Source organism: Vicia villosa, linkage group LG4, assembly GCF_029867415.1.
Source record: "Vicia villosa cultivar HV-30 ecotype Madison, WI linkage group LG4, Vvil1.0, whole genome shotgun sequence".
NCBI lineage: Eukaryota > Viridiplantae > Streptophyta > Magnoliopsida > Fabales > Fabaceae > Vicia > Vicia villosa.
This window is the reverse complement of record NC_081183.1, coordinates 137,333,639-137,405,727: the sequence shown is the minus strand read 5'-3', so window position 1 is coordinate 137,405,727 and position 72,089 is coordinate 137,333,639. Positions and strand designations below refer to the sequence as shown.

Sequence of the window (72,089 nt, the reverse complement as noted above, 5' to 3'; positions counted from 1 at the left end):
ATGTCAGGTCTAGAAGCAGTTAAATATAGAAGAGACCCAATCATACCTCTGTACAACTTCTGATCTACCTTCTTACTTACCTCATCCTTACCTAGAACACACGTTGGATGCATAGGAGTTTTGGCTTCTTTGATTTCAGGAAGATTAAACTTCTTCAGAAGTTCTTTCACATACTTCGTTTGATGAACATAAGTTCCATCAGAAGTTTGACTGATTTGAATCCCAAGAAAATACTTGAGTTCACCCATCATACTCATTTCAAATTCAGCCTGCATAGACTTAGCAAACTCCTTTCCAAGTGAAGCATTAGATGTTCCAAAAATAATATCATCAACATAAATTTGACAAATTAAAATGTCCTTCTTAGATGTTTTACAGAAGAGAGTCGTATCCACTTGTCCTCTAGTGAAACCATTGTCCAGAAGGAAAGAACTTAATCTTTCGTACCAAGCTCTAGGAGCTTGCTTCAATCCATACAATGATTTCTTAAGTTTGAAAACATGTTCTGGAGACTTAGAGTCTTCAAAACCAAGAGATTGGTGGACATAGACTTCCTCATCTATATACCCATTTAAGAAGGCACTCTTAACATCCATTTGATACAGAGTGATGTTATGCTGAGTGGCAAAAGAAATTAATAAGCGAATAGATTCTAACCTGGCCACTGGTGCAAAGGTTTCTGTATAGTCAATCCCTACTTGCTGACTATATCCCTGAGCCACCAGTCTGGCTTTGTTTCTTACCACTTCTCCCTTCTCACTAAGCTTGTTTTTGAACACCCACTTTGTACCAATGATGTTGAATCCTTTTGGTCTAGGAACCAAATCCCATACATCATTCCTTGTAAACTGATTTAGTTCTTCTTGCATGGCAATTATCCAGTCTGGATCTTCTAGAGCTTGATCAACAGAAGTTGGCTCGATCAAAGAAACAAGACCTAATTGACATTCTCCATTGTTCTTAAGGAATGCTCTGGTTCTGATAGGATCATCTTTCTTTCCAAGGATCACATCTTCTGAGTGAGCTGAGATGAGTCTAGAAGATCTTCTGACTGTTGGCTCTTCAGAGATTCTGAGATTCTCTAAAGATGCAGCAACTTGATCTTCTGATTCTTTTCTTCTGAGATTTTCAGCTTCTGAAACTTTGCTTCTTGGTTCTACAGCTTCTGATATATCGATATCTATATCTGCAAAATTCTCAAACTGCTTTGGCTTTTCAAGACCAAGCTTATCATCAAATCGGATATTGATTGATTCTTCTACAACTAATGTTTCAGTATTGTATACTCTGTAGCCTTTAGAGCATTCAGAATATCCAAGAAGGAAACATTTTTGTGCCTTAGAATCAAACTTACCAAGATGATCTTTAGTATTCAGAATGAAACAAACACATCCAAAAGGATGAAAATATGAAATGTTGGGCTTTCTGTTCTTCCACAATTCATAAGGAGCCTTATTTAGAATAGGTCTTATAGAGATTCTATTCTGAATATAACATGCAGTGTTTATTGCTTCTGCCCAGAAGTGCTTAGCCATATTGGTTTCATTGATCATGGTTCTGGCCATTTCTTGTAGAGTCTTATTCTTTCGCTCTACAACTCCATTTTGTTGTGGAGTTCTAGGGCAAGAGAAATCATGGGCAATACCATTTTCTTTGAAGAACTCCTCAAAGAATCTGTTCTCAAATTCCCCACCATGATCACTTCTGACCTTTATGATTTTGCACTCCTTCTCAGATTGAATTTGAGTGCAAAATTCAAAGAACACTGAATGAGACTCATCCTTGTGTTTTAAGAACTTTACCCATGTCTAGCGGCTATAATCATCTACGATGACTAATCCATATTTCTTCCCTCTGACAGATGCTGTTTTGACTGGTCCAAACAAATCAATGGGCAGAAGTTCTAACGGCCTTGAGGAAGAGACAACATTCTTATATTTGAATGCAGGTTTGGAGAACTTGCCCTTCTGACATGCTTCACAAAGAGCATTTGATTTGTATTTCAGATTTGGGAGTCCTCTGACCAGATTTAGTTTGTTAATCTGAGAAATCTCTCAAACTAGCATGTCCTAATCTTCTGTGCCAGACCCATTGCTCTTCAGAAACAGACATAAGGCAAGTCACCTTCTGCTTCTCAAGATCTGAAAGATCAATCTTATAAATGTTGTTCTTTCTCTTGCCTGTAAATAGGATTGAGCCATCCTTCTGACTTACAGCCTTGCAAGACTTTTGATTGAAGATTATGTCATAACCATTGTCACTTAATTGACTTATGGACAATAAGTTATGCGCTAATCCTTCTACAAGAAGTACATTAGTTATGGAAGGAGAGTTACCAATACTTATGGTTCCAGAGCCAATAATCTTGCCCTTCTGATCTCCTCCAAACTTGACTTCTCCACCAGACTTAAGCACCAGGTCTTGGAACATAGACCTTCTTCCCGTCATGTGTCGCGAGCACCCAGAGTCCAGGTACCATGACATTTTGTGCTTTGTCTTCTTTGTTGCTAAGGATATCTGCAACAGAAATTATCTTCTCCTTAGGTACCCACAGTTTCTTGGGTCCTTTCTTGTTAGTTTTCCTCAAGTTCTGATTGAACTTGAGTTTAGCATGATAAGTAACAAGAGGAACAGCATGATATTCTTTAGGTTTGGCAGCCTGATATTTTTTAGGTTGTGTCACATGCTTCTTGGTGTGTGAAGTATTAAAACTTTTAGCATGTGAAGTGAGCCTAATATCATGTGATTGGCCATATTTGAACTGATCATACAATAGCTTGTATGTGATTTTCAAATCATCAAAAGGTTCAAATTTTTGTGAGGTATCACCCTCATAGCCAACGCCAATCCTTTTGTTTCCAGAAACACCATATATCATAGAAGCAAGATGACTTCTGCCAATACTTCTATATAGGAACTTTCTGAAGCTCGAGTCATATTCTTTCAGAATATGATTGAGACTATGAATGGATTTTTCTGATTCAGAAGGAGATCCAATATCTTTGGATAATTTTAAAACTTTTTCCTTTAGTTCAGAATTTTCCACTTCCAGCTTCTTAGTTTCAAATTCAAATTGCTTTTTCAGCTTTTTGTATTTGATACTAAGATGAGCCTTGAGTTCCAGAAGTTCAGTTAAACAGGAAAATAACTCTTCTCTAGATAGTTCAGAAAATACCTCTTCAGAATCTGATTCTGATGTAGATTCTGATCCGTCATCCATTGTGGCCATCAGTGCGAGGTTTGCCTGCTCACTTTCAGAGTCTGATTATGATTCTGATTCTGAATCATCCCATGTTGCCATAAGACCTTTCTTCTTATGAAACTTCTTCTTGGGATTCTTCTTCTGAAGTTTTGGACATTCATTCTTGAAGTGTCTAGGCTCATTGCACTCATAGCAGATGACCTTCTTCTTGTCAGATCTTCTGCCTCCAGAAGATTCTCCTCTTTCAGGCTTCTTTGAACTTCTGAAGCTCTTGAACTTCCTTTGCTTGCTCTTCCAGAGAAGGTTTACCCTTCTGGAGATCATGGACAGTTCATCTTCTTCTTCTGATTCTGATTCTTCAGAATCTACTTCTTCAGCCTGAAAAGCGTTAGTGCATTTTTTATAGTTAGATTTTAATGCAATAGACTTACCTTTCTTCTGAGGCTCATTTGCATCCAGCTCTATCTCATGGCTTCTCAAGGCACTGATTAGCTCTTCCAAAGAGACTTCATTCAGATTCTTTGCTATCTTGAATGCAGTCACCATTGGACCCCATCTTCTGGGCAAGCTTCTGATGATCTTCTTTACATGATCAGCCTTGGTGTAGCCTTTGTCCAGAACTCTTAATCCAGCAGTTAGCGTTTGAAATCTTGAGAACATTTTCTCAATATTTTCATCATCCTCCATCTTGAAGGCTTCATATTTCTGGATTAGGGCAAGAGCTTTGGTCTCCTTGACTTGAACATTTCCTTCATGAGTCATTTTCAATTACTCATATATGTCATAGGCAGTTTCCATGTTAGATATCTTCTCATACTCAGCATGAGAGATAGCATTCAGCAAAACAGTCCTACATTTATGATGATTTTTGAATAGCTTCTTTTGATCATCATTCATTTCTTGTCTTGTAAGCCTTACGCCAGTAGCTTTCACTGGATGTTTGTAACCATCCATCAGCAGATCCCATAAGTCACCATCTAGACCAAGGAAGTAACTTTCAAGTTTATCTTTCTAGTATTCAAAGTTTTCACCATCAAATATTGGTGGTCTAGTATAACCATTGTTACCATTTCCATTGTGTTGCTCAGCTGAGCCAGATGTAGATGTATTTGATGGATCTTCACCAGCCATCTTGTACTGAAGCGTTTTTCTCTTCCTGAATCTTTTCTAAACACGGTTAAGTGCTTGCGCCTTAGAACCGGCGCTCTGATGCCAATTGAAGGATAGAAAAACACTTAGAAAGGGGGGGGGGGTTGAATAAGTGTAGCTTTAAAACTTGTAAGATAAAAACAATTTGCTCAATGATTTTTATCCTGGTTCGTTGTTAACTAAACTACTCCAGTCCACCCCGTTGGAGTGATTTACCTCACCTGAGGATTTAATCCACTAATCACACAAGATTATAATGGTTTTCCACTTAGACAACTTCTAAGTCTTCTAGAGTATACTGATCACAACCTGATCACTCTAGGAACACTCTGCTTAGATACCCTCTAAGACTTTCTAGAGTATACTGATCAACAACCTGATCACTCTAGTTCTTACAACTTAATGTAAATAAATTCTAAGAGTTACAAATGCTTCTTATAAAGCTATTATCACAACTGTGGTTTTCTCTTAAGTTTAAGCTTAATCTCACTAATATATTACAACAACAATGTAGTGAGTTGATGAAGTTTGAGAGCTTTTGATTTGAACAGCGTTTCAGCGTTTTTGCATAAAGTCTTGTATTCAGAATTCGTAACTTTGCTTCTCATCAGAACTTCAATATATAGGCGTTTGAGAAGATGACCGTTGGGAGCATTTAATGTTTTGCGTATTCCGTACAGCATTGCATTTAATGTTTCACTCTTTTGTCAACTACCTCGAGCCTTGCTTTCGCTGTTGTTGCACCCCAAAATTTGTCCACTTATTTATTTCTAACTGGCTTAAGCTTCTCATTTCATATGCATAATCTTTCCATTAGGACATTAACACATCATGCATCACTAATCAATAAGCTGGGCTTGGGATCAAGGATTAGGGCTCCTACTTCATTCAAGTTTGATTCATCTAGTTATTCTTCGAGTATGGAACTGTGGAAGTTGGGTTTGGAGTATGGGCGCTATGGATTCTTTCTCCTCCAGTTATAAGGGTTGTGCTTCATACAAATTCACCGTGGCTAGGAATTAGGATTTATTTTCCTAACCAAGGTCGTTTAAGGGTTCCTCGTTACTTGCTCTACACTTCTCAAGAGATTTAAAGGAATCGTTCTTATGGTGTTATCTTGGTTAAAGTTCGCTTTGAGATGTTTTATGTGAAGGATTAGGGTTGTCCTTACCATTTATTTGTTGGGATTGCTTCAAGAGAAAGATGGTTTGGATTTGAACACAAAGTGAGGATTTTCATGTGCAAGATTCATTCATGATTAGTTCCTAGAAATTCAAGTCACAAGGCTAAGGCATAGTTGAAAGTTATCTAAGTGGCATTCAAGGTTATATTCATGATCTCGATTTTCATTCAAACATCAAAGATCCCTCTAAGAGCTCAAATTTCAAATTCAAAAGTCAATCTCATTCATCCACCATTCAAACATCCTAAGAGAATATCCAATTCCAAAGAAAATCGTATTCTTTAAAGTCCAAAACTAAAAGAGTAAGGGGAAATGTTGCTTATATTACAAGAAGAAGTCAATTACAAGACAGTAGCAAAAGGAAATGGAAGTACAAAAATTACAACAACAAAAAAGGAAAAAGAAGACTACACAAATGGTTGTCCTAATTCCTAAAAGTCTAGCTGCAGCATTCATATCTTCAAACATCAGGTTCCAAATAGCTCCCTGCCATACACCAAACGGCGCTGTCACAATTCAAGGCCTCACCGTGTTCCAGCTCCCTGCCATACACCATCTTGCAGCCACACATTCGTACATACCTACACATCAACATCTCAGCATAAGGATTCAAAAACAGACCCATCATAATCACAAAAGAGAAAAAGGTCAACTTGCAGTACAGGGCAGAAAAATCTACACCAAAACAGTCCATACATCATCATTCCAAAACAAATCAAATATATCAAGCATACATGTCAACATTCACATACACTTGCTGCAGCCCTGCAAAAGATCACTGCAAGAATCAATTTAAGTCAGAACTGAGACAAGATCAAGAAATTGACAGGGTTTCAACATGCTGCCCTGCTAATTGAACCACAAAGAATCCAGCAAAATTCTGCACATATTATGCCCTGCATATACCATAAAACAGTCACACATTCAGTTCACAACCAGTTCAGATTCAGTCCCAAAGTCATACGACGCGGCCAGGTTACGTGAGTCAAAACAAACCTATGTTTCAGTCAATACACGTTCGATTCATTCACGATTAAAACACATACATTGCAAGATCAACGTTACCCATATCACACTGACCTTCAATTTTATTAACGATTAACAGACCTTCCTTAATAGTTACATCTTCCCAAAATTAACTCATCATTCTAAACTGCATTTACATCACTAACAGCTCACTAACAGCTTTTCTCCTTTTAATAAACTCCCTCACATTTTCTAACTGTTGAGTTCCTATCACTAGTTGTAACATATAACAGAAAAACTGAAATAGAGTGCCCATAGCAGCTTCCAATCTTTAACCTCAATCCTAACAGTTTTTAACAGATTCTAACTAACCTCTCCTTCTAACTTTTAACTACCAGCATATCTTTAACTAACCCTTAACAGTTTTATTAACCGAAATAGTTTCTGACCTAACTAACTTAATTTCACTTGTAACTGACTTCTAACATCAATAACCAACCTATTGCTAACTAACCTGCCAGCTCATCAAACAGAATCATAACTAACCTAACATTCAGTTACACATCTAACAGAATCTATAACAGAAAAAGCAGAAGAAGAGAATTAGAATTAACCTGAACAGAATCCTCTCCTGGAACCTCTATATAACTTGGGCTTCTTCAATCTTCACACTGTTAACCATTCTTCATTCATTCATCATCACCCACGCTCCACGCACCATTCACCATCCATCATCTTCACCAGTCTCTCTCAATTCATCTCCATCATCTTCATATTCTCTCTGCAACTCCTTCTCTCTCCTCTCCCTCAACCTCACACCAAAGCTCCTTCGACATACCTTAAGGAGATTCTCATTGAAACTCCCTGAGGTAGAGCTAAACCTCCATCTTTCTCAGCCGTGAGCGCCTCAACAACTATCAACTCTCAGCAATCCATTCCATTCTTAACCTCGCCGTGACAACAAATTGCATTCTGTGGAAGGACTTCAGCATCACCGAAAAGAATCAAGAAAACAGAAGAAGAAGAGTAGAGGAAAAAGAGCACAAAGCGAACAAAAAGAGAAGAATAGAGTCATTACCTGAGTTTCACGGTGGTCGGGAATCTCCGCCACCGCACCGGAAGCTCAGGCCGCCCTGACAGGTTCCATCTATACATTCTTTGACTCTTATATGTTCATCTCTGATCTAATTAGGGTTCCAGGTGCTTCAATTTTTCGTAATCGCGTTTGAATAACGAAATCCCCAATACTTAGGGTTTACGATTTAGCTTCCAATCCCGTTGCCTGAAAAAGATTTTTTGAAATCTAAATCCGGATTCATGTTGAGGGTTAGAAATAGGACAAGAAATGTGTCTGATTTTTGCGTGTTGAGAAGATAGGGACGGCGGTCCACGGCGGAGAAATTCGCCGGAAATCGCATGCGAACGAGAGAGGTGATACGAGAGTAAGAGAGGTCGAGTGGAATGGAAGCTGAAAAGTCGTTTCGTTTTACCCCTAATCCCCTTGTTTCTTTAATTTTTTTTATTAAATTAAAATTCTGAAAATGATAATAATCCGAAACCTTGGGCCGAATTACTGTGCACACCCCTGTGAGGCCCATACTACGCTTCTGTTTGGTTAATCTGAAGAGCTCTACAAAAAAAAACTCCGTGGGCCTGATTACTAGATCTTCCCCTGAAGGCCCACGCGTACCATCTTTGATATTGAACAAAATCTGAACCAAATAATTCACTTTGGGCCTCTGTCTGCAGGCCCGACCAGCTTACTTCTTCAGCACCACCATTCTGAATTCACACCTCCCTGTTTCACTTGATTGATAGATTTTAGGTTTTACTTAGTTCTTTTTACTATACTTTTTAGATAATAAAAAACATGTAAAATCATAATTTTCTCATTAGATTTTTAGGTAATAACAACATTTAGAATCATAATTTTTTGTTTGATTTTTAGGTAATAGTTGACATAAAAAAATACAATAAAAAATATTAGCTTCTTAATTAGGTTTTAGACTAGTTTAATTTTGACTTTTAATTGAATTCCCTTAACACTTAAAAAACTCATAAAAATAGTAGTATTTTTTTAGACTAATTTTGTACTAATGCTTGAATTGCTTCTCTTTATGCTTTTGTATCATTTTCATGCTATTTTTGTATAGTTGTTGTGTAATTTTGTGACTTGTTTTTGGCCATATTCTTGACCTATTTTGTCAATACCATTTTAATGCTCCTTTTAGAATTTAGACACCATGTTAACATTAGACTTAGACTAGAATAACAACTAGGCTAGAAAATAGGTTAGTCTCCCCTCTTTCATTCTTTTTTCTTTTTCAACATTAAAACATTAATAAATAAAGAGGCGAATCACATTAAGAAAGTGATAGAGAAATGAGTGGGATTCATTCCCTAATCTGTTTCTCAATCACTTAGTGGCATAGAAATGAGTGGGATTCATTCCCTAATCTGTTTCTCGGTCACTACTTAATGGAAGAGAAATGAGTGGGATTCATTCCCTAATCTGTTTCTCGAACATTAATTAATGGGATAGAAATGAGTGGGATTCATTCCCTAATCTGTTTCTTGAACATTATATAATGGGATAGAAGTGAGTGGGATTCATTCCCTAATCTGCTTCTCGATCATTATACAATTTTATGTGATTCGAATCGCAAAGTAATTTCCCTTAAAAAATACCCAACCAAAAACACTTAAAACACTTAATAAAGGCTCGAATTAAAACAAAGTGACGAAGTGGTGCGAAACCTTGTATTGGGTTTTGTTCATCATGTAGTTACATAAAAAACACAAACCCAAGTTCATTCTTTTGCCTTGTTAGGCGCTTAAGAGCATGTTGAGTCCATTCCAAATTAGGCGTATAAGTCTCCAAAGGTCGAGCATCGTGGATTGTGACCTCAACCTCTGTTCAACTAAAAAACACAAAACAAATGGAAACTATGGAGCCGAACTACGATCGCTCTGATTCCTTGTAAGGGATACGTAGGCATTGGGTCGCGGGGCCTAAGCGAGCACACTTGTAAATAATTCCTTCTTTTCCCCGTATTTCTTTTGCATGCATTCACATTTAGTTTTAGACATTAGATACACCCTTTAGATAGAAACAAACATAGGTGGATACCATCGAGTACGATGGGCGTGAGGGGTGCTAGCACCTTCCCCTTGCGTAACCGACTCCCGTGCCTAGATTCTCTGGTCGAAAGACCTTGTTCTTATTCCGAGTTAGGTTTCTGGTATTCCTTTCCCTTATGGGATAAATATATTAGTGGCGACTCTGATCCATTTTTCGCGGTAGCGACAGCTGGCGACTCTGCTGGGGACGTTGCTAGACCTGTGCTGGTCCGTTCTTAGCGAGTCGATCCTAGCCTTTGTTTGTTTGTTTTGTTTATTGGGTATTTCTTTGTTTGTTTGCTTATATGTTTACATGTTGTATATATGCTTGCGCATCATGTTTATTTTCCGCTTGCATATCATGCATCTGGACTATATTATGGGTCCCCGTGGGGACCACATATTTTCCTGCTTTGTTTTGCAGGTTGGGTGGGATGTTATATGAGGTAAAAGGCCCAATACCCAGGCCAGAGTTGACACATAGGATACCTAGGATAGAGTGGATAGTCATGACGCCAACAGAATGTCAGGTTCTGTTGATTGCGATCATGAGACCCACGACCAGCCGAGACTCGAATGGGATACCGTTGTTGGCATGTATTTGCAACAATGATGGTGTTTCAGGAGAGTTGTTAACGCTGGAGACCTTTTGACCTACCTTGACCTAGATTCACCTGTGAGTGGGGTGGGATATTCATGACAGGTACCGTTGGTGACTATTCATATTCTGTTGGTGACTATTGGTTCTCCTGGTATTCAAAAAGGTGTCGGACCTTTGATCTCATGACATCTGACCTATATCAGTTATTCAGAGGATTGTACAGTGGTTACTAAGGTTATATGGACCTTGATCCCATGTTTTGCATTGCATAACATTATCACTCTATCCACTTCATTTGTGGGGGATTCTAAAGTCTATTTCCAAAAAAAAAAGGGAAACGGAAAAAGTAGAAAAACAGAAAAGATGGAAAAGAAAAAAGAAAAGATACTATATGCAAAAAAAAAAAGGAAAGTAAAAGAGAAAAAAAAGTTGATGAAAAGACTTTAGGATCCCTTAGAAATGAAACATGCATTCATACTATCATGCATTTCATGGTTCTATCAGAAGCTTATGGGGGCCCTTTCTACTCAGATTCTAATTTCAACAACAAAATTGACTTCTCACCACTACGTGCTTGAAAGTTAATAATGGAACAACTCCGTGAGGTTTCTGACTGAGATGAGAACAGAAATGGGGATTAACATGAATCAGTGTATGGAGGTTATTCAAGGCTTTTCTCTTTGACAAGAAGAATTGAGACAGGTTCCTTAGAGGCCAAATGCGAATGTCAAACTCACCCCATGAGAAGGTCTTATGAATAAAAATTGTTTAATGTTGAGATTCCTATTCTTGGTAAGGAGAGTTCACATCATTGAAGTCTTCAAGTTTCCGAGTACTGAAAATAACAAAAAGGTTTCACCTCTTGGAGGAAAGTTTGGAAGCCATAAAAAGTCGTGACTCCGCTGATTTAGATATTGTTGGTTTGTGCCTAGCGCCTGATGTCAAAAAAAATGCAAGGGTGACTTACTCTCACTCCAAATGGTTTAGATATTGAAGCCAAAGTGGTAATCATCTCTTGTACATATGTGGAAGTTGCTTGGGGCTCCCGACCGAGGGATAAGCAAGACGTATTCTGGTCTTGAGCACTGCACCATTTGCATTGCTCGAATCCCTTAAAGCACTACAAATTCTTATGACTTCGTCAGAATATGTTGCCATGTGATAATCAAGAGTGTTTTGTAGAGGCATTTCTCATTCTCAAGCTTTTGCTTCATGTCATGTGTCATCTCTTCCCGGAATTTTCTTCTCAGTGGCCTTTGGTCGTCAATAAAGAAAGAAAGAATATGAGAAATGAACCGATGTAATTTCAATACCTTGTGCTCAGTTATATCCCTGATTGTTGGCATTTCAGTTGGTGTTTTGGGTCTTCCTCACCACAAATGGTTCTCTTGAGTTCGATGATAATGCAATATTCTTTCGGTCATGATGGTGATTACCGTTCTAGCATCTATATTTGGGGCTCCCGACCGAGGGATAAGCAAGACGTATTCTTATCTTGAGTATTGCATCATTTGCATTGCTCGAATCCCTAAAGTAAGGCAAGAATGCACCACTCCTATACGCCTTTGTTGGAACATTCTTCTGGGAAGCAATCTAAAGTGTGCGGAGGGAACATATGATATTGCTGAGTGGCTACCATGTTGGGGCTCCTAGCCATTCAACTGAGGACATTCAAAGGCAGAATTCAAGTCCTCGCTGATTTTAGAACAACCACATTCACTCCAGGATTTTTACACACAAATTGAAGTCTCAATGGGGTATCAAAACTGCAAAAGAGCATTCAAGAGCAATAAGTCCATACGGAGTCAAGTCTCCTCAACAAGGGCATTCCTTTAGTCTTTATTGCATTCTCATTGGTAACATTCCATTGTTTGTTTAAGCATTGCTAGCATGTAAAAACTTGTTAATTTTCGAATGAAAATCATAATACATTGTTTATGTTTGTCTTGAAGTAATCCATTCGTTTTCACTCAAAAAAAAAAGTTTTGGCATTACGATACCAACTTTACTAATATCTTGCTTAGGCAACTAAATGAGGGAGAATGATGAAAAAAAAATGCAAAATCCCTAATTGTGTGTCTTTGAATAAAACCCTACTGATGATGTACAGGCATTGTTTCAAATCCCCAAACACCGGAGATATAAGGGAGATAGACCCTCGTTAACCCCTTTGAGCCTTGAAGTAGGAGTTTCCTTTCTGATCAGAAAAAACCCTTATTTTTTAACCCAGGGGCAGGGTAGTGTTCATTTAACTTGATCGAGTGTTCGAAACTCATAAAGAACATTTATCTAAGGATACAACAATGGTTATCCTTCAAAAGGTTGAGGAAATTCAAAACCGCGATGGTTATCCTTCACCTACCAAGAGGATAAAAGATGATGATACCACAATGGTAATCCTTCATCAATCATGGAATGAGGCAGTCGCAATCACTTCCAACGAATCAAAAACAATGAGAGGTCACACGACTTGTTCAAAAAAAGGGGAGCAAAAAAATGGCAAAAAAAAAAAGAAAAGAAAAGAAAAAGGATGGAAGAAAAATATAGCGATAAAAAGAAAAAGGATGGTGAAAATAAAGCAAGAATAAAGTCGTGTGATAATGAATCAGAAGAATAGAAGGTGAGCGACTGCCATGTCCGAAAAACCTCATTGATTCCTCAACCATTTCAAAATTCCTTGTGAGGAATGAGCACTCATGTTGAGTTAATTGAACTTAGGACTGGAGAACATCACGAAGGGGGTGGGTACTAAATAATTTTGAGCCTTAAAAATCCTTTGTTTCTGAGAACCATGAACCCGGCCAAGTTACAACCCTTAAAAGTCCTAATTGAAGTAGGGTTTATTTCGAAGACGCACTCCAATGAGATAGCGTTTAACTGACTCTTAATGAAGCGTAACACATATCTATGTTGGTATTGTATGCCCGCTTTACATTTCATTCACAAGAGGTGGCCACCTCATTGCATAAAAAGTTTTTAAACTTCAAGACTAGCATAGGCTTCGCATTGGAATTATCATTCTTAGAATTAGCATTCTTTTGCATACAAAACATTTGCTTAAACATCAAGGAAGTTTGTATGATGAGAATCCATGAAGATCTTGATCACGTCAAAGTAAAAGAGACTTGAGAACTCCGTAGAGAAAAAAAAGAAATAATTATCAAAGCAAGTTGTCTGAATACTCCGTTGAGCATATGCAGTTTGATTCCCTCGTTGTTCGATCGTTAAGGGGCATGTTGCCTGAAGACTCCATTAAGCATAATCAGTCGATACCTTCTTTGATTGATTACCCTGAAGGTTTTGAATACTCTATTGAGTGTGGTAAAGTTACTTCCACGATTTGTGGGATCTTAAGGGAAGTAAAACTCAAGGATTTCGATAAGATGTACATAATCAGAAGTAGTCACGACGAGGAATCTCTCTCGTGAGTTCAGCCCATCCGGGGCAAGCAAATCAAGGTTTGACATCTCAAATTCGACCAATCAGGGTTAATCAAGTCGAGGAATCTCTCTCTTGATTTCAATCAATTTGAGGTAGTGACGTCGAGGAATCTCTCAAGCTCACTCAATCTGGGACAGTTACATCGAGATTCAAAAAAATCTCTTCGAGGATCCGTGGATCATGGGAAAGAATATCTCAAATAATTGAATATGCTGGGGCAGAATTACCTCAAGTAAGCATGGTGTAAGGATCCTTTCGAGGAAAATATCTTCGTAGGTCAGGAAGCCTGGGGCATAATCTTTCAGTTTGTATTGAAGAACTGTCATTCACGTGTAAAGTGTAGTTGACCATCACATAATGGAGAAGTATCATAATGCTCTTCCCCAGCAAGTTACTCTCTCCCCGAGCATAGGAGTTTGTTTCTCCCTGAAAATTTCCCCCCGAGTATAGGAGTTTATTTCTCCTGAGAGTTTGTTCCATTCCCCGAGCATAGGAGTTTATTTCTCCTAGGAGTTGTTCTGCTTCTCCAAACCGTGGTTCCTTATCTGGATTTCTAATCCCCACCATGGTGGAAAGAGGGAATCGCCCCAAGTTGAAAAATTCTCCAAGCAATGGCACAAGGTGAGAAGTCAGAAGTTACGCTTTGCTTTGCAAGTCAATAACCAGAAGGGGTATCTTGAAAGATTGGCATCCCCACAGAGTTTTCAACTCTAAGGGAATTCTCCCTGGTGTTTATCTCGCCCGAGGTCAAAGATGATATTCGATTGAAAAGATAATGGAATATTCCCTGAAGGGACCCCAATTATTTTGCTCTCTATCACACCAACGCCTTTATTTGGCGCTTTGCATATAGTTTCATTGCATTCACATCGCATCTACAAAAATGCGTAGCATTTTCATGAATATGGAGCATTACGCCATGGAAAAACCAAACATGCATCAATGCATAAGCCAAGTTTGTATGTGCTCCAAAAGCACAAGGTAATATATTCCCAGAAGAAGTCTCACATTCTCTCTCTAGAGTGGATTGGATACGATGTCTTTTTCCGTCAAGATCATTATCTGTGGTTATTTCCCGTTTGTCAAGTTCAATCGTTTGGATGATCCATACTTGGTGTGTGGCAATTCGAATGGTTGTCACTCTTGTAGAATTACACCCCGCCTTTCGGCCTGTGGGATCCATGTAGTTCTTATGCTTCGCGAGCATCAATGTTTCCTTGCAAACCGAGTGTTTAGTAACACCCCCAATAGAGTCTAGCCACTGCTGGCCTTCTCTGGTCAAGTCCAATGATTATTGGCATCCCTTTCAAGTCCCGTGGTTATGGGCATCCTTCGGTCAGGTCTAATTTTGATTAGTCCTCCCCATTCAAGTCCGGTGGTTATCGGCATACCCCTTCAGATCCAGTTGAGTTTTCCAACCCTCGAGTTGAGAATCCTTTGCTTTCCGACCCTCGAGTCGTCAGCTTTTCAACCCTCGAGTTGAGAATCCTTTGCGTTCCGACCCTCGAGTCGTCAGCTTTTCAACCCTCGAGTTGAGAATCCTTTGCGTTCCGACCCTTGAGTCGTCAGCTTTTCAACCCTCGAGTTGAGAATCCTTTGCTTTTCGACCCTCGAGTCGTCAGCTTTTCAACCCTCGAGTTGAGAATCCTTTGCTTTCCGACCCTCGAGTCGTCAGCTTTTCAACCCTCGAGTTGTGAATCCTTTGCTTTTCGACCCTCGAGTCGTCAGCTTTCCAACCCTCGTGTTGTGAATCCTTTGCTTTCCGGCCTTCGAGTCGTCAGTTTTCCAACCCTCGTGTTGTGAATTCTGAGTTTATGACTTTTAGTCTTGAGTTTTCCAACCATCGAGTTGTCAGTTCTGAGTTCCCGACTTACGAGTCATAAGTGTCCAAACCCTCGAGTTGTGGACGTTTGTCATATACTCCCCAAAAAGTGTCATGGCAAACCAATCTATTACACCTGCCTGTTGCAAATAGGCATTACAATGCTTCTTCTTTCCTTCGAGGAAATCCTACGGGAATATCATACAGTTACCAGCTGAAGCTTGTTAAGCGGAGGCATCCAAAAGAAAAAGAAATGTCATCCACCCGTTACTCTGATCGCAAATTTTCTGGTACTTTAGTATTTAATCTTCTTCTACCTCGAATGTTCGAAAGGCTAACGCCAATCTCACCTTCAGGTTTAAGACGATTAAATAGGGGCAGCTGTTGCACCCCAAAATTTGTCCACTTATTTATTTCTAACTGGCTTAAGCTTCTCATTTCATATGCATCATCTTTCCATTAGGACATTAACACATCATGCATCACTAATCAATAAGCTGGGCTTGGGATCAAGAATTAGGGCTCCTACTTCATTCAAGTTTGATTCATCTAGTTATTCTTCGAGTATGGAACTGTGGAAGTTGGGTTTGGAGTATGGGCGCTATGGATTCTTTCTCCTTCAGTTATAAGGGTTGTGCTTCATACAAATTCACCGTGGCTAGGAATTAGGATTTATTTTCCTAACCAAGGTCGTTTAAGGGTTCCTCGTTACTTGCTCTACACTTCTCAAGAGATTTAAAGGAATCGTTCTTATGGTGTTATCTTGGTTAAAGTTCGCTTTGAGATGTTTTATGTGAAGGATTAGGGTTGTCCTTACCATTTATTTGTTGGGATTGCTTCAAGAGAAAGATGGTTTGGATTTGAACACAAAGTGAGGATTTTCATGTGCAAGATTCATTCATGATTAGTTCCTAGAAATTCAAGTCACAAGGCTAAGGCATAGTTGAAAGTTATCTAAGTGGCATTCAAGGTTATATTCATGATCTCGATTTTCATTCAAACATCAAAGATCCCTCTAAGAGCTCAAATTTCAAATTCAAAAGTCAATCTCATTCATCCACCATTCAAACATCCTAAGAGAATATCCAATTCCAAAGAAAATCGTATTCTTTAAAGTCCAAAACTAAAAGAGTAAGGGGAAATGTTGCTTATATTACAAGAAGAAGTCAATTACAAGACAGTAGCAAAAGGAAATGGAAGTACAAAAATTACAACAACAAAAAAGGAAAAAGAAGACTACACAAATGGTTGTCCTAATTCCTAAAAGTCTAGCTGCAGCATTCATATCTTCAAACATCAGGTTCCAAATAGCTCCCTGCCATACACCAAACGGCGCTGTCACAATTCAAGGCCTCACCGTGTTCCAGCTCCCTGCCATACACCATCTTGCAGCCACACATTCGTACATACCTACACATCAACATCTCAGCATAAGGATTCAAAAACAGACCCATCATAATCACAAAAGAGAAAAAGGTCAACTTGCAGTACAGGGCAGAAAAATCTACACCAAAACAGTCCATACATCATCATTCCAAAACAAATCAAATATATCAAGCATACATGTCAACATTCACATACACTTGCTGCAGCCCTGCAAAAGATCACTGCAAGAATCAATTTAAGTCAGAACTGAGACAAGATCAAGAAATTGACAGGGTTTCAACATGCTGCCCTGCTAATTGAACCACAAAGAATCCAGCAAAATTCTGCACATATTATGCCCTGCATATACCATAAAACAGTCACACATTCAGTTCACAACCAGTTCAGATTCAGTCCCAAAGTCATACGACGCGGCCAGGTTACGTGAGTCAAAACAAACCTATGTTTCAGTCAATACACGTTCGATTCATTCACGATTAAAACACATACATTGCAAGATCAACGTTACCCATATCACACTGACCTTCAATTTTATTAACGATTAACAGACCTTCCTTAATAGTTACATCTTCCCAAAATTAACTCATCATTCTAAACTGCATTTACATCACTAACAGCTCACTAACAGCTTTTCTCCTTTTAATAAACTCCCTCACATTTTCTAACTGTTGAGTTCCTATCACTAGTTGTAACATATAACAGAAAAACTGAAATAGAGTGCCCATAGCAGCTTCCAATCTTTAACCTCAATCCTAACAGTTTTTAACAGATTCTAACTAACCTCTCCTTCTAACTTTTAACTACCAGCATATCTTTAACTAACCCTTAACAGTTTTATTAACCGAAATAGTTTCTGACCTAACTAACTTAATTTCACTTGTAACTGACTTCTAACATCAATAACCAACCTATTGCTAACTAACCTGCCAGCTCATCAAACAGAATCATAACTAACCTAACATTCAGTTACACATCTAACAGAATCTATAACAGAAAAAGCAGAAGAAGAGAATTAGAATTAACCTGAACAGAATCCTCTCCTGGAACCTCTATATAACTTGGGCTTCTTCAATCTTCACACTGTTAACCATTCTTCATTCATTCATCATCACCCACGCTCCACGCACCATTCACCATCCATCATCTTCACCAGTCTCTCTCAATTCATCTCCATCATCTTCATATTCTCTCTGCAACTCCTTCTCTCTCCTCTCCCTCAACCTCACACCAAAGCTCCTTCGACATACCTTAAGGAGATTCTCATTGAAACTCCCTGAGGTAGAGCTAAACCTCCATCTTTCTCAGCCGTGAGCGCCTCAACAACTATCAACTCTCAGCAATCCATTCCATTCTTAACCTCGCCGTGACAACAAATTGCATTCTGTGGAAGGACTTCAGCATCACCGAAAAGAATCAAGAAAACAGAAGAAGAAGAGTAGAGGAAAAAGAGCACAAAGCGAACAAAAAGAGAAGAATAGAGTCATTACCTGAGTTTCACGGTGGTCGGGAATCTCCGCCACCGCACCGGAAGCTCAGGCCGCCCTGACAGGTTCCATCTATACATTCTTTGACTCTTATATGTTCATCTCTGATCTAATTAGGGTTCCAGGTGCTTCAATTTTTCGTAATCGCGTTTGAATAACGAAATCCCCAATACTTAGGGTTTACGATTTAGCTTCCAATCCCGTTGCCTGAAAAAGATTTTTTGAAATCTAAATCCGGATTCCTGTTGAGGGTTAGAAATAGGACAAGAAATGTGTCTGATTTTTGCGTGTTGAGAAGATAGGGACGGCGGTCCACGGCGGAGAAATTTGCCGGAAATCGCATGCGAACGAGAGAGGTGATACGAGAGTAAGAGAGGTCGAGTGGAATGGAAGCTGAAACGTCGTTTCATTTTACCCCTAATCCCCTTGTTTCTTTAATTTTTTTTATTAAATTAAAATTCTGAAAATGATAATAATCCGAAACCTTGGGCCGAATTACTGTGCACACCCCTGTGAGGCCCATACTACGCTTCTGTTTGGTTAATCTGAAGAGCTCTACAAAAAAAAACTCCGTGGGCCTGATTACTAGATCTTCCCCTGAAGGCCCACGCGTACCATCTTTGATATTGAACAAAATCTGAACCAAATAATTCACTTTGGGCCTCTGTCTGCAGGCCCGACCAGCTTACTTCTTCAGCACCACCATTCTGAATTCACACCTCCCTGTTTCACTTGATTGATAGATTTTAGGTTTTACTTAGTTCTTTTTACTATACTTTTTAGATAATAAAAAACATGTAAAATCATAATTTTCTCATTAGATTTTTAGGTAATAACAACATTTAGAATCATAATTTTTTGTTTGATTTTTAGGTAATAGTTGACATAAAAAAATACAATAAAAAATATTAGCTTCTTAATTAGGTTTTAGACTAGTTTAATTTTGACTTTTAATTGAATTCCCTTAACACTTAAAAAACTCATAAAAATAGTAGTATTTTTTTAGACTAATTTTGTACTAATGCTTGAATTGCTTCTCTTTATGCTTTTGTATCATTTTCATACTATTTTTGTATAGTTGTTGTGTAATTTTGTGACTTGTTTTTGGCCATATTCTTGACCTATTTTGTCAATACCATTTTAATGCTCCTTTTAGAATTTAGACACCATGTTAACATTAGACTTAGACTAGAATAACAACTAGGCTAGAAAATAGGTTAGTCTCCCCTCTTTCATTCTTTTTTCTTTTTCAACATTAAAACATTAATAAATAAAGAGGCGAATCACATTAAGAAAGTGATAGAGAAATGAGTGGGATTCATTCCCTAATCTGTTTCTCAATCACTTAGTGGCATAGAAATGAGTGGGATTCATTCCCTAATCTGTTTCTCGGTCACTACTTAATGGAAGAGAAATGAGTGGGATTCATTCCCTAATCTGTTTCTCGAACATTAATTAATGGGATAGAAATGAGTGGGATTCATTCTCTAATCTGTTTCTTGAACATTATATAATGGGATAGAAGTGAGTGGGATTCATTCCCTAATCTGCTTCTCGATCATTATACAATTTTATGTGATTCGAATCGCAAAGTAATTTCCCTTAAAAAATACCCAACCAAAAACACTTAAAACACTTAATAAAGGCTCGAATTAAAACAAAGTGACGAAGTGGTGCGAAACCTTGTATTGGGTTTTGTTCATCATGTAGTTACATAAAAAACACAAACCCAAGTTCATTCTTTTGCCTTGTTAGGCGCTTAAGAGCATGTTGAGTCCATTCCAAATTAGGCGTATAAGTCTCCAAAGGTCGAGCATCGTGGATTGTGACCTTAACCTCTGTTCAACTAAAAAACACAAAACAAATGGAAACTATGGAGCCGAACTACGATCGCTCTGATTCCTTGTAAGGGATACGTAGGCATTGGGTCGCGGGGCCTAAGCGAGCACACTTGTAAATAATTCCTTCTTTTCCCCGTATTTCTTTTGCATGCATTCGCATTTAGTTTTAGACATTAGATACACCCTTTAGATAGAAACAAACATAGGTGGATACCATCGAGTACGATGGGCGTGAGGGGTGCTAGCACCTTCCCCTTGCGTAACCGACTCCCGTGCCTAGATTCTCTGGTCGAAAGACCTTGTTCTTATTCCGAGTTAGGTTTCTGGTATTCCTTTCCCTTATGGGATAAATATATTAGTGGCGACTCTGATCCATTTTTTGCGGGTAGCGACAGCTGTGTCTACTAACGTTGCCTTTAATAGCTTTCAACGTTCCTTTTGTCAGTCAGCGTAGCCTGCCAGCTAGTACTTGCTTCTGATCTGATGTTTGTGTAAACAACATTTGAATATCATCAGAGTCAAACAGCTTGGTGCAGAGCATCTTCTTGTCTTCCCACCTTGAAGTGCTTCTGAGCGTGATACCATGAGAACTTCAGTGCTTCTGCTTCTGATCTCAAGTCCTTCTGATGCTTCCATAGACCATGTTCTGATTCTGCTTGACCATCTTCTGATGTCTTGCCAGACCATGTTCTGATGTTGCATGCTGAACCTTCTGAGTCAGTGCTTCTTGCGCTGATTTCGTGCATACTCTTTATATAATTCCTGAAATGGAAATTGCATAGTATTAGAGTACCACATTATCTCATACAAAATTCATATACATTGTTATCATCAAAACTAAGAATATTGATCAGAACAAATCTTGTTCTAACATCTTCGTGACGATTTGATTAGATTTATATTGAGGAAGAGTAATTGGAAAGATAAAGAAATTGGTGGTGTTTGTGAATATTTATGTAATGAGTTAGCTTGGTCTGAGATGGATCATTTCATTCTCATTAATGATGTGTTAGTTAAGCCTCAAGCTTCTGTTCTATTCGATGATCAAGTTTCGATAGAGGTAGAAGATTTTATTGAGGCGATGGAAGCTATTGTGTGTCACATTTGTCCTCAGTTTTACATGATTTTGGGTTCATATAATGAAATGCTGATGGTGCATTCTTCAAGATTTCCTATTCTGATTGCTGCTGCACAGGAGCTGAAGAAAGGACAGGAAGACTCTAATGGTTCAAGTTCAAGTGTTTCTAACTCTGCAGCTGTTTTAACTGCAGATGCATACCTTAAGTCTTTGTTTGCGAGTTTGGAGAGAGGCGATGACTTTTAAAAATAAGAAAAATTATGTGAAAAAAATAAAAGAATTTTCAATATGAGGGTTTTGCGGGATTTGAATTTTTTCATAACATCAAAAATCTGATAGGGAACTCAAAAATTTATTCTTTTCACTCAGTTTTTCTTATTTTTTAAAACCCTCCATTCCCTTTCTCTCTAATCTCGCAAACATAAGATAAGATAATAAAAGATTTGGAGGTCCATTAGGGATCTTTTGCATCTCAATTTCTGCACCTGTCATTTTATTTGGACACCTTATATTCGTTTTATTACTAGTAATACGGTGCAACTAGTAATAGTACGGTTGTATTTTGCTTGTTTTCTCATGTTGTTACTGTTTCATTTTCTTATGAATAAGCAAATTTATAATCTATTTGTTTTAAATTTAACAAAGGTGATTTTTTTTTGTAATTTTAAAATTTATTATCATGAAAATTTCTTGAAAATTAGTAATTATTAATTTAATTTGACTTTTATTTCAATTTTCTATGTAAATTTATTTCAAATATATTTTGACATTTATATCTTAAAGATGATTTTTATAAAAATTTATTTAAAATAGTTAAAAATTCGTTTTGAAATTTGTTTAAAAATAATCATTTTTATCATTTTTGTAATCAAAATATTAAATACTTACTTTTAGAAAAATTGAATCAAACACACATTCTTTGTTTTGATGTTTTGATTGATTGAATTGTTTGATTAGCTGTAATGAAAATTGACTTTTATTAAAAGTGATTTAAATTTAAAATAGTTTATATTAGGATACATTTACGTTGAAGAATAAATTTTAGTGTGATATTTCTGTAAATTTTGACTCCTAGTTTCAATAGAATCAATTCTTAAGTCAATGTCAATTTTATTTAGAGAAATCAAATAATATTGAAACCAATTTCACACATCTAAATCACTTTTTTTTCTTCCAAAATTGAAACCTGACATATACTTATTCCAATTATTTAGATAAGTTAAAGTAGAATGTGGCGGAGCAAATGCAATAATAAATTTTTATTCTCTATTGTTTTGCTTATCACCATATTTCTCCTTCTCTGATTTTGGAAGAATGAGCGAAAATTGTTGTATTCTATGATAAAATATTCAAATAGTAGAATAAAATCTTCTTTTTGATCATTTCTATTGTGTATCGTTCGTTTTAAGATATCTAAACATAGTCATAGTGATTTACATTGATCATATCCTACATATTTAGAGCTAGTCACTATAGATAAATTAGATATTAAGTTCAAAGAATCTGAGTTGTTCGTTTGGTATATGGATAGGTCTTAGAGCATAACACTACGCCAAAATTGATTTTGAATAGCACATTTTTTGACTTTTAATAGCGCTTAAAAACGCTATTAATGCCTCCGCTATTGTAGATTGGTTACCTATTATAGCGCTTTAAAGCGCTATTAAAAGTGTAGTCATTAATAGCACTTCTTATAAAGTGCTATCATAACCTAGTATTTTCTCATTTCAAAACGTTTGATTAAATAGTATTTAATAGCGCTTTTCTGAAAAATGCTATCATAGACCTAGTCAGTAATATCACTTTCTTACAAAGCGCTATCATAGGCCTAGTCAATAATATCACTTTCTTACAAAACGCTATCATAGGCACATGTATTTATAAAAAAAAAATTAGAATTCATGAAAAGAAATTTTTTTAATTTTGTTATTAATCATTAAAAAACATTGTATAAGTCATTCAACTCATTCATTATAAAAGAACCTAAGAATCAAATACCAATAATAAGTCATTCAACTCATTCATTATAAAAGAACCTAAGAATCAAATACCAATAATAAATATGAAAATGACATCCTTTGTCATAAAAGTAAAATTACAACTTACAAGAGTTGATTTTTTACAAAGACTGAAAGTGAAATATAAAACTATAGATTAAAATTTTGTACTCAACGAGAACAAATATTAAACCAACCAAACCAATACTAAGCTCCAAAATGCTCACTCATATGTTACAAATCTTGTTGGTTGATAATCTGGTTTCCAACCTATTGTTTCAATATGAGGAAATGAAAAAGAAAAAAAAAACAATGTCTCACTAAACAAAAGAATACAATGAAATACAATAGAGTTAACAAATTGGAGAATTAAAGGGCATATGATTGGTTCCTTATTATGAGTTCAAGATGATAGACTGTAACAACATTAAAAAAAAAAAGCTAAGATCCAATGTGTCCACCTCTAAATATCACTTTTCTAGATCCAACATGCTTATCCACATCTATAAGACCATCCAAGGTAGAACAATCAAAAGAATTTAGATAATTATATTTGGTTCATTTATTCATTTCTCTCTTATTTTTTCATAAAAAGCAGAAACAAGGATGCTTTCATTGTCTAATGGGAAGGATCAAACTTAAGTAAGAGATCCTCTTTAAGGGTGGACAATGGAAAATGGTTGGTGGGTTGTGACTCAGCCCAAACCGCAGATGGATTAGGAACTGTCAAAATTGCAAGAGGTACAATTTTACTTATCTAATCGGTTGGCACTTTTGTTCAATTGGTTAGCCCTTCTTAAAATTGAGTCTCAAGATATTAAGACAATTCCTTAATGATGTTCAACGACTAGATATCTTTTCCTTCCTTTTATAAACTTATAATCAATTATATTTCAAACTTCTAATCGACCGTGAAGATATGTCAATCGATTAGATGATCATAAAAATCATTAATTTGAAATTCCTTTTTAAGCCAACCTCTATAGCCTATCAATAGAGGTCCATTTTCTCATTTCATCCAGAAATGTCTCTCTCTATCTCTCTAAATTTTTATTTTAGTTTCCCTCACTAATAGTTTAGCCTAAGTGCTTTTGTGAGAAAAGTCATTTTTGTGAATGTGGATATAATTGTAATTCTATAAAGGATAGAATTAAAATTCACCAATTTAAACGTAACGACGTTTGGGACCTTATTCCACGTCCTAGAGACAAAGACGTTACTAGCATTAGATAGGTGTTTAGGAACAAGATGGATGAAACTGAGATAATTACTAGAAATAAAGTTAGGTTAGTGGTAAAAGGTTATAGTCATGTTGAAGAGATAAAGTATGAGGAGACTTATGCTCTTGTAATTTGTCTTGAGGCTATTCGACTCCTTTTGGCATTTTCCTATTGCCTTGATTTTAAGTTATATTAGATGAATGTAAACTCTTTTTCCTTAATAGATTTATAAACGAAAAAGTCTACGTATCTCAACCTCTGGTTTTTTAGGACCATGATAATCTTAATTTAGCTTGTAAACTTAAAGGAGCACTCTATGGTTTTAAAAATACTCATAGAATTTGGTACGAGTGCCTTAGTGGCTTTTTTATTAAGAAAGGATTTAATCATGGTAAGGTAGATACTACTTTATTTATATGGCGTAAATAAAAGCATATCTTATTAGTTCAGATTTATGTCCGAAATGTCATTGATGGGAGAGTTTAATTACTTTTTAGCATTGCAATAAAGCAAACAGAAGTCGACACGTTCATCATCCAGACAAAGTATTTGTTGGGCTCCTAAATAAATATGATATGAAAGATTCAAAAAGCATTTATACTCTTATAGCTTCAAATTTTCTAATTGATAAAGATGAACAAGGCGTGGAGATCGATAGTACTAAGTGTAGATGTATCATATGATCTTTACTCTATTTAATCACAAGTAGGCCATATATTATGTTTAGCGTGTGCAAGTGTATTAAATTTCAAGTCTCACTGAGGGAATCTCCTTTTAATATTGTTCAAAGAATTTTGAAGTATCTTAACGAAACCTCGCATCAAGGTCTTTGGTTTCTCAATGAAAGCAAGTGTAGCTTACTAGAATTCTCTGATTTTGACTTTGCCGGGTACAAATCAGATAGAAAAAGTACTAATGGTACCAGTCATTTGTGTAGGGTGAGAATATGGACACAAAGAAGTCTATAAGGGGGGTTGAATATCTTCTAAAAGACAATTTCAAAAATATTTTATGTAAAATAAACAAAATCATAGATTTTAAGCGGAAGTAAAACACAACACTAAGAGAACTTAGAAGCACCTCAATGAATTAAACTAATGGAAATATTACAAGATATCACTAAGGACTTGATTACTTCTAATGCAAGTCAAATATAAGATAACCAAAGTAACATTATACAAAGCAATTTAAAAACACTTTACGAAGATGTTCATTCAAAATGTAATTGGATTTATGATGATCCATTAAGATTGATGCATCACATACCTAAGCTTACACATTAAATCTCTATAAGCACGGTCTAACCTAAATGACATACAAAGGATGCAATAATGCAATAACAATACTGATGAATACTATAAAATTAAAAGACGTAATGGAAGAGAGAAAAGAAACACAAAGATATATAGTGGTTCGACGTTCGTCCTTGCTTTTCCTACTCTACTCTTCAATGTGTTAAAGAACCATCGAGAAATAATCACGATCTTCCACTATTTTTATAAGTTTGATACAAGTACTTTTACTACAACAAAATATTACATGATAATTCCCTCTATTGATACAGACACTCAAACTGGTAACAAAAATAAGATCCCCACAGATCTTGATCCAATAATCTTGTTATCCATAATAACCTGCTCCAAGTATTTGTATGTGGCAACCCACCTGATCCCACTGATTTCTTGTCTGAACAATTGCCATTAGCTAAGTGTTGATTGGCTAACTCCTAACTTTATCTGCGGCCAATCTTTCCACAACCTCACCAAAGTTAGACAACTTCCAACTCTGCCTTACAAACAATTTGTACTTGACTTCGGCAAAGTCTTCCATAAAGTATATTGAAACTCTCTTCTTGATAAATACCAATAAGATCCAAACTGCATTAAATAAATGATGTATGCACCTGCTACAAATAGCAAACTTCACATAAAAACATTAAATACCCTAATGTACCACTAGTCTCCCTCAAACACTCAATCTTTAGAGATGAATGTCCACAACAATGGAAAATGACTAAGGATGAAGATGATGAATAAAGCCAAGGAATCTCACAAACACTCTAATTCACAAGGTGTTAGTCTAGGAATTAGATGTAGGTGAAAGAAGAACACACACAAATATTATCTCTAATTTCTAGATAAATGGTTCTTGCTTCTTGATGGATATCATGAGCTTGATCAACCATGAATCACTACAAGATTGATCAACTTATTCTCTCTAATTTCCTCAAACAATAACAAATTACACAAGAACAAAGTGCAAAAAAAAGAAGTGAATGTAACATGGATTAACACTCAAGAAGTTGTTCTAGAAAACAAGAGAAAGATTGAAGGTGCTAGGAATAGACACACTTGAGAAGAGAAGACAAATGGACATTTTGTCTCTATGGGTTTCACCTATGTTGTTTCTCCCTTATGTTTCACACTTGTTGTTTGGATCAAAGAAACAACTATTTGAATCCAACGAGGAAAAATGGATTTGTGAAGAAATGATTCGTTTTAAGAGGAAATCATGATTTGAATCACGAAGTGCTATGATTCAAGTCAAGTTAAACTCATGATTCGAGTCAAATTAAGCAGAGCCCAATCCTGACTTCACAGTGAGTTTTGATTCGAAACAAGATTATGAAGGATAGAAAAACACTTAGAAAGGGGGGTTTGAATAAGTGTAGCTTTAAAAACTTGACCGATAAAAATAAATTACACAGTTATTTTTATCCTGGTTCGTTGTTAACTAAACTACTCCAGTCCACCCCCGCAGAGATGATTTACCTCAACTGAGGATTTAATCCACTAATCGCACGGATTACAATGGTTTTCCACTTAGTCAGCAACTAAGTCTTCCAGAGTCTTCTGATCACACACTGATCACTCCAAGAACAACTGCTTAGATACCCTCTAAGACTTTCTAGAGTATTCTGATCCACACGATCACTCTAGTTACAACCTGCTTAGATAACCTCTAAGACTTCCTAGAGTATTCTGATCCACACGATCACTCTAGTTCCTTACAACTTAATGTAATCAAATCTAAGAGTATTACAATTGCTTCTTAAAAGCTATAATCACAAACTGTGATATTTCTCTTATCGTTTAAGCTTATTCTCACTAATATATTACAACAGCAATGTAGTGAGCTTTGATGAAGATGAAGATTCTGAGCTTTGAATAGAACAGAGTTTCAGCAAGTTAATATGAGTTGTTTTGTTCAGAATCGTTAACCTTGCTTCTCATCAGAACTTCATATTTATAGGCGTTGGAGAAGATGACCGTTGAGTGCATTTAATGCTTTGCGTGTTCCGTACAGCATCGCATTTAATGTTATACGCTTTTGTCAACTACCTCGAGCCTTGTTCACGCTGTGTCTACTGACGTTGCCTTTAATAGCTTCTAACGTTCCTTTTGTCAGTCAGCGTAGCCTGCCACATGTACTTCCTTCTGATCTGATGTTTGTGAATACAACGTTTGAATATCATCAGAGTCAAACAGCTTGGTGCAAAGCATCTTCTGATCTTCTGACCTTGAAGTGCTTCTGAGCGTGATACCATCAGACTTTCAGTGCTTCTGATCTCATGTTCTTCTGATGCTTCCATAGACCCATGTTCTGATTCTGCTTCGACCATCTTCTGATGGCTTGCCAGACCATGTTCTGATGTTGCATGCTGAACCCTTTGAGACAAAGCTTCTGAGCGCTGAATTATGCATACTCTTTATATATTTCCTGAAAAGGAAATTGCATTGGATTAGAGTACCATATTATCTTAAGCAAAATTCATATTATTTGTTATCATCAAAACTAAGATAATTGATCAGAACAAATCTTGTTCTAACAGATTACAACATGATTCGAGTCACATAAGGTTGTGATTCGAGTCAGTTTAATTTTATGATTCGAGTTAAATTGTCTAGAGGAAAATTACAATTTTCCCAATATCCATGATCCGAGTCTCGGTTCAAATAATCACTTTAATTTTGTTAAATTTTGATTTTTTTTGGAAGTACGTAATTTGAATCAGGACATTGGTAAATCCGAATCTAATTGCATGTGAAAAATTAGAATTTCGCTTCTATGAGTCTAATTCAAATTACGGGATGGGTTGAATCGAATCAAACATGGTTCTGAAAAACTGGATTTTGCTTCTTTGAGTTTGATTTGAATAATAGTAAAACATGATTCGAATAATAGAGGTTTGATTGGAATCATAAAGATTCTTAACTCAAATCAAATTCTGGCAGAAAAATTTGGATTTTGGGTTTGTAATCTTGATTTGATTCGTATATCTGGATGACTCAAATCACATGACTATAATCATGAAAAGCTTGGTTCGAATCATGGGAGAACTTTTTCTTGGTTCTTGGATCTTGACTCAAACCATTCACTCTCTTGACATGACTCATACCCTTTCATATATAAATCATTTTTGTGTCTTATCTCTAACACGTATATAAATCATTTTTCAAATTCCTCTCATAATATCTCTATGATTTATAACTCACAACACACATTTTCAAAAGCATTTTGAGTTTTGTTTTTTAGTTTGCAACCAAAATCTCCATCTTCAACCTCTTTCATTTTCTATTATTGTTTGGATAAAGCTCTCATCTTAGGGTATGAGATCTGTACGATGAGGTTTGTTTTATGACTAATGCTCCATGATGTTTTCTTGAATATTTCAACGGGTTGGCATCTTTGTATTATGGATGGGATCAAAAATCCAATATAAAAATAAAGAGGTTCTTCTCTCCAATATTACTTCGTAGTGTTGTGCAGAAGCAACTATAGATGAAGTTTGAGTTTTTCTCATCTTGAGACAGTTCAAGGCTCAAGAAATCGGTATGGGTTTGTAAAGGTCGCTGCAGAACAGAAGCTTACAGCAGCATTCTTGAAGCTGGAAGATAGACGAAGTTGAGTAAAGTTTTTGTAGAATTTATTATCATAAGAAGTGTGCATTCAAAGAAGATTCAATTTAAAGATATTTCACTGCTACAAAACTCGCATACAACAACGCAAAAGTCACCATGGTTCTTCCCAAAACCGTGGTAAAACTTCTAAACTAATGCACTAATATTTTGTTTATTTTTTATTAAAATTTTTATGGGTATAATTACGGTTACTTCCATAACCGTGGTTATATAATCAAGCTTTCCTAGGTTTGAACCTCAACTCCCTCAAATAGTTTATTTCTTTTACATTAATGTGCGTCCTTTCATTTTTATTTATATTTCATTAGAAAATAATAGGGATATCTCTACGGTTCTTTTGTAAAACCGTTGCTACACACTGGCGCTTATATATATATATATATATATATATATATATATATATATATATATATATATATATATATATATATATTAAACACTAAGTATCCATTTTCCCACTAATAAAAGAAACAAGCCTAACATCCACGCCGTAGTCATCATCGGGAAGAAGACAACAACATTTACACAGTGTTCTACTTTAAAGTACGTCAAATATTTTCGAAATTGTTGTTGTTCAATTTCGTTTTCATGTCGCATTTGAAGACAAACTCATCTAAAGGTGTTTCTATGTCTTCTTTCGCTATAAAATCTCAATATGAAAATTTATGTGGTTGTGATGGTCGTATGGTTTTGTACCAACGCAAAAGAGACAAAATAAAGGAAGGCTATTTTGGAGATGTCCATTTTTGAGAAGTGATGAAACATGTAATTTGTTCATATGGGATGACGATATGGTAGAAAAATGAGGAAATAAAGATAAGAGCATTATGAAGTCAGAGTTGGAAGCTTTGGGCTATTTGAAGGTTATGTATGAAGATTCAAAAAAGAAGAACAAGAATTTGAAGACCAGACTGAAATCAAAGAGATTTTGTAGAAATTTGAAGATGTTATGTTTTGTTATCTCCTTTATGTCTAATATTTAATTTGTAATGAACTTTAATAGTTGAATATGTTATGTTTAGGGTTTAGGGTTTCAATTATAATTATCATTCAAGCTGTTTTTTTAATATATTAGTTTATAGTTTAAGCTGATGGTTAAAGTTGTTAGTTTAAGTTGATAGCTTAAGAGAGTGATAAAGCCGTAAAGTTAAGAATAAAGATTAAAATTTCATTACATAAAATTTCATTACATAAGGCCTTAATAATCAAATCTAAATCCTCTGGATGAGAGGAAGTTTGACCAATCATAGGCAACCTCATCCTCATCATCAGAGTCGATGAAAATTATTTGCCTTCTCAATATTCTTCTTCGTCTTCTTGTTCTTTTCCTCACCCTGAGAGCTCTCTGGATTATTTCCTCATCTTGATTCAGCGGATGGTTTTGCAGCACAACAACCTCTACAGCAACAACATCTTAATTCTGAGGATGGTTTTGCAGCACAACACTCTCTACAACAACAACATATTTATTCTCAGCATTATTGGTAGCTTGAGCAGGAGAACTCATTTTGATTTCTTTGGATGAAGTTGTTTTTGTGTTATGGTTATTATGTTTTGATATTGTTCCTTTTGATTCTTCATCTTCTTCTCTTGGAAGTTTAAAAACCAAAAGATGCACGCATAGTTTGCTCATTATTGGTTCTTTAATTCTATACACTTTCTCTTCTCTTAGAAGCTGGAAAGATCATTTGCCTACCTCAAGCTGTTCAAATTTATTCTTCCATTCTTAGATATTCATTCTACGTATATTTTGATGTGCTTAATGGAACTGTCTACTTAATACAACTAATTTTGAATTCAATTAAAAAATGGTGTATTGTTGATTATGGTATGATACAATTGACATTTATTTATAAACAATATCACAACGGTTATTAGGCTTAACCGTTTTTATATGGAACGCACTTTCCAGTTTACTACAACAGTCACAAGACCATTATTGAAAGTACCGCATAAACAACAACATAGTACATAACAATGCATGCACACACAAATATTCAATTATGACTCATCATACGACTTTACTTATGCAACTCGAACAATGCAAATGCATGTGGTACTATTGGAGTAAAACTCCCGTCTCAAACAATTGCCATTGGGCCGTCTCAAACATCCGCCACAAGGGCCGTCTCAAACATTTGCCACGAGGGCCGTCTCAAACAATGCAATGAATGCGACTCAATGATGCACATTCACAATCACACTTAACAACATAATCGACTCGAACAACATATTCTACGTAAACGACATGATCAACTTAAACGACATAATCAATTCCAGATCTTCAATGTCAATAAAATTCAATTCAAGAAAAGATTCCAAGAGTTTTCAAAGTTATACTAAGCATATTCAATGGGAAAACATCAGAGCTTCACGTAGGTCCAAACGGCACTTGAAAAGGAGTTACGGTTCAAAAGTTACATCATTTCAAAGTTGGAACCATTTTTGTAAAATAGGATCTGCTTAGCGAAGGGGTCCAGAAGCGAAATACACACAAGGTCCGCTTAGCGGAGCACTAGCGACTCGCGACTGAAGCGAAGAGCAAAACAAGGTCCGCTTAGCGGACTAGCTCCGCTTAGCGGAGGCGCGATTGTGCAGAAATTCAGTAACAGTATCAGACCTGCATAATCCCCCTCCCCTCACCCATAACTCATCCTAAACATCAATTAACCAAGTATAAGCACGAAATCTATCATCATTCATCACTATATATCAATTAAAACACATTTCAAATCATAAATCCATGCATTTTGTTCATAAACCCTAACATCTCTACACACAACTTTCCATGGATATAAACATACAATCAAATCCCACCCAAAACATCATCATACATCCCTTTAGCATGAAAGAATCCCACCCTTACCTTAGGTTTGGATTGAAGCCAACTCTATGAACTTGAATCTTGGAATTCTCCCTTTCTCTTCTCTTCACTCTCCTCTTCTATTTTCCCAATTTTGTGTAAAAAGAGTTTTTATTCTCTAAACCTCTAAAACCCTTGTTTTAGTTAACCTTACTATCTTTCTCATAATGCTAATGGGCCTTAAATCACACCCTACACTTACTAATGTTATCTCAAGCCCAATAACTCTCTTAATTAAATCAACTTATATTACTTACTATAAAAACCCAATATACAACACCAAAATCACGTAAACACCTAATTAGTAAAATAAAACACATAGCATAACATGACTTAATAAAATAAAATACACAACTAAAAACGGGCGTTACAATGCACAACTCACCTAGTCCGGAAGCAGTCACCGCATGATTAAACCATTGCGCCTCTGGTTTAAAGAGACCAAAAATCTCCCCGGCCTAGTTCACCATTTTTTTAAGTCGGCCTTTCCTGCTACAACAAAAACAAAAACAAAAAATATTGTTAATTAGACCGTTAAGAAAATGTGGAATAAAAAGCTAAATAAAAAACGGTTAAATAATGAAGTCGGATAAATTATAAAAATACCTCTCCCTCCCAGACATGTCGAGCGACGTGCTCGTGGTAGGAAATCAGCACGGACGTGTCCCTAGGCCCTCCCGGGTAGCCCTCCTCCTCCTCCTCCCCGTGTGGAGGATCAGCATCATGTATCTCCTCCTCCGCCTCCTGATATCTCACCTCCTCCTCCCGTACCTCCTCCTGACGGGAAGAAGATACCCGAGCCAGCCAACTCCTCGATCCAGACGAGGAACCAGGCTTATCTGTCTGTACGGGTGGTCGTACTCCACCCCGTCTCCGCGTCGATGCAAGCTGCACCGCTCGCTCGCATCTAGCCGACGCTGTCTGTGTCTCTCTCCCCTGTCTGATACGTGCCGAGTTGCTTGCCATATTCTTGAAACAATTGAAATCCATAAGAATGCGAAACAATCAAGAAAAATAAAAAAAGTACAATTCTGACTCATTTCGGAAGTTCATTTCCGAAACTGGTCTGGGAGGTGTTTTCGGAAATGAACTTCTGAAACACCCCTGCGAACACCATCTCTGCAGATTTCATAGCAGACCCTAAAACACACTTCAAAACTAGTTTTTATGCTTCTAAACAACCCTAAAGACTACTAACAACCTACCCCTATATCATTTTTCTAATTTTTAATAACCCTAACATGCATTTAAATCATAGATCTAAAGTTTTAGAAACTTACAAATTGAAGGTGATTGAGATGCTTTTGAATGTAGTAGAACAAGTAGATGAAGCCTTTGATGTAGCCTTGGAAGTTGGTTTGCAGAAAATCTCTTTGAGGTTGAGTTTGAAATTGGTTTAGGGTAAATGATTTTTGGGGGGAGAGAGTTTTGTTTAAACTGCAAAACGCGCAGTATTTCGGAAATGCACTTCCGAAATGGTGTTTTTGGAAATGCATTTCCGAACTAAGAAAAAATTTAAAAAAAAAGTGTTTTCGGAGATGCATCTCCGAAAACACATTTTTTGTACTTCGAAAATACATTTCCGAAGTATAGGGCATTTAAGGGTTTTCACCAGCGGTGACCAAGAAGATAGGGGGTCAATAAAGAAATTTCTAAAAAATATGAGCTATAATTTTAAGGTCAAAGCTCTATGATTCATTAGGCCTGGTGAGTCGACTCATATAGGCTAGTCCATTTTGACAGCCCTAACTTCGACACGTCCGCCGATATTTTGACATCAGCTCATTATTTTATTTTCGTATCATTTATTTAATTATTTTATTTTGAAAAAATTTTCAATTATTAATGGATGGCGCAACACTTGTCAGATTCCCTAGAAATATCATCAATTTATGTAATTATTATATTCTCGTCATTTAAGATACGCCAGCGTGGCGATCCTCGGCTTCGTTTTTTCTCAAATTAACCCTTCCATTCTTCAATGTACTCAATTTATTTAACTCAAAGGGCAAAATAGTATTTTCACTTTCATAGCTCAGTGAAAGTAAAAAACTCCATTTCATGCGAGCGCGTCGTTCATAACAAATCCCGCCGCTTCATTTTCGACCAAAATAAAAAGATACTAAAACGCAAACGCGAAGTTTCGTTCTCTCACTCAAACATAAAACAAAAAAAAAACAAACATAAATCCCTAATATTTTCCACCGTTTTCGAAACCCCAAATCGAAATCAAAATTCATAAAATTGGGTAAACCTAACCCTAGTTTGTCAATTTTGTCTTCAAAGAAGAAGAAGATGGTGTTGGAAACGGAAATCATTTATCAGCAAAGCATTCCTGTGTTGGATGTCAAGTATCACCTTTGCGTTTCTCAAGAAAATGCCGTCAAGGTTGACGTTTCACCTGCTTCCAATGTTGTTCCGGTTTTTAATCAGCTTAGGGTTTCGACTGAATCCATTTCAACCGAAACGTCTCTCTTTGGATCGGTATGTAAAAAAATTCTCTTTTCTTTCGTAGCTTTCAATTTGGTTCTCTGATTTGTTTTTGAATTGTGATTCGTTTTAGGGATTTTATGTTGGGATTTGATTATTGAGTTTGATCTGTGAAAGGATTGGTATTTGGTTGAGTGATTCGGTGGAAGTTTTGTTTTTTTGTGTGTTTTTGGATGAATTTGTATAGATTTGTATGGATTCGAATATGAATCGAGTTTTATGAGATTCACGTGTGTGTTGATTTGTATGTTAGATTTGATGAAGACAAAATCTACTTTTTGATGATTTGTTCATTCTTTTGCCTTTAGCTTTAGAATCATATAGAATGGGAAGAGAAAGTCTTACAAATAGATTTTGATGTAGCTGCTTATAACTTCACGTTTTGCTTTATATGAAAAAGTTGATATAGCTGACAACGATATTAGTAAATTCCAGATTTCAATTGCTTCATTATGTTAGGAATTCTTAGTGAAAGGAGCTTAGTTGTTATGCTTTATTTTGTTTGCTAATGTTTTTTTTAATGTTGTTCCTATTTTGATTGGATTGTGTCTATGCTGATCTGTGTTTGTTTTTGTTTTAGACTGTGAGTCGCTCTGAGATGAAAACTGATAGTATTATAGAGGAAGCTGTTGCAAAATTTATCCCTGTTGTTCGTTCTGGTAGCTGTGCTGATATTGGACCGAGGGGATCGATGGATGATGATCACATTCAAATAGATGATCTAGCTACCCATCTTGGGTTTGTGTTAAAATCTCCTACAAGGAGTGCTTTTTATGCAGTTTTTGATGGACATGGAGGTCCTGATGCAGCTGTGTTTGTTAAGAACAATGCTATGAAATTATTTTTTGAAGACGCCACAATGCTGCAATCCTATGGCACTGATGCACTTCTAATGAAGAGGTTGGAAGATACTCATCGGAAAGCTTTTCTAGGGGCTGACCTTGCGATGGCTGATGAACAGAGTATTAGTAGTTCTTGTGGGACAACAGCATTGACTGCTCTTATACTTGGAAAGCATTTGCTGGTTGCTAATGCGGGTGATTGTCGAGCTGTTCTTTGTAAGCGCGGTGTAGCTGTTGACATGTCTCACGACCACAGACCAAGTTATTTACCAGAGCGGAAGAGAGTGGAAGAGTTGGGTGGTTATATTGATGATGGATATCTCAATGGTTATCTTTCTGTAACTCGTGCCCTTGGTGACTGGGACTTAAAATTACCACTTGGTTCTGCCTCGCCTCTTACTGCCGAGCCCGATGTTCAGGTGGTCACCTTGACTGAGGAAGATGAGTTCTTAATCATTGGTTGTGATGGCATTTGGGATGTAATGTCAAGCCAGGAAGCAGTTAGTCTTGTCCGTCGCGGACTAAGAAGGCACGATGACCCTCAACAATGTGCCAGAGAGCTTGTCAAAGAAGCATTGCGGCTACACACAACAGATAATCTTACTGTAATTGTTATTTGTCTGTCTCCTGTTGAAAGCATTGTTGAATCATGTCCGCCTCAAAGGCGAAGATTCAGAGCTTGCTCAATGTCTGAAGAGGCTCGGAACAAATTGAGGAGCTTGCTAGAAAGTAACTGAATGTAAATACAGTTGTCATGATTCATGCAGAAGTTGATCAATGTTTGTAGGCTGTTGTAGGAGAGTTAGAGCAGCCATCATTTTTGTAGGGATGGAAGGGTTGGTGGTTGAGACTTAACTTAGTGAGGTACTTTCTAGTTTATTTTAGCATTTGTAGAGACATTTTACCTATGGTAATTTATGCATAGGTACGGGATTTTAAAAAAATTCAGGTATGAGAGTATCTTAATAATAGAGTTATCATATAATAGTATAAATAAAAGAACTAAATTGTTCAATTCTCAGCTAAACATTATAATAAGAGTTTTAAAAATAAAATATTGTATTGAGTTACATTTCAGTAGTAAGTACAACTTTTAAAATAAATAATTAAAGATAATTTTGATAAAAATATAATTTATGTTATTTTAAGAAAAACATTTTTTAAAAAATAGTTAAAAATAAATAAAAATTTATTTAAAAAATACACAAGAACCAAGAGATTATTTTATGAGAAATTTTCATATTAAATTTTTTAAAATGTTGATAGATTAAATAAGCTCCTTCCTCATAATAAAATTGTCAATTACCTAAGAAGTTACTAGAAGCCATTCCTTAATCGAGAAGCGTGGTTCTTATTGAAAATTATCCTACCTTCTACAAATTAGATCATATCAAATATAGTCAAAGCAAAAAAAATTTAACATCCAATCAAGCAAATCAAATATCATGTTATCTCTTCAGTTTTGAAACAAATCTCTAGAGAATTCAATCTTTAATGCGTTGCTTGATTGACAAATAACAAAACAAGTCTTCTTGAACAATAGTAACCGATCTTTCAGAAATAAAAATAACACAGACTACAATGTCGTAGCAACATGTTTACGACATCTTGTCCAATATCTTGTTGAACTTATTGTTTTATCAAAATTCAGCCAACAAACCAAAACCTAACAATTATTCAAGGACGTTACCTACACATAAGGAATGCTAGCAATACTCTCTTCTTAACATTCTCTTAAACATTCACTCTTTTATTGGATGAAACACATGTAAGTCCCTCACTATGAAAATGTATCCCACATAAAGTGGTAGGACCCACATGTATTTCAACCAATAAAAAAACAAGTGGTAGGGAGGGTGTTGAAAAGATAGTGTTGCTAGCATTTCTCCCTGCACATCTCTCAAGAAGATGGTAAAATAAAAAGATAGAGATAAAATATTTGAATTTGTTAACCTCCCTTCATAAATAAATATAGTATACTCTAATCCCCTAAGAGTATACTTCTCTCCCTTTGTCAATATCAAAAAGACGATAAATAATAAAGGAATAAACAACACATAAAACACATATATGCCGATTTAAGATGAATAGACAAATTATATAAAAAGGAGAGCATTACATAAAAGTAAACAAGAAGCAAAACAAGCAAATAACTAAAGAAAATAACAAACAAAAGAAACTAAATGTCTTCATCATTATCATTATCAAATATTTTTGGAGGAATATGTACTCTGAAGTCAGCTAGATTGAATGTCAAAAAAGAAACACAGACAATTGTAACACCCTCTAAACCTCACAGAAAATATATTGCATAATTAGAATACATTAGCATGCATATCAAAAGAGGGTGTCACATGTATTTTAAAACCAACAAAAATACGTCTGGTCATGCTCATAACACGCATTTAAATTCATATTTCATATGCACATCACAGCGGAATAAAAAGTCATGTATTAAACATTAGGAACCAAATGTCAACAATCATATAATCTCAATACATCATAATATAAAAGAGAGTATAACAAACATATCTTAAAATAAACATGAGTTCAAGTGTTCTCTGTGTTACATAACTAGAGCATGACTCACTACCTAGAATAACGAATAAACAAGGAACTAGCTCCACGACTAATCCTTGCAAGCAAAGCACCACTACTCCTCAGTACCTGATCGGTGTCATACAAACCATCATTTTAACAGAAGGGTGAGAATTCATATCATTATAGAAATATATAATAGTAAGTAATGCATAACTCACATACATCAATAGAATTCAGCACACTTCATACATTAATGTTTTCAACACATTTTCATACAATTTACATGTTTACATATACAACATAGCTAAACAATTCAAAATACCAAAGTAATCCATCACAATTACCACCCATGTATCATTCACACAAATATCACATAATTACACCAAAATACATTTTACATCAACACATGTGACTCCAATGCGACTCTAAGCAATATGCATGTGGTACCAATTGTTATCTTTAGCGGTATCACCGTGTCCATCTCCAAGACAGATAACCACAAAAAATAAGCCCGTCCCCTAAGCTTCAAACCCATCTCCAAAGTTTGGGACAAGTCAATAGCTTATATGAAACTAACGAACATTTTCTATTGACACAAATGATGCATGTGCAAATATCAACAATTATATGCAATTAAGCCCATCTCCAAATCTTAATTATACAAGCATATATCCCATCATTCATCACATATGAATTATATCATTTTGCATAAACATAAATATATCATATCATCAATCACATGAAACACATTCATAACATTCACCAAATCAACACATCACCAATAACATATAGCAAACAATGCTCAACAATGTTATTCTCAACCAATTGCAATTCACAACATACATATACACAAAATTCAAGTGTTATGTTCATACAAAGAATTTCCTCAAAAATCATCCAAACATTTTTAGAAAATTCATGACAATTCATGATAAATCAATAGCATAGAAGATCCATTTCAGTTCATAAAAAAAAAATATAAACCATTTTCTCCTAGACCGCGCTAAGCCCGCTCACGAAAAATCAGAAAAATTCTGCTTCGGACAGTTTCGGTCAGTGTTTTAAAAACCGGACCGGACATCAAACCGGTGAGGGTACTGGGTCACTGGTTTATTGGTCGAACCAATGGGTCACTGGTCGAACCGCATGACTAAACCGGGTTAAACCGGATAACTCGGTTGAATAGACCGGTCGTTATAACAAAATTATATAGGTATAAAATCTGTCGAATCGGATGATTCAGTCTCTACAAAATATAACTAGCACTTAAATTTTTTGAAAATATCAAATTATAAAAAAAAATTCACAAGTTCATAATTTAAATTCAAATTTTACACATAGGTATCACACACAATAAAATAGTACATAATTAAAAAATATAATTGCAAACAAAAATTTAATTGCAACATAATCTAAATGAATAATTTATAACAAAATAATTTCATTGTCTACTAAATTTAATTTCAATTAAAGAAAAATTGTTTCAGTGTTGAGATCTCCTTCTTCAATATCAAAATTATCGGTAACAAAATCAACCGCATCTGCAACAATTTATTTATTTATTTTATTTTTTATTAAAATAGTCAAAACGACGTTGTTTTAATTTTTTAAAATTAAAAAAATTAAAAAATGTATTTAAACCGCCGGTTCACAAAAATCGCCGGTTTTCCCAGTTTTAGCGGTTTAAGCCGGTTCACACTAGTTCAGTGACATTCCCGATCCAGCTATCGAACCAGACCGGTTACCTAGCCGGTTCCCAGTTCAACCGGTCGGTCCGGTCCGTTTTTTAAAATTCGGTTTCCCGCAATTTCCACCATTAAAACTCATCCAAGCAACCATAGTTCATAAATTAAAAGCATTATAACGTACGTCCATCATGTAGCATCAATTACTAACATAAAAATATGGTTCAAGCATCAATTTCATGGATTCTCAATCAAAATTTAAGCATATAAAACCTAGAAATTGAAATCCCAAATCCTAATACATGTTACTAGCCATTACATACATCATATATCCCATAATCAAATGAAAACCCACTCTTACCTAGGATGTAGATCCTCTTCTAGGGTTCCCTCTTCTTCTTTTCTCGTTTCTCTTCTTTCTCCTCTTTTCTCCACTACTCTTTCTAACTTCTATTTCTCTTGTTTTTATTAAAGCCCTTACTACATAAATTCCACTAATGGGCTTACTAACATATACCCCCACCATTACTCTTCCTATTATTATTATTATTATTATTAGGGTAATGCTAACGAGTGCCCCTGGGGCACTGGTTAAGAGTTTAAAAAGGTAAGTTTAGCATTGTTTAATAAAGTAAAAAGATAAACTTTTATCTAAAATATATGTACTCAATACATTTAAAACATAAATAATTAAATTTTCTAAATAATATTGTGTGTATTCAATGCATTGAATATGTAATATATTTTTTTATTAGCAATGCTTAACCAGTGCCCCTGGGGCACTCGTTAGCATGACCCTTATTATTATTATTATTATTATTATTATTATTATTATTATTATTATTATTATTATTATTATTATTATTATTATTATTATTAAGGCGAATTACTCATTTCTATTATTCTCACACCTAATGACCCAAGACATATATAACACATATGTTCACAAAATCACACAATTAATTAATTACTATATCATATAATAATTAATAAAATAAATAACTAATAGAATAACTAGTAAATAAAATCGGGGTGTTACAACAATCATTTGACACATATTCTTGGCTTGCTTTGTTGGTTGTTTATGATGGTGTTGAGAACTACTTTAGTAAGAGGAGTTTTAGGGATTTCATAATTAAAGTCCTACAGGTTTGAAGTTCTTGCTAGCGGAGATTCTTGTTGCCGAGGTTGGGTAGCTGTTTCCTTGGGGCCATTATGCACCAAGACTCCATTTTAGTCTTTGATATATGATTCAAAGTGTGTTTTTGAATTATAGTGTCACTCTCAATCGAATTTTCCATCTTCAAATTGAATGCAACATACACCAAAATTTCATAACAAGTAGCTATATGGTATCCATATGCTTGCCTTTCTTCGATATTCCAACATGAACTATCCCACTTGCCCAGTTTGTCTCGATCTTCTTGGATAGTAATCATATATTCTCCACTTCGGTTTTTGACACTACCCTAAAGTTAAACTTCCTAGAGATTAGCACATGTATAACCATTTAGTGAATGATACAAACATTCGTAGTCACAAATCCCACAATACGAGGGAATTTGTGACTTGGTGATGAGTCAACTATAAAAGATTAAAAGGGAGAACATCAAAATATTTTACAACGCTAGGGGCTTTAGTAATGTAGAGAGAAACAAAGCAAAATAAATCATAAATAACAACAAATTCATCAATTGATAGAGAAAATTGAGTCTTACATAAATCGGTTGTGATCGTCCTATACTTGTAGATGGGGTTTGCGTAGAACATTTTCACTTGCTTCAAAAACATCTCTACTGGCTTGTTGCAGACCAAACTCCTTAGAGTTGATTGAATGAAGCAATTGAAGAATTCAAACTTCTCAAAATAATTTTCATAATGAGCTGATATGCATTGACAAATGGCAAATTCCTTGTTGAAGGTGTTTTCTCTATCTTGAGATGAAGATTCTTCGAAAACATAAGCTTTTGCAGAAGAGCTACTGGCGATACAAATTCTCTTGTGTGCCATTTTAATGATAATGACGACGATGATGGTAAACACATAAATAACAACGACAAAAAATACAATAAAATAAAAAGAAGAAGCCAAAATATTAAGATGAGAGAGATATAGAAGAATGAGAAAAAGGGTACCTTTTTATAAAATTATTTTAATCGATTAAAGACAATTCTAATCAATTAAGCTCTTAATGCTAATCGGTTTTTAATTAACCGTCTAAAATGATGACGCCTTTTTAAATTTTAATCAATTAAGATATTAGATTTAAACGATTAGGTATTATAATATTCATTGAATACCTTAAATTTATAGTCAACCAAAAGAAAATAAATTGTAATTGAAGTTATAGGGTAATTATAAGAAAATAAAGTTAAATTAATGAATACTAAGTTTTGACACATTACATATTCACTAACCATCCATTTAAGTTTTTTCAACCATAATTACTAAATCATTCTCTAAATTTTAAAAAATACTACTCCAGAGTGATAAAAGAACTCCTACAAAAGAGGATACTTAGAAAATATCAAGTTCGATTCCTTGTAGAAATAATATTTGGTTCGTGTTCATACTTCAGTTTAGAACTCTAGATTAATAGGGTCTCTTTTCCCTATGAACCTAAGAATTATAAAGAAAAAAAAAAATTCTATTTGATGACAATTTTTTATAGTGTTAGCACAGTATCTTTTAATTTTTTTTATTACATGAAAATAAAAATAAAAAATAAAATGCAATCCCCATTGATATAGATAAAATGTAAAATGCAATATCCATTTCACATATCTCACCTTATCTATCTTCTATCCCATAAAATAAAATAAAAAAAGCGAACCAGATAGAAAGAGTATCTATTCAACAAACCATAGAGAGATATTAGCATGGCCATGGCGTCTGTGGCTCAGCAACTCACCGGTGTAAAATGGACCCCTCTTCTCTGGAAACCAACTCTAGCTCAAAAGCAAAGACGCAGTGGTGCTCTTCCCATTGTATGTTCCATTGCAATTTCAAGTGCAAATAACAAAGAAAGAATCAAGCTGAAACAACTCTTTGAAGATGCTTATGACAGGTGCCGCACTGCTCCAATGGAGAGTGTTTCGTTTACCGTTGATCAGTTTTCTGAAGCTCTCGAGAAATTTGACACTGAGACTGAAATTGGGAGTAAGGCAAGTTCGTTTTTTTTTTGTTGTATAAAGTTGTGATTTTTATTGCTGATTGATGTTGTTTTAGTTGAATTTTGATATGGGGTTGTCTTGAATTTTAGTTTGATTCTTTGTTTTGGTTGAATTTTGGATTTTTTTTTTTTTAGTTTTTGATGAAAAGGGGTTTTTGTTGAATTGACATTTTGGTGTGGTGTGTTGAATACCTAATTTTTGTGATGAGATTGTTTCTTAGGGGGTAATTCTTTGAGACGCGTATGATTGGTTCTGCGGTGGAAAAAATTGATATTGAATGAATTAAGTATGTAAAATTGATTCGGGTTATAAGTGGGTTGAACTTAAAGTGATTTGTGTTTGGATAACTTAATGCAAAATTGAGTTGAACCATAAAAATCATATTTACCAAAAGCTACAAATTCTAGCTAAGTAGAATTAATTCTGAAGGTAAATTCGATTCTAGACTTCTAGATTTGCTTTTGGCTTTTCCAAAAGATAAACCAAAGATACATCTGATCTGAAATACATTGGTGATTCTTGCTGGTTTGGTTTCAGGTTCTGGGCACTGTGTTTGGCACGGATACTATTGGAGCTTTTGTTGATATTACTGCAAAGTCCACGGCTTACTTGCCGTTGCAAGAGGCAAGCATCCGTAGAATTAAGCATGTAGAAGAAGCGGGCATATTTACTGGTGTGAAAGAGGAATTTCTAATCATTGGTCAAAATGAAGTTGACGATGGCATGATCTTGAGTTTAAGAACTCTCCAGTATGACCTTGCGTGGGAACGTTGTAGACAGCTTCAAGCAGAAGATGCTGTTGTGAAGGGTAAGGTGAGTTTTGCTTACTCAGCAATTCAGTTTCGGTCAATGTTTAGCATACGAAAAACATTTTTTGTTTTTCTTTTGTGAGTTGATTTATTCACACACTCGTATTGTATGTGCCCTTTGTGTGGTAGCTTATTGAAGCAAATAAAGGTGGTGTGGTGGCTGAAGTTGAAGGCCTTAAAGGATTCGTTCCGTTCTCACAGATTACAACGGTTAGCTCTTTACCGACTTTGACATTTATACACTTGCATACATTGAACTCAAAACTCAACCTTTTGCCTATTTTCTTTGTAGAAAACACCGGGAGAAGAGATAATTGAGATGGAGATTCCTCTAAAGTTTGTGGAGGTGGATGAGGAACAATCCAGACTTGTCCTCAGTCACCGCAAAGCTGTGGCCGGTTCCCAAGGACAATTAGGAATTGGATCAGTAGTCACTGGCGTTGTGCAAAGCCTTAAGCCATATGGTGCTTTCGTTGACATTGGTGGAATCAGTGGCCTCCTTCATGTCAGTCAGATCAGTCATGATCGTATATCGGATATTGAGACTGTTCTTCAACCCGGTGATAGTTTGAAGGTAAACATATAAAAAAAACTATATATTTGAGTAGAGTTAAACGTGTCGTGTTGATATAAAATCTCATTTATTCTATGATTAGGTGATGATCTTAAGTCATGATCGAGAGAGAGGCCGAGTAAGTCTTTCAACAAAGAAGTTGGAACCTACACCTGGTGACATGATTCGTAATCCAACGCTTGTGTTCGAGAAGGTATATTTCAGAGAAAATATCTTTAGTTTTCTGTCTGCCGCATTGGTAAACTATGATTATGCTAGAAGAAGCCAAGATGCTAAATTATTTATTGCTATGTGTTATTCTTATAGGCGGAGGAGATGGCTCAGACATTCAGACAGAGAATAGCGCAAGCAGAAGCCATGGCTCGTGCGGATATGCTTAGGTTCCAGCCAGAGGTATTTGCTTGTTAATATATATTTTTTTTGAATATGGACTTTTGATGAAAATGAAGCAGAAGCAAGGGATCAAAGATGACCAAAAATCGGAAAATCAAAATAGCATAAAAAACCACTTCTTACAAGATGGCTTCTTTGTACTGAACCCTTATCGTTTGTTTTACAGAGTGGATTAACTTTTAGCAACGACGGCATCTTAGGACCACTTGGTTCAGATTTGCCTGCAGAGGGACTGGATCTAAGTGAAATACCACCAGCTGAAGATTAATGATCGAGCGATTTCAGAGGTCTTAACCTTTTTTTTAAACTTTTTTTACACAATTTGATCTATGTATTGTTGTAGAATGCTAAACCTAATGTTATCTTTGTCTTCTGTTTGAGGTATTTATCTTTCGTGGTCATTGTAAAATTGGAAAAAATATATAAATAATCTATTACTATGTATCTATTTGAGGAAATTGTTAAATATCAGAAAGAAAGAAAGAAAGAAAGAAAGAAAGAAAGAAAGAAAGAAAGAAAGAAAGAAAGAAAGAAAGAAAGAAAGAAAGAAAGAAGGGAAAAAAAAACTAGATCCATAGAAATTGTTTGAGTTAAAAGTTGAAGGAATACTTGACAATTTCATAAATATGAATTTACTTATTCATAGACATGTAATAATCAACATCAAAGTAATATGCAAAAACAATCTTGACTAGTATCCGATTTTATTAGTTTACATTTACTAATTAACACAAAAATTGTGGATCAGAAAGTGTGTAACAATACAAACTTAATGAGATTTATTCAAACATCAAAGCAAATTTCATGGTTCCAACACAATGGTTGACTTGTCTCATAACTTCGGTGACTTTACTCTATCAGGAAAAATTAACTTGCCACCCCAAAAATTGATCCTGCTGATGTTGAGTAAAATCAACTGTAAGTATTGTGTATTATCATATTCACAGAGATTGGAGCGATATCAAAACCGTTCAACAATTTTTATATTTCTAAGCATAAAGTTTCAAGTTTGTTTGGTTGAAATATAGAAAGTAAAAATGCGTAAATAACGAAAGATAAATTTCAGAGGAATAGACTTGTTGGAAATTAGTTTTCATTCACCGATTCAATTTGCAAATCTCGGATCAGTTATACACAATTTATGCTTGTTTCATTATCATCACGTATTGCTCACAACAAAGTTCATGTCTAAACATTTGTTGAGATTTCTTACCTTATGGTTTAATCGATGATTTCTCAGCCTATTAAACGATACGGTAGCATTAAGATCCAATACTTAAAGTGAATATTAAATCTAAATCTATGTCTAGCATTTAGAGTTTAATAGTTGTTATCTTGGATCGAGATTAGAATCGTATTTGTCAATATCAATTCAATCCATGAAATAGACGGTAAAACGAAGATAACAACGATAATGATTCAAACAAAAATTATATATAACGCCATGATCAAAGAAAATACATGATGTTTCGGTGAACTACGACCAATCCCAACAAGAGAGGGATTTAACTACTCATGGTAGCTTGATGAACAATGAAAGAATGGAGTTGAATCGACATCAATGACGATTTTCCGACTCTTGATGTGTATCCAGCTCCTTCTACCTAAATCCTCTTCTATTCCTATTTCTATTACCAGTATTACAAGTTAAAGAGTGAATGCCTCTTCTAAACTGGTTTCTGCTCTATTTATAGCAGTTCTGGCCGTCATAGTTCGCTACGTGAACAGAAGTTCGCTACAGCGAACTTTTTCTTCATGGTTAAGTCTTTGAGTTTGAACCGCCTTCAGCTGATCGCCAAAGTTCGCTACAACGAAATATGGTTCGCTGCAGCGAATCTCCTACGCTGCTGCTCGCTGCTAGCGAAAATGGATGATTTTCTTCTGACTTTGTTCGCTACAACGAAATATGGCTCGCTGCAACGAATCGGGCCTTCGCTACACATTCGCTGCAGCGAATTATCTGTTTTCTTGATTTTGCCTTTGATTGCATTGGCGTTCGCTACGCGAAATATAGTTCGCTGCAGCGAATGCTCTGATTGCTGGTTTTTGCTTTAAGGTCATATCCTGCACAAATGCACACCAAACCAAGTAAACTTTCACAATAGTATTTTTATTCAATAATTAGGGTTTTGATGTTATAAACTCTTCATTTAAGTAAGATAAATGCTATGTCTTAATATGATATTTTAACATGAATTAAGCATTTATCACCTGCCACCTCCCATTTTTTTTATTCCCATTTTATCCATGTTAAAAAAAGTTGAAAATCAAAGAAATTTTGTTGAAAATTTCCGGTATACACTTTAAAATTTCCGGTAAAAATACCGAAAATTCAATTAATTTTAAATTTTCGGTAAAACATATCGGAAATTTAGTTTATTTGAAATTTCAGGTATACCGGAAATTACAAAATTCCGGTATACCGAAAATTTCAAATAAACTAAATTTCCGGTATGTTTAAATTTTTTGTTTTTTAAACGGTTGAGATTTTTCCGATACTTTTGGAGAGTCTGATTGTCAATTTTATGCTTGTTGTTTGTCATCTGGTGTTTGTTAACTATGTTTGTTTGTTATTGATGTTATTTTCTTTATCTACTCGAAACATGTACTAGCAAAAAAGATTATGCCATTAAAAAGATGTTTGTACAAAATATACAAATAATACAATCATAAAAAAATAAATCACATAGGTCCTCCACGGGCAATATTAGCCAACCTAGCTAAAATACTGTGGACCTCACCATCAGGGTTCTCCAGACCCATGAGGCTATCCAAGTGAACTGCGATGTAATGCAGCAGCGGGAGTTGGTGGTGGTTGTCCTGGTCACCAGCGGGAGTTGGTGGTGGTGGTGGTGGTGGTGGTGGTGAAGAAGCCTTGACACCTGAAGGCCCTGGAACATCAGATGCTGCAGCAGATGTGGGGCTGACCTAGGGTGCGACACTCTGAGGAACCACTCCAAGTATCCATCCTGACACTGCCCAGGTGGTGTTGTATAAGGTACAATTCAAATGTAAGTATTTTATATTATCGTATCCACAGGGATTGGGGCGATATCAAAACCGTTCAACAACTTCTATAATTCTAAGCATAGAGTTTCAAATTTGTTTGGTTGAAAGTTACGGAAAGTAAAATGCGTAAATAACGAAAGATAAATTTCAGAGGAAAAGACTTGTTGGGAATTGGTTTTCATCCACCGATTCAATATGTAAATCTTAGATCAGTTATACATAATGTATGCTTGTTTCAATATCATCACATATTGCTCATAACAAAGTTCATGTCTAAACGTTTGTTGAGATTTCTACCTTATGGTTTAATCGACGATTTCTCAGTCTATTAAACGATACGGTAGCATTAAGTTTCAATACTTGAAGTGAATATTAAACCTAAATCTATGTCTAGCATTTAGAGTTTAATAGTTGTTATCTTGGATCGAGATTAGAATCGTATTTGTCAATATCAATTCTATCCATGAAATAAACGGTAAAACGAAGATAACAACGATAATGATTCAAACATAAATTATATATAACGCCATGATTAAAGAGAATACATACTGTTTCGGTGAATTACGACCAATCCCAACAAGAGAGGGATTTAGCTACTCATGGTAGCTTGATGAACAATGGAAGAGTTGAGTTGGAATGACATCAACGGCGATTTCCCGACTTTTGATGAGTATCCACCTTTCTCTCCCTAAAAACCTCTATTCTACTTTTATTATATCAGTATTACAAGGTACAAAAGTGAATGAATCCTTTCTGAAATGAGTTCTGCTCCTTTTATAGCAGTTCTGGCCGCCTGAGTTCGCTACGCGAAAGGAGTTTCGCTGCAGCGAATGCCTTGCTTCATTGTTAAGTCTTTGTTCTGACCGCCAGAGTTCGTTACGCGAAGGATATTTCGCTACAGCGAATGTTTTCTTCAACTTTAAGCAATTTAAATCTTCTAGAAACCGCCAAAGTTCGCTACAGCGAAATATGGTTCGCTGCAGCGAATGTACCTCACTACTGCTTGCTGCTAGCGAAACTGGGAAGTTTGATTCTGACTTCATTCGCTACAGCGAAATATGGTTCGCTGCAGCGAATCGGGCCTTCGCTACCATTCGCTACCTTTCGCTGCAGCGAATGCACTGTTTCTGGATTTTTTGCCTTTGAGTGCCTGGAGTTCGCTACAGCGAAAGAAAGTTCGCTGCAGCGAATGCTCTGTTTTCTGGTTTTTTTGCTTAAGGCCAAATCCTGCACAAAAACAAACCAAGCCAAGTAATCTTGCACAATAATAGTTTATTCAATAATTGGGGGGTTTTATGTGAGAAATATGTCAAATAAGCAAGATAAGTGCTATATTATAATAAGTCATTTTAGCATGAATAAAGCACTTATCAAACTCTCCCCAACTTGAATCTTTGCTTGTCCTCAATCAAAGTAAAAACAAAAGTAAGAGTTTCTAAACCACCTTCACATGATTAACCAAATTTCTCAATGAAGTATAGGAGGCACATGGCTCTTTGAAGTTTGAACATCCAAGGATAAATGTTTTATGACTTCCTTTAGTACTTAGACATATTCATGAAACAAGTCTTCCACATAAAAACCATGTCAATCAATCCAAAGCACTAAACATGTTAATCATGAATCACACTTACCACACTTTTTGTATAAGTGAAAATGATGAGGTATGTTGATCTCTCACATGACAAATTTTGCTAACATCTAGATCAATTCATACTTTCATCCAAGCAAAATATGTTGATAAGCAAGAACATAGATCACTAAGGTCTTTTATGGTTGTAATGTGGCCAAGGTACCAAGGAAGTGTCATTTCTATGGATAATGGAAACAAAAGGTTGTTGATTAGAAGAGCATTCAAAGTTTTGACTCTTTTATCCAATACTTCTTATTTCTTCCTTTTGAAAACATTCTTTTATATCCTTTTCTTTTTCTTTCTTCATTTTCTAATTTTTTTCTTTTGATTCTCAAATCTTTTTCTTTTATTTTGAAGAAAGTCTTTTTCTCGTTTCTCCCCAACTTGAACAATACCTTACTTGCTTTGAATGCTCATTGAGATCTTTCAAAAGATATCATGGTTTCAGGGTTATATTCAAGGAAAAATAGAATCTATCATATATGAACTTTTTATGATTTTCAAAGCTATAGAACAATATCCACTAAGTGGTTTACCTAATGTATTGTTCAGTTCATTAATGATAGATTCATTGTCATAGGGCTCAAAAGGGGTTGCAAAAGATCACTCACTCACAAGGGACGATGAGGCTATATTTGGTTTAGTGGTTATGCTCAATTTCAAAGAATTGCCTTGATCCCTTCTATGTCTTTGCGATTACCAACATAAATGCAAGATTTAAGCATGAATCAAACGAGTTAAAACAAGAATTTGTCAGTCTCCTTAGCATATAGTGAACAATGGAAGGTTACCTCACTTTCTTGTTTTTAGAACTAAGTGATTCATATGAAAACATGTCATGGCATAGGTTTGTATGAACTGGTTTTATGCAGCCTGCTCATGTCATGTATATGCTAAATTCTAAGAAAGCATTTAAACATGTACCTTGGATAGTGCAATCTTTTCAACTCATGTCCTTCAACCTTGTTCTTTTGGTTTATGTGAAGTTGATCTTCCACTCTATGCTTCTTCTTTCAATTTATTATTAGAGGACCACAGCATTATGAATTGGTCATGAGTCATCTATAGCTCAAAAGTGAAAACACATAGAAATCAAAAATGAAGAAGATGGCATGATTGGAAAATATTTTTTTTTCTTTCTGAACTTGCTGCGTTCGCTGCAGCGAAGCAGGGCTTCGCGTAGCGAACTCTGCATAATTCTGTTTTCTGCAGAATTTTCTTTGTGCTATGTCATGCCATTTCCTTCCTACTTACTATTAATTATGCATAAAGGAAATGAAAGCAATGAAAATTTGGGTTACCTCCCAACAAGTGCTTTGTTTAACGTCATTTAGCTCGACGCCTGTTTCGAATAAACTTACGGTGGTTTGTATGAATTTGTCAGAACATCCTTCCCACCATCATTTGGCCTTTCTTTACCATTTATCTTTTTCAATATCAGGCCTTTTTCATCAGGAGCTTTAGCTTTGGAATAGCCATTCTCTTTGTGTTGAAACAATTTGAAGTTGACTTCTTCCTCTTTGTGCCTTATTTTCATCTTCCCTTCATCCACATCAATCATCATTCGAGATGCTTTTATGAAGGGACGACCTAAAATCGGAGGACTGTCTTCATCTTTGTTCATGCTTATTACCACAAAGTCAGTTGAAAATCGAAAACCATCCACTTTGACCATTACATCTTTCATTACACCAATTGGTTCTGTGGTTGATTTGTCAGCAAGTTGCAACTTCATTGTTGTAGGTTTCAAGTGAATATCTCCAATCTTTCTCATGGTGGATAATGGAAGAAGATTGACGCTTGATCCAAGATCAACTAAAGCGTTATCAACATAGATATTTCCAATGGTAACCGGTAAGGTAACTTTTCCAGGATCCGCATTGTTTTCTTCCTCCTCCCTACGTTTTCTTTTTTCTTGATTTTTATCTACCACGATACCTTTTGAATTCTCCCCAACTTTGTCTTGAACAATGTCATCGCCTTTCGTCATGATTGCATTACAAGTTTCCTTGGGATTAACTTGAGTAGTGGCAGAAAACGTACCTCTTTGTTGCTCACTTAGTTGCTTCGCAATTTGCCCAACTTGCGTTTCAAGATTTCTAATCGACGCATCGGTGTTCTTTTGGTTTGCCATGGACAATTGCATGAATTGATTCAAGGTATCCTCGATCTTTGAAAGCTTATCTGGCTGCGTGTAACTTTGGTACTGATTTGGTCGGTTTTGGCCATAGCTTGCGTTGTTGTTGTGTGGATAACCTTGATTGTACGAAACTTGCCTTTGTTGTTGATTTCCCATATATTTTACCTCTTCGTTGATCGGGGGACAGAAACCGGTTGGATGGTCACCTGTACAAAGTTCACAAAAGGCTACTTGTTGCGATGTGCTCGACGAACCGTGCATATCTTTGAGTTGTTGAGGAAGCTTGGAAAGCTGTTTTGTCAATTCCTCTACGGTTTGAGTGAGCAGTTTGTTTTGTGCTAGGATTGCATCATTTGTACCTAATTCCAAAACTCCAGGCTTCTTTTGTACGGTACCTCGATTGTGTTGAACTTGGTGATCTGTGAGAGCCATCCTATCAATGATTGAAATTGCTTCTGCTGCACTTTTTGCTATCAAGGAACCTTCAGCTGTTGCGTCAAGTAAAAGCTTCGGTTGAGGTAATAATCCATTACAGAAAATGTGAATTTGTGACATGTCATCGAAACCGTGGTTTGGACACTTCCGTAGCATGGATTTATAGCGTTCCCAGGATTCACACAAAGTTTCATTTGAAAATTGGGTGAATGTGGCAATAGCTGTCTTTGCATCCATGAATCGGTTGTGAGAAAAGAACCTGCTAAGGAAGTTTCTCTCTAAAACATTCCAATTCGTCATGGTTTCCGTTGATTGATCGAGGTACCAATCCTTTGCTTTGCCGATCAAAGAGTGCGGAAATAGCCTCATGAATACAGCTTCCTCTTCAGCCTCTGGTGCACCTAATGTACCAGCTATTTCGTAGAATCGAGTGAGGTGAGTGTATGGATCTTCATGATCCAAACCTGCAAAAGGGTTAGCATAAATAATTTGCAGCAATCCTGTTTTCATCTCAGCTCGTCTTGCAGCTGGATTGTTGGTGAGATGGGCGAACCGCCTTGGGCTACTTTCACACGGACCGTTAACAACTTCAGCCATTGTTTCTTTTGATAAATCTGATGAGGAAGTTGATGTAAATGCTCCTTTTCTTTTCTGTTTGGATTTTTGTTTCTTCGTTTGCTTCTTGTTCTTTCAGATTGTTCTTTCGATCTCGGGATCAAAAAGAAGTTGCTCCTTTGAACTTTTTCCTCGAAGCATAAACAGAATTTTCTTCACCTATCCAAACACTTTAGCAAACGTTGCGAAAAACAGAAAAATATATACAATATATAACAAATGCACAAAGCTTAAAAGTATAGAAACGATTGCGATGTTTTAATATCTTAAACGCCAATCCCCGGCAACGGCGCCAATTTGGTGTTGTATAAGGTACAATTCAAATGTAAGTATTTTATATTATCGTATCCACAGGGATTGGGGCGATATCAAAACCGTTCAACAACTTCTATAATTCTAAGCATAGAGTTTCAAATTTGTTTGGTTGAAAGTTACGGAAAGTAAAATGCGTAAATAACGAAAGATAAATTTCAGAGGAAAAGACTTGTTGGGAATTGGTTTTCATCCACCGATTCAATATGTAAATCTTAGATCAGTTATACATAATGTATGCTTGTTTCAATATCATCACATATTGCTCATAACAAAGTTCATGTCTAAACGTTTGTTGAGATTTCTACCTTATGGTTTAATCGACGATTTCTCAGTCTATTAAACGATACGGTAGCATTAAGTTTCAATACTTGAAGTGAATATTAAACCTAAATCTATGTCTAGCATTTAGAGTTTAATAGTTTTTATCTTGGATCGAGATTAGAATCGTATTTGTCAATATCAATTCTATCCATGAAATAAACGGTAAAACGAAGATAACAACGATAATGATTCAAACATAAATTATATATAACGCCATGATTAAAGAGAATACATACTGTTTCGGTGAATTACGACCAATCCCAACAAGAGAGGGATTTAGCTACTCATGGTAGCTTGATGAACAATGGAAGAGTTGAGTTGGAATGACATCAACGGCGATTTCCCGACTTTTGATGAGTATCCACCTTTCTCTCCCTAAAAACCTCTATTCTACTTTTATTATATCAGTATTACAAGGTACAAAAGTGAATGAATCCTTTCTGAAATGAGTTCTGCTCCTTTTATAGCAGTTCTGGCCGCCTGAGTTCGCTACGCGAAAGGAGTTTCGCTGCAGCGAATGCCTTGCTTCATTGTTAAGTCTTTGTTCTGACCGCCAGAGTTCGCTACGCGAAGGATATTTCGCTACAGCGAATGTTTTCTTCAGCTTTAAGCAATTTAAATCTTCTAGAAACCGCCAAAGTTCGCTACAGCGAAATATGGTTCGCTGCAGCGAATGTACCTCGCTACTGCTTGCTGCTAGCGAAACTGGGAAGTTTGATTCTGACTTCATTCGCTACAGCGAAATATGGTTCGCTGCAGCGAATCGGGCCTTCGCTACCATTCGCTACCTTTCGCTGCAGCGAATGCACTGTTTCTGGATTTTTGCCTTTGAGTGCCTGGAGTTCGCTACAGCGAAAGAAAGTTCGCTGCAGCGAATGCTCTGTTTTTTGGTTTTTTTGCTTAAGGCCAAATCCTGCACAAAAACAAACCAAGCCAAGTAATCTTGCACAATAATAGTTTATTCAATAATTGGGGGGTTTTATGTGAGAAATATGTCAAATAAGCAAGATAAGTGCTATATTATAATAAGTCATTTTAGCATGAATAAAGCACTTATCACCAGGCTGCTGAACCGCAACGGCTGTATCCATGATCTCACGGGAGGAGCTGAGGATGTGACTCTGAAATCGCCGATAATGCCACCAGCTGGAGCCTCCGGGACCGGTCGTGGGATGCCTTGTATATAACCATACTGGCGTAGACACCTCTCAGCAAGTGTCTAGCCACATGAATCTCCCGTCTTATATACCCTGAATATAAGGAAGATACATCAAAAGGACGATGAGAATGGTGACCTGTATATGGTGTCCAAATGACATCATCCAGCGTCAGAGCATCCAACCTCTATTTGTACTCCATCAAGGGTGCCTCTCCTGGAAGGGTCTGTCTGGCCTTCCACCTTATCGCACTAGGGTAATATTTTTTTGTTTGGATTACCCCCCTAAGCGTGCAAATTTAACACCAAATCTGGGGGGAAAAATCAAACAAAAAAAATATTACAGGGTGGTAAACTTTATACTTAGGGGGCAAAAGACATAGTATTTTTACATTTTAGGGGGGTATTTGAAAAAAAAATTACAGGGGGAAAAAGCGAATTTGGCCTATATTACAGGGGGAGTTTTATATATTTAACCCTTTTTAAAATGTACCAATATATAATAATAAAAATAAAAAATTAAATATTATTGAGTTCAGTCGAATTTGGTTTCCGGTGGATTCAAAATAATCATCTGAGCCCAACCGAATTAACTCTATATTATCCAAATTAAGAAACTGAATTAACCTGACACCCGATCCAATTCAAGCCGTTTGCACAAAAATTACAATGGGTCGGTCGGTTTGAATCGGTCGACTGAAATTTGTCCACCCTAGTTGAACCCACACCCTCATTGTCACAGTTTAAAACCTTAGCCATTAGGTCAGATGTTTGTGTTTATCATAAGGCGCCTTCAAAAAATTATATAGTAAGACATGTTGAAAATCATAAAAATGGGAAAAAATGGCAAAAGGGGGGATTGAACTCGCACCCTTAGGCATGAAGAGAGACTTAAAATGCACGCTTCTACCACTGGGGTGCTGATACATCTACTTACCAAAATGCATTCAATTGATTATATTTTAAAACATGTTCCAAAGTTCAAATTTATGAACTTCGTCTTCAACCTCGAGATCACAAATTCTAGAAATTCGATTTTACTCAATTCTCAACCAAATGAAAAACTGTAAAAATGAAACTTGTTCCATTTTTCACCATGATTTCAAATATGTATCAATCATAAATTTATTTTAAATGTAACTCAAGAATTTCCCAGAAAACCTCAAGAACCCTAGTTTTTCAAACTTAAATTAAATGATGATCATGATGAATAAATGAAAACTATTTGAGGGCTTTTGATCCTCACATTGTAACAAACATAATAGAATCGAGTTTTACTGAAAATGGTACTTAAATGCTAGAGTTCAAGTTTGAAGAACTTACCTCTTGCAGTGTAGATCGAAGGTTGGATTAGAGCACTCCCATAAGTGTTTTGATGATCGGAATAACTTCGTGGGACCTTGGTGATGCTAACTGAATTCTTAAATCACCTTGAGATAGCCTGAATCCTTATACTCTAATCAAATTGCAAGTGAAAAAAGTTAGAAATGGAGGATGATGTTTGAGTTGTTACAGATGCAATGTTAATGTTGTTGTAGCTTCTATGTAGTGTATATGAGGTATTTGGATGGTTAGTTTGCACACAATTGGTTTGGAACTCAAAAATCACAAGTTTATGCAAAGTGGAATTTTGGAGCTTTTGGGTGAGGGAGTAACTTTGGGATTTTCTGTGTGTTTGGATCAAGATGCAATGGCCTTTATTTATAAGGGACATTTATGGTTTGGGGGGAGGGGGAATCATTGCAATTGGTTGTTTCAAACTTAAGTTGATTTGGTTTGCTTCTTTGTGAAGAAATCTTGAAGTTCATGGTTCCAAGACTTTGGCAAGCTTTAGTAGAGAACATAGGGAGGCTTTTCTGAACATTAGGGTGTTGCTTGTTAGTTTTGTGGTGCTTTTGTGTTTATAAACAACAAGGTATGGGCTCAAGAACAAATTTCGGTGATTTAAGCACGTTTATGGTAATGGAAGTCAAGCCTTTGTGCCATAAATGGAATGAATCAATGGTTAATGGCCAAAATACTTGGACAATGGCTGAAAAGTGTGTGTAATCTTCTGATTAGAGGGAGATTTGCAAGTAATGTGGTCTGCAATAAAAGATTATGCAAATTTGGTTGGATTTTCAACTTGGTTCATGCCTTGCAAGTGACCTATAATTCAAGTATGGATCCTCAACTTCATCTCTTCGATTCTCTTAGCTCACAAATCCTATGAGGAGTTCTTGTACTTTTTGGAAAGTCCTAAATTTGAGACTTACAAGTGAATTTACAAAATAATAAATTAAAATAAAAGAGACACCAAATGAATTTACAATTGCATATAACAACCAAACCAAAGAGAGCGCCGATCTATTTGACACCAACTTGTAAAAAGAAATACAAGACATTAAAAAATTATGTGAAAAATAGGTTATTTGAAAAATAAAAGAGAATATCTCATTACATTCCTTGATACTCTTACGCACCTGGTGAAATTCCAATTATGCCCCCTACTTCCATAGATACATATCCGGAAGCACCTTTTTTTTTTTAAACAAAATTTGTTTTTTTCATAGGTACATCTACAGAAGCATTAAAAACATAGTGAATGTGGAAAAATTCAAATTAATTCAGTTTAGTGAATCTTTCGTAGATGCATCTATGAAACGTGTTAAAAACATATTGTTCTGTAGATGTACCTACGGAACCATTTGTTATATTTTCATATCAACTACATTTCACTCCTAAACTCCAATATTTTTAACTAAAATGGAACATCAAATTATAGTACATCAAAGTAGTGCAATTTAAAGGCAATGAAATATAGTACACCAAGAAAATGCATCGTATAAATTATCCAAATAGTGTCAAATAGATAATCAAAATACAGACATCAATAAAATCATAGACATCACTATTGTGTGTGTCGGACAACATCCTTCTCCACTCCTCTTCCTCTAGCCCCGCCTCTGCGTACACCACGTCATCTGATGGCTACTTTGCCTCTACCGTTAAGTGCCCCACCTGTCCTGGCACGATATTGACGGTACAAAAATGTCTCATCTGTCACCTTAATGATACCATCAAGTATATGACTGTGATCAGACCCCTTAGGGAAGAAATTATCGACAATGCCTACCCGTGCCATGTTAGCTATCTCACGACAACGAGGAAGATCATCGTCTGTATGGTCCAACTCAGATTGATGAGTCTGCAAGATCTCCTCATGGGCTGATCTAGGTAGGGATGGCAGGCAGACCCAAACCCGCGGGGCCCACTCGCATCCGAACCCGAGTCAACGGGCGAAAACCCAAGTTGACTGGGTTTGGATTCGGGTTCGGGTGCCACCCGATATTTCGAGTACGGGTTTGGGTAGTGTGAAACTCACACCCAAAACCCGAAATCACACCCGCTTATATATATATATATATATATATATATATATATATATATATATATATATATATATATATATATTGGAAAGTTGTAAGAAAATTGTAGGAAAAATGTATTTTATGTATTTTGTTGCGGGTTCGGGTTTGGGTGAAAAAACCCGAACCCAACAGGTGTGGGCGTGGGTGTTATTTTTCCATCTGAATAGCCTTTGGGTTCGGGTGGTAATTTCGGGTGCGGGTTTAGGTAGTGTGAAACCCGCACCCGACCCAACCTGTTGCCATCCCTAGATCTGGATGGTGATCCCGCTGCAGTGGGGATCGTGTATGGGTGTGATATCGTGAAGTACCAAGTGATGTACCCGTCACTGCAACTCCAGTCTCTCTCTGATGTGGTCGCTCGAGCCTTGTCAAGAACCATGTGATGCTCAAGGTCTGCAAAGACCTTATCTATCTGCCGACGGGTAATCACGGTAGGAGCAGAGATGGAAGAATGGCGAGGTATCGTCTGACATTAGCCAAACTGTCGCATGACACGCTCCGGAAGATAACGAATAGTGATGGTCGAACTTGCAGCCAACCATCCATAATATAGCGCAACATCATCTCATGAAATCGTCTCACGGTGAGAAGCACAACAATCGTATCGGACGTCCTCTGCAGGCATGGGTCAAGAGACTACCTGTAAGGATCCGGCACCTGGTTCCTTTGAGGGGGATGAAGGCACTAGCACACGGCATGGCCTCAGTGTAGTCAGACACCTCTCCCCAGCCAATGATCATGGGGAAGTGCTGTAATATCCAACCCTGAAATGAAAAAAAAAACATGGGGATCAAACATTATCAAAAATATATAATGAACAACTTTGAGAACCAAGTGATTGTCGACGATCTTGATGAATCTCGACCCCGATCCTTCCTTCCCTATTCTCCAGTTGCTGCTAGCTTGTTGAGCGAATCACGGATCCCTCAAACCCTTAAGCACGGTTGGATAATTGTGAAGCGAAGAAATCGTCAAAAACCCCTAAATCACACTTGATCTTGGAGGACAAAACCCTAAGGTTTTATTCAAGAAAAACCCACGAACTCTCAACTCGAACAAGAATCGAATCTACCGTCGAACGTTATCAACTCACGTTCCTCACCATGATTGATAAAGATTGTTATGTGCGATTATCAATCGATGAGTGAAAGGTTGAAGATGATGAGAGCTTTGTGTCTATTTTCACTTTTCTTGCTGACTATGAAATGATCAAAGAATCTATTTATATGTTCTCAAACACAAGGCACAAATAACATCTGCAAAAACCAATTTCTGGAGCGGTGAGTCGACCTCCCCCACTGAAAGAGTCGACTTGTGCTAAGTCTTGGCGCAAAATAATTGAAGAAAAAGAGCTGGTGCGTCGACCTACAACAAGTGTGTGTCGACCTAAGGATTTTTGTGTGTCGACCTCAAGGTCGACCTATGGTGTCCCGAGGCTGCATCAAATTTGTCATGTGTCGACCTGAAAGAGGCCATGCGTCGACGCATGTTGTTCTATGAAGAATCACCAGATGAGTCGACCTGAGGGTCGAACTGTAGCTACCCGAGGCACACCCAAGTTTACATGCGTCGACCTATAGGATGCATGAGTCGACCTGAGTTTTCCAACTTTGCTATGAACTCCATTTTCCAGTCAGTGTGTCAACCTACACATAGAGTGAGTCGACTTATTCTTGAATTATGTCCAAAATTGCCATTTCTTGATGTTTCTTCTTGTTTCTTTTGTTGGCATGTTGACTTGTGGGTTCACCAATATTGAGTAGCAAGTTTTGTCATCTTTAAAACTCATTGTTGCCCTCAAAATATCTACGGAAATATGAGGTATTTTTGACAACGCGCATGGTGCATAAGAGACCCAAGGGGTAGAGTTAGAGTTTCTCAAATAAAATTGAAAAATTGAAAAAGTGGATTACTGGAATAAAAGATGTATTTAATTTAACCGTTGATAACACATCCACACTAATTTCTTAAAAACAATCATCTCCCTTCCATTCGGTCTTAACTAGGCAGCGTTAGAGACAGAACAACTTAACCTGAGGCAACCTTTGAGAGACAGAACAATTTATCATTGTGGTTCTTTAGTTTCTGCATTTTTAAAAACGAATGACATCTCACGTGCTTTCCTTTTATTGCCTTAGCAACTTGCATTTTTCACCAAGGTTTAACGGAGGCATACTCAGAAATAAATTCACGTCAAAATACGCTAACAAAGAGTGTTGCATATGCTCAAAGAAAGAATAGAGCTGAAAGGTATAGAGCTTAGTACATGACAATGAAAGTGGATAGCATTAAAATGCATATAGCATGGAAGAATTATAGAAGTGGTGCGTTGTTTATATAGGCAGCTTCCCTTGCATTCCAATCGCTGTAAGTTTGTTTTAAACATGTAACAAAATCTAACTTGATTGGTTTAAAATGTTTTAGGTTAAGTTCCTTGTATAAATTATACAATTAACATTGACAGAATAAGTTTTGGCTTAGGAATCAATTGGCTTTTTGAATCAAAGAAGCCCGAGCCTAATCAGTTATTTATCACTGTTATTTTCATGTAATTTAGGACTGTTACCTATCTACTACTTATCCAGCAGAGATATACAGGGGAAAACCTACTTCTCTACAGTGTTGAAACTTGGAAAGATATACAACATACAAATTTGTGAGCTCTAAAAAACAAAACAAACAAAAACAAGAAACATATTCCAACAAGTAAATCCCGCAAAAGGTTGGCATGGCTAACTTCCTTGTTTGGCACTCTTCTTTCCTTTCTTTTGTTTTTGCTTTAACTGAGTAAGTCCAGCTGCAGTTATCTTCACATTACCAACAATTGAAGCAACCAATTCGGGATCGGTACAGGCTTTCATTAACTCCTTCTCCCGATTTGTTGCTTCTGATATGTGGCTGAATAAGTTCATTGCAGTTTTTGCAGCTGTAAAATCAACAGGAAGAAAAACATTATGGCAACATTTTGAAATAAGATACCCTTAACCTGGGAAATGCATAAACTATCGTAATGAAGATAATGAGAAATCCATAAACTATGGTAATGAAGAAAATGAGATATGGAAAGGATTCATATTCATAAATGATCTTACTACTCATTGGATTGAGGAAGGAAATGGGTTTTAAGCAGAAACATAACAATTGAGAATGTAAAGTTAAATGAAAAATAATTAAAACCTTTCCCTTTCTTCACAGGTCCAGGAATTATCTTCACTCGGTACTTGTAAGACTGAACTGCATTGTATGGACCACATACTGGAACAGCATATAAGAGAATGTCATTCGGGAGTGGATTCCCTGTCAAGTAATCCACGTCATTTAGTTTTTCTTTCTCTTCTTCTCCTATTTCATTAATATCATCTTCATCCATTGCCACTCTATCTTCTAAGGAAGTGTTTGAAGCACTCGTGTTGGGATTTTCTTCAGCTTCATTGGGTGCATGACTGTGCAACAGATCATTTGATTGCTCCTTACAATCCCGAGATAAATGACCTAACTTCTTACACTTGTAGCATATTTTTGGAGCGTCTATAGGACCTGACACAGTCAACATTATAAAACAAGATAACAAATTTAAGAGTTGCATTAACTGACACCTCAATATGTTACCGTCTAGTTTACGGCAAAGTTTATATCTTAGTAATCAGGTAAAAGATCCGAGGCTGCGACACATTGAGTTATAAACATACACACCATATGAAAGTGAATGAGCCAAGCTTGGTAACTACTAAATTCTGATTGCTTCAGAGAGTTTGGTTCATTAACAACAATTTTACCAAATAAACATTAGTTATTAGTGAAAAATAATAATTTGGAAGTGATACACATAATCAGAGGATGCAATAAATAAACAATCAACGCTACTTTGAAAAAAAAAATAGCACTTATTTTGGAGCCTTTATCGTTACAAGTATGACACTTATTATGGGACAAAAGGAGTATAGTATATGCTAAAATATTACTTAAATAGAATAATATGCATGTTCATGAACCTACCCGTACCAAATTTGTGAGTCAGCTTAGCTCAAATGAGCTCATTTGCCCAAATTATTCGAGTTTATCTATTTGAGCCAAACCCAATCCAAACAAATTGGTTCATATAAAATTCAAGCTGGACATTAAGGTAACCCAATTAAAATGAGAACAAGATTCCCATTGGCTCAGCACATTGCTAGCAATACTGGTTATGAAAATTTAGAAAGGCTTACCACTGTCAGACTTTTTCCCTTTATCCAATGCTTCATTTCCAGATGATGTCTCTTCCTTCTTGATTGGTTTTCCAGAAGACTAAAAAAAAATGCATGAATCAATTCAAGGCTGTAATATGTTGCTAAGAATATCCTTGGTGTGATATCTTAGTTCTTATATACTTTCTACAATTCTAATTTACATTATGATGTCTAACCAGACGCATTGAAAATTAAAATATTCAAATAAGAAACAAATTAAAATATGCTGTGCTGAAGGACAGGCAAGAAACTGTACTCACAGCCAATAATGTCATTCGGATCTTCCTTTCTTCCTCGTCTTGGTCAGCATACTTCTCCTTTATCTTCTTAAGTTTTCCCTTCTGTCCACGGCTGGTTTTTTTACCACCTCCTGTCTTCAAATTTTGAGCATCTTTTGCATGCAGATTACCAGAAATGTCTTTTATTTTTACTTCGTCCTTTCCATGTTCAACACTTGTTTTCAAATTTTGAGCATCTTTTGTATGCAGATTACCAGAAGTGTCTTTTATTTTTAATTTGTCCTTTCCCTGTTCAACACTTGGATATGCTTCTCCATGTTTCGGTTCATTTTTAAGCTTTCTTCTCTCAGCTTTCGATATATATGGTTTATCCCTTACTGCAGGTTTGCTCGGTTCAATAAAGTGCTCACTGCTTATATCAACCTGAGTGTTCTCAGCTCCATAACTTTTATTTGATTTGGCAACAGATCCAAGGCCCAGAGCTCGATCAATAAGTTCCTCAAGTTGAGGGGAGACCGATGCTATGCCATTTCCACCAATGTCAGACAACTTCTTACTATCAAGAATATTCGTTGTACGTGTATCTTTGGCAGAGAAATCATCTGAGGCATCAGTTTTGGCATTAATTGTTGTAGGCAAACTATTTTGAGACGAGTCTTTAAGAAAGTCTTCTGTTGGGGGAACGAGTGAACCTGCAGATAGATTATCATTCCTTTCCAAGTCTGCAGCAGATTTTCCATCAGTAACATCCTTCTCAGACTCTGAATCAGATTGTTCTTCAACAGGGCCAGTTTCAACATAATCATCTATTGTTTCCTCTTCTCCTCTTACTCTCCTTTCATTTAAATGTGATCCCAAAGAACTCTCATCCAAGCGAAATAGCAGGCCAAAACCCATGATAAGAGGGTGTGGCGGAAGAAAATTTTTCTTACCCCGTATCATGAAACTCCCAACTGTCAGATATTCCCCAGTAGGAGCAGTTTTACTAACCTGATGAGGATAAACCCACCAGGCACTGGTAACCATTTTGGAATCCCATGCCTGGCTATGGCAGACCTACATTAAAAGATGAATATGGAGGTGGTTAGCAATTGTATAAGGAAGCTGGTCCATGTAATGCCTTTTATGGCAAGAAGTTTTGAACAGTTACAACTGCTCCCTATAAAGTAATAAATAAAATGAATAAAATAATAAACAGGCTAACATAACATTGCTTTTCTCACGGTGTCTTCCATAAAATATGTTGCTGAACCAGCATCAATTACAATTTGATTTAGGTTCATGAATATAAAAAAGAATATTTAGATGAAACATAGTATGGAAGGGGGCTGATCATACTGTGAAACATCCTGCTTGGTTTAGGGTCAGTGGCGGAACTGGCTGCAAAGGTTTGTGATTCTTGATAACTGTACTAGAAGCTCCATGCAGTTCAGCATGCACATACCTATAACATGAATTAACAGAAGGAAAATAAGAAATACTGACAGATTTTTTCACTTGCAAGCATTTGTAAAAAATGATATCTGAGACATGAATTCCAAAATACTAAGGCAATTTTACCATTGAAAATCTTACAGAAGTTTTTAGTGTCACTATTTTTTTGTTTTCAGTTGTCATGCCGGAAAACTTTTAACAATATTGGATTTTATGAAAGAATATAAAAACAATATTTTATTTATTTGTTTGAAAAATAAAAAGAAACTTTGGGAATGAGATTTATTGCAAAAAGTAAATCATCCTAAACTTGGATAGAGAAACTCCTAGAATTAGGGTTGGACGAAACACAACCCCACCCCACAAGGTGAGACTTGCCTCATATATCCACTACTCAAGCAATATCATTATCCAATATGAGTCAACACCCCCTCATGCCCAGGACTGAACAGCTAGAGTGTGACCAGGTGATTGGATAACTGGTAGCCTAGGAGATATAAGATAGACGCTGTCTCAGATAACAACCTTAGAATTTGGATTAGATCTAATTTAATCCCTCAAGACTGGCCTGTATGGTCAAGATTTCCCTAAACTTATAGCAAAGAAAAACAATATTACGCATTAGGTGAATTTCAGAAACTCTAAATAGCAATAATATCCTTCGGCTTCACATCCTTTCTACCCATTATGACGAAACCATTTTACAACAAATAACATGATGAAACAACCAAAACCTCGTGCAAGTTAAGATGATAATATTCTTAGACAACAACCTTCTCTTTTTTCCTTCATAGACTCACAATAGATTTTCCAACTAGAATGATAATCCCTAATACACAATAGGTATTCTTTCTCCAAATAAAAAGGAAGCTTCTCATGAATATCTCAATTTTGTATTGAACATCATAGGTACCTTACCTAGGATCTTGAAGAAGCACTCGTTTTTCCTTAATGATATGTACAACAATTTTGTTATAAATATAAGGCTGTTTTTGAAAGATATATTAAGTTCACATATTCTTCAAATGATTTGGAGACATTATAAAAAACTGAAGCATTACTCATTCAATAGAAGATAGCATCTAAATAAATATTATTTTCGTCATTACTCAATAATTTCTATTATCAATGTATAAATCCTAGTCACAGGAACAAGGAATTCGGAACAGTATGATACAGCAAGAAATACTCACAGATCTCCTTTTGACATATAGCGCTTCACTATCATCTCATTTTGCTGGGCATCACGTCCACTGATAATCAAATAATTCTCACTGCTAATGAACCAATTAAATTTCTCAAACCAGTGAACTTTGCGCATATGCGAAATTGAGGCAACAGTTTTTTCCTGGATAAAAATTAGTAAGGAAATCAGTATAACTAATTGGCAGTCAAAAAGAAAACCACTAACATATATGAAAAAACAGACAGGTAGCTTGCATAGTTGTGTTTCGCATTGTTTCACATTAACACATTCAGTTCCAAAAAGCAGATCACTGGTCTCACTTTGGGAGATAAGAGTGTGAAGGTTAAGGATGGGACTTTCTCAAGTTTCAATATAACACAAAATGATGAAAGAAGGGAAGCGCGATGGAATCCCTTGAAATTTGAAAACAAACTTTTCTCTAAATGCTAAATGGAGGGTAAAAAGATCCTTACATCTCAAGTTATAGCATAGAAGAAAGCAAAATTTAAGGAAAAAACTCCATAAGTGTGGAGAGAGAGAAAAGGATGGCATGGCAGAGGATAAGAAATCCCCGTGGGAAAGTACAAGAAGAAAAAAAAAAGGATAAAACATCACAGATGACAAAAAAATGAGAGGAATAGTTAAGAGCTGTTAACAGCATCTCTCTACTAGTCAGCAGAAAATCAATTTAACCTTATATTCCCCCAGAGATGGAAAATCCACTAAATAATCAATTTGTAGTAGTAGACATGATAACCATAAATATTACACGGTAATCATGACCCCATAAACTTAGATGTTGAAAGAAGATGAACTCCTACTCTCCAAAACCTGAATCTGTTTTGTCCTATAAGGATATTACCATTGACCACATTTATTTTTCTACAATTTTCTTCTTTCAATCTATTTATATGAGATAGCAATGTGCTAATTAATTACATTTCAATCTGTAAATACAATTTTTAAGCACCTGACTAAGCTGTAGGCGAGTCTTTCTCTCTGCAGCTTTAAAAGCCTTCTCGTGGGCAGTTATAGTCTTCTCCTGTTTGCTCTCCTGTTTTTTCTTCTGTTCATACCACCTCCGAGCATTGGCATGTGCTGAGAGAGCTAAATCAACTTCAACCTTGAACACACCAACATAATACGGTTACTATTGTTATACATCCACAGGAAAAACAATAAAAATCCACATAATTAAGAAAACAGAAAAACAACCAGTGATGAAAATGACAATGCAAAATTAAGTTAATGAAAATTTTATTAGAGTGATTTATTGACACACAGAAGAGCATATAACTGAGTTGTTTCTCCAGTCAAACTTTCTGATTCCTTCTCATGCTATATTTGGTAATCATATAATTGTGTAATAATGGTAGATAGATAGTTTAAGCAGAGTTATCGATAACGGCCGCTATCGACACTATCCCGGGATATCGGCCCGGAGCGATGACCCTCCGCTATTTGATGTTTAGAGGGTAGCGGGAACAGGGCGCTTCCCAGCCCAAGCGGGTTTGAACTGTTTTGAACGCCAAAACCCAGATTTACCTTTAAAATAAATAAATCTGGTTTGATTATATATCTGTTTTTATTACCTATGTTTTTTGAAGTAATAGTCATTTAATAACTCTAAATATATGTTTAATAGATTATTCATATAATTAGTCTAAAAATAGTCAAATAGCGGTTATCCCCGCTATCCCATTTTTGGGGTCAGCCGCTCCGCTCCGCTATCCGGGATTAATAACTCTGAGTTTAAGAAATACAACTATTTACATGTCTATATATGCACAACAACCAAGATGTCTTGCAGAAATTGTAGGCAAAGCCAATCTGGAGGTAGTAGCATAATAGAAGAACATAAGAAATTCTTTAATTGAAACCCATATTAAACTTTTTGGGCAATGTGCAACCTATGCTACACTTTACTACCACATTTAGTGGAGTGTAACGCAAACACATATTTCAGGAGGTAATGATAGAAACCGGTACCAAAATACAAATTAATGGTAAAAACTGACTTTTATTTATGGTAGAATATGTTTACAACAGACACATAATTACAAACACTACAGAGAATACATAAACTAATCCAAGAAATTTGAGTCTTGGTCTCTCCCTAGGTTGTTAATCTCAGATAGCGGCGCGTAGCGCCAGACCTCCCAAATGCTATAGCGGCATAGCGGATAGCGGGATGACCGCTATTGTGAGCTTTTAAAAATCAAGGTAGATACTTAATATGAAAACATAAATACTAAAATAGGTTCCAACAACATACATAAAAACTAAAAATAGGTTCCTACAACATACATAATGACTTAAAAACAAAAGTTGCAACATACATAAACCAAAAGTTGCAACATACATAAACCAAACATAATGACTCAAGTTAGGAATGTACTCAAAATGACTAAATCAAATTCTAAACGTACACAAAATGACTAAATCACATCAATCTTCGAGAACGACTGCTAATTTAAGTGAAGAGAGAGAATGTAAATGACCAAATGTCTCACTTTTAGCTTTTATATTAGTGAAATAAAAGGAAAAAATACAAATTTTCTCTTAAAAAAAATCAAAATTACAGTATTGACCTCATCTTCACAATAGCGGTTTGTAAAGCGCTACAGAACCGCTATTGCGCCGCTATTCCACCGCTACGCCTCCACAAATTGCGGCCGCTATTTCCGCTATTTCATATAGCGGTTAGCAGCCAAAAAGCGTCGCGGCGAGGTCTTCAACCGCTATGTTACACCGCTATAGCGCGCTATTGACAACCTAGGTCTCTCCCTCCAAGAATTAGAGAGTTTGGTCTCTCCCTCCAAGAATTAGAGAGTTTGGTTTCTCCCTCCAAGAACTAGAGAGCTTTGTCTCTCCCACCCAAAACCATTCAATAACTATACCATAATACGCTTCTCACATCTTTTCACTATTTATTCCTAAAATGAAATAATATAACTGTCATAATAACTTCTCATAGCTTCCCATAACTGCCATTAGAAGAAGTCTAACAGGTAACTGCAGCATAGTACTTGATTTGGGATAAAAATAGACGTAAGCTCTTGAGTATTTGAGGTTACTATGTTGAGGGATTAGGCAGCTTTGCTCCATCGATTTTATCCTTTTGTATGGTTGTTTTCTTTTTTATTCTTTATATTTAGGAGGATTCAATGCTCACCCTTCTCTTTGTAACTATTGCTATTCTATCTTAATGGACTTCTAATTGCATCTAAAAATAAATAGAGACATTAAAAACCTTATCAGCAGGGAGTGTCTTCTCATCATCATCCATTTCATCAAGATTGTTGCTTAACAGTATAGTCATGCAATTCCTTTCCAGATGGAGCTTGTCAATAAGACCAGCTACTGGATTCCCAGCTTTCTTTTCTTCCTTCACCATCCGAGCAAGGTCATCCCAACTCATACCCTTCGCAAGAGATACACGAACAGCTAATATAGCAGCATCCACATCTTCTAAGTTATATTCTATCAATTCTGCCATTTTAATACAGTGATCAGCTTCTTTCCTCAAAGTGTGCACTCGATTTTCCTATACCATAGAAAGAAAAAATCATTTTATATAACACGCCTGCACTAATGAGTATCAAATATCAACAATATTAGAACCAAAAAAATGTCTTCTCAAATTCACATGAATATTTCAGGTTGTATTACATGTGTGTATTATTACAAAAAGTTATGGGTATAATTTGAAGACAGGTTCCAAATTGTTCAGTTGATTTTCCAATTATACAAGTGTAATAGTTTAGACATGGACCATGGGTACCAACCTGATCGTTGCGGATCTTACTAAGTTTCTGAAGAGCGGAGTTTTCTTTGGCCTTGTGCTGTTGTTCAGACCTTTGACTCTCAATTTTGCTGTAGAATTCATCCAAAGCTAAGTCAAATGTCTCAAACTTTGTATGATCCCTTGATTTAAACTGGTTGAGTAAAATGGGGCAGAACTCATCATAGATCTGCATTGAATAGCACATGAATGTAAACAATGAGTATCACAGGATCATATGTGCACGCAATTCTGTCCCTTATTCAAATTCTCTTCATATTCATGATGCCACTAAGATTATAGAGAAGTAGAAAATAACCTGTTTAACACTTTCTGGTTGCGATATAGAAGAATCCTTCCCCAAATTTTTGTTTTGCATCAAGATATATCCTTCAGGAACTAGTTCACCTAAAATGATATCCTGCATCCAATCTTCAAACTTTGCAACAGCTTGAACCAAAGCCTGAACAGTGGCATCATCCCAAGTTTTATCTTTGGGCACTTTTTCACTGGGAACCAAACCAGCATCTAATATCATATGTTCAGAAAGAGCAGGTCCATAACCAAGTGCCTCCCCAAGAACAATTTTTAAAGTGGACTGTGACTTCCCACCTTTTCGGGATCCCTGCTTCTCTCTCTCTACATTAGAAACATCAGTTCCATTTCCATTGGGCTTAACAGTCTCATCATCGTCCCCTTCTTTTGAAGACATTAGGGCTGTCTGCAGCTTTGTTGTTGTAGTTCGTTCAAAAATTCTACAACTTTCCATAGGATAACGATGTCGCGACATGATTGCAAACCCCTTATCATCATCCCTGTTATTGATAAATTGCTATAATTCCTCTTACTATAGAGATGAGATGTTTAACAAATATGAACATATAAATTAAATTAAATACAGATCACACAAATCTAGTCTCATATTAAAATGCGTACTCTGACATAACATTCAGCATAATATGCCAAGCCAGTTAGCACAATAAGCATGAGAAAAAAATCTCGCCCTACAACCGTAAATCAACAAGACAATTTCCTAATCTTCTATAAGTATACTTACTTTCTCTCCAAAAAAATTCTTTCATAAACTAAACTAAACTTATAAAGAAAAAATCCATCATTGTTATTAAGTTAGATAAAAATAAAAATGGTAAGCAAATTTTTTGTTTGAGTTTGCATTTTAAACAACATGCATAGAGACCAAACTGAAACTAAACAGCATAATCGAAAACAGTAGAAACCTGTGAGACCGAAGCAGAGTCATGACAGTGAAACTAGAATCTGTGAGGATGATGTTGCCTTGAGCATATAGCTCTAATATAACATAGTTTGCATTCTCCCCAAGTCCAAATTGAAAAAGAACAATCTGCGACAAATGTTCAACTCAAAATCAAAATTTCTTTACAATTTAACAATAATAACAAGTGAAACAAAAGATAGTTCAAATTGAAGGCTATACCCGATCGTACCCAAGTTGCCGCACATCCTCAAGCCTTCTAGTTCGAATATGTTTCCTCAATTTAAGTGTAAAACCAGAAGGTGTATTGCTTTTGTCACTACAAACACCATAAACAATCTATTCAAACTCTAATTCTAATTCTTCAACATTCACAATACTCACTGTGATGTGTTCATTTGATAAAAGATAAAAAAATAAAATAAGTGTATGTTTGGTTTAGCTTTGGAAAGAGCCAAAAGCAATTCTAGAGGTGTATAATTAATTTTGGAATGATTTTGAGGCGTTTGGTTCTTCTTAAGTAGAATTGATTCTGCCTTCAGAGTTGATTCTACTAAAGCTAGAATTTGTAGCTTTTGGGTTTAATTGTGATTTTTACGCTGATATTAGTTGTTCAACGCACTTTGGCATAAACGTTTCCAAACATAAATCATTTACATCCAACTCACTTTTAACCAAAATCAATCCCTCATAATCAATTCCCGCTACCGCAGAACCAAACATATAGTAAGACAAAACTATAGGATATATTAATGATTACCGCATATACACAGTGGTGTGCAATCTAACACCACTTTCCATGAGTAGCAAAACCTTCTCGCTCTCACCGGATTCCGACACTCCACTGCTGTTCATTAGCTTGAAAACGTACGTCTGAAAAAAAGCACAAAAAAAGGAGAAACAAATTAGCTTTTGCGTATGAGATTGCAATTGCAATTGCAATTGTAAAATTAAGTTGAACAGAGATAAAGGTGAGATACCTTGGGAGTGAGATCATAGACATTGGAGCATCGCATTCCGATTAACCGTCGGAGACATTTGACTTCGGCGGCCACATCGGCGGTGTTCATACGAACCTTCACCATCGCTCTTTCTAACGATGATACTGTGAATTTGTTAGGGTTTGGTTTTCAGTATGTGAAATGAGGAGGAGAGGAAAGAAGAAAAATAGGTTATGTAGTTATTTTTATTGTTTTTTATTTAAGTTAGAAATGGGAAAGTTGAGATGGAATGGTTTGGAAGGTTGGACTTGGGAATCAAGTAGTCTTGCTTGGTTTGGATGGTCAATAACTTGTGTCATAAAAAAAAAAGAAAAACAATGAACAAAGCATGAACAAAGCATGAGAGGTTGGGTTAAGAAAAAATTACATTTGTTACTATATTTTTGGAATATAATAATTATAAGATATCATGTAAATGTTATTTTATAGTTAAAAATTGAATTTAAAAAATTATTATAAACAACAAGTACGTTTTATCTCACTATCAAGATCATGTTTTTATCCAAATTATTAATTTCGAAATTTTTTTTAATAATTTTTCTAACGGTTTTTTTATGTCTTTTTCATTCTCTAATTGTTTGTCTTTTCTTTGTCTACTCTACACTCCTTAGTCCTTACTAGTTCTTACATTAAATATATTTTCCACCATCTTCTCCACTATAGGCGTTACCCTGATACTCTTTCTATTATTTTCATTTCTAATTTTATCTTGTCGAGTTTTACCATGTATCCACCACAACATCCTCATCTCAGATACACGTACTTTATTCTCGTGTTGATTCTTAACCGTCCAATATTTTGTCTCGTACAAAATCGCAGGTTTTACCGTATTCCAATAAAAATTTCTCTTCAACTTGAGCAATACATCTGCATCAAATAAAACACCTGATACCCTTCTCCATTTCAACATCCCAACTTGAATTCATTGGTTTACATCCTCTTCTATTTTTCCATCATTTTGTATTACGGATTCAAGATATTTAAACTGTGTGACTTGAGAATAATATGGTCTCCAACTTTCACCTATAGGTTAGAATCACTTCTTCTTTTGTTGAACTTGCATTTAAAGTCATCCTAGTGCAGGTGCATCATATGCTACACTAAAGTTCATTGTGAAATAGTCCTTAAGATTAGCTGCATTTTGTTAAACAATAACATGGAAGAAG

The 72,089-nt window shown here is 35.9% G+C and overlaps 4 protein-coding genes across 6 annotated transcripts; 2 read left to right on the top strand and 2 right to left on the bottom strand.

Annotated features, from left to right (window-relative positions):
• Window positions 1–34,363: 34,363 nt before the first annotated feature.
• On the top strand, window positions 34,364–36,576 carry LOC131595295 (probable protein phosphatase 2C 13). The gene is made up of 2 exons (XM_058867608.1): window positions 34,364–34,759; window positions 35,346–36,576. The coding sequence occupies exons 1-2, from the start codon at window positions 34,571–34,573 to the stop codon at window positions 36,342–36,344; spliced, it is 1,188 nt and encodes a 395-aa protein (XP_058723591.1). The 5' UTR covers window positions 34,364–34,570; the 3' UTR covers window positions 36,345–36,576.
• Window positions 36,577–42,618: 6,042 nt separating this feature from the next.
• On the top strand, window positions 42,619–45,230 carry LOC131595294 (small ribosomal subunit protein bS1c). The gene is made up of 7 exons (XM_058867607.1): window positions 42,619–42,997; window positions 43,544–43,819; window positions 43,945–44,025; window positions 44,108–44,389; window positions 44,472–44,582; window positions 44,696–44,782; window positions 44,949–45,230. Exons 1-7 carry the CDS (start codon window positions 42,713–42,715, stop codon window positions 45,048–45,050), a joined length of 1,224 nt encoding a protein of 407 aa, XP_058723590.1. The 5' UTR covers window positions 42,619–42,712; the 3' UTR covers window positions 45,051–45,230.
• Window positions 45,231–50,781: 5,551 nt separating this feature from the next.
• On the bottom strand, window positions 50,782–52,596 carry LOC131597941 (uncharacterized). The gene has a single exon (XM_058870597.1). The coding sequence runs from the start codon at window positions 52,594–52,596 to the stop codon at window positions 50,782–50,784; it is 1,815 nt and encodes a 604-aa protein (XP_058726580.1).
• Window positions 52,597–60,246: 7,650 nt separating this feature from the next.
• Window positions 60,247–71,178, bottom strand: LOC131595293 (uncharacterized). Of its 3 annotated transcripts, XM_058867604.1 has the most exons (14): window positions 70,903–71,178; window positions 70,683–70,795; window positions 70,145–70,241; window positions 69,927–70,051; window positions 69,008–69,503; window positions 68,693–68,878; window positions 68,158–68,451; window positions 65,875–66,027; window positions 64,912–65,066; window positions 63,623–63,728; window positions 62,306–63,340; window positions 62,025–62,103; window positions 60,994–61,353; window positions 60,247–60,742 (listed from the first exon to the last, which is right to left on the bottom strand). In XM_058867604.1, exons 1-14 carry the CDS (start codon window positions 71,005–71,007, stop codon window positions 60,549–60,551), a joined length of 3,498 nt encoding a protein of 1,165 aa, XP_058723587.1. In that variant the 5' UTR covers window positions 71,008–71,178; the 3' UTR covers window positions 60,247–60,548. The 3 variants fall into 3 exon arrangements, with proteins under 3 accessions (XP_058723587.1, XP_058723589.1, XP_058723588.1); XM_058867606.1 differs by lacking the exon at window positions 70,903–71,178 and having other exon boundaries at window positions 69,008–69,520; window positions 70,155–70,241; window positions 70,683–70,707; XM_058867605.1 differs by lacking the exon at window positions 70,903–71,178 and having other exon boundaries at window positions 70,155–70,241; window positions 70,683–70,706.
• Between the last annotated feature and the right edge of the window lie 911 nt (window positions 71,179–72,089).

Bases quoted from the DNA above. Each gene is read 5' to 3' on its own strand.
- LOC131595295 (XM_058867608.1), top strand. From the start codon at position 34,571: ATGGTGTTGGAAACGGAAATCATTTATCAGCAAAGCATTCCTGTGTTG. The intron at 34,760-35,345 runs GTATGTAAAAAA...TTTTTGTTTTAG, and splicing joins AAACGTCTCTCTTTGGATCG to ACTGTGAGTCGCTCTGAGAT.
- LOC131595294 (XM_058867607.1), top strand. From the start codon at position 42,713: ATGGCCATGGCGTCTGTGGCTCAGCAACTCACCGGTGTAAAATGGACC. The intron at 44,026-44,107 runs GTTAGCTCTTTA...TTTTCTTTGTAG, and splicing joins CGTTCTCACAGATTACAACG to AAAACACCGGGAGAAGAGAT. The intron at 44,783-44,948 runs GTATTTGCTTGT...TTTGTTTTACAG, and splicing joins TGCTTAGGTTCCAGCCAGAG to AGTGGATTAACTTTTAGCAA.
- LOC131597941 (XM_058870597.1), bottom strand. From the start codon at position 52,596: ATGGCTGAAGTTGTTAACGGTCCGTGTGAAAGTAGCCCAAGGCGGTTC.
- LOC131595293 (XM_058867604.1), bottom strand. From the start codon at position 71,007: ATGGTGAAGGTTCGTATGAACACCGCCGATGTGGCCGCCGAAGTCAAA. The intron at 69,504-69,926 runs GTTTCTACTGTT...TATCAATAACAG, and splicing joins ACTCTGCTTCGGTCTCACAG to GGATGATGATAAGGGGTTTG. The intron at 60,743-60,993 runs GTTTTAATTATT...TTGATTTTACAG, and splicing joins ACCTGTGAAGAAAGGGAAAG to CTGCAAAAACTGCAATGAAC.